Source organism: Hibiscus syriacus, unplaced genomic scaffold (genome assembly GCF_006381635.1).
Source record: "Hibiscus syriacus cultivar Baekdansim isolate YM2019G1 unplaced genomic scaffold, ASM638163v2 tig00111105_pilon, whole genome shotgun sequence".
Lineage (NCBI taxonomy): Eukaryota > Viridiplantae > Streptophyta > Magnoliopsida > Malvales > Malvaceae > Hibiscus > Hibiscus syriacus.
In genome coordinates, this window is record NW_024062987.1 from 3,076,563 (window position 1) to 3,148,651 (window position 72,089).

Sequence of the window (72,089 nt, forward strand, 5' to 3'; positions counted from 1 at the left end):
TCTCCTTGTAGCTTGGAAACATGGAGATCGGTGTATCACAATGAAAATAGACAATGCTGAGGCAATTAAACTGGTCACCTCCAGGATCCCAAGCAATAATTCAACTCTCATAAGAAGAATCCAACATATGATCGATCATAGTTGAACAGTCAAATTTACGACAATCTCCCGACAAACGAATGGATCTGCAGATGCCCTTGTACGTTATGGCTACGAGCTGCGAACAAGTCTATTAACTTGGCAAGAACCTCTTCAGTTCATGAAAGCTTTTCTCCAAGTGGACAAGCTGGTTTGGAGAGACGACACCATTAACTGCTAGTTTTCTTATATTTTCCTTGTAACCAAAAAAAAGTTGAGAGTTTATTTCAACATATAAGTAACAAATAGTTACGAACATTAAACAATTTTATTGTAATATAAGTTTGGTAAATCACACAAATGTTCCATCGATTATAAGACACTACTTTGTTGAGTTCATCGATTATTAGGAGTTATAAAATAGTCCCTCAACTATAGAATATTATTTTGTTGTGTCCTTCAACTATTAAAAGTTAAAAAATTATCTTTCGACTATTCATTATGTTCTAAACTCATTATTTTCCTGTAAAAAATTAAAGATGGTTTTAGCTAGATGTTAATCTGTTTTCTGAGATATAATAATCGTTTGAGATTCTGAGATCATTTTTTATCATATTTCAGACAAAATATTAATATCCAACTTAAATTATCGTCAATTTTATAATGGAAAGTGACAAATTTAGAATATAATGATTAGTTTGGTGACAATTTTATAACTTTTAATAGGACACAAAAAGAATTTCAGGACCATTTTATAAATTTTAATAGTTAGATGACTCAACAAAACAACACACTATAGTCGAGGTACCATTTGTATACTTTACCGTATAAGTTTAATATGTATAAAATTTTATACAAAAAAAATTAACGCTTGATCTTTTAGTTATCAAATAACGTCTTAATAATTCTAGATAATTTGAATTCATGACAAATGTTGTGAATAAAAATATTTTTATTGGATTATGTTTAAATTAAATTATATATTGTATACTTTATTAATATATATAGTTTGTTACCATAAACAAATTCAAAATAAATAACAATAATATATATTAAGTTGATTGGATAAAAATATTTGAAGTTAGGTTATTATTGCACGAACCAACTTACTCACTGGTTAAATGAATTGTTGTTATTCCTAGAGATCACGGGTTCGAGCACCAGCAACTGTAGCAGGGTAATTAAGCGTTCATTGTCAAATGGTTGAGAGTATTTAGCACAAATACTACTTTGTAAATTGTAACCACCTTAGCTTAATATTTAAATATTCAATGCACCAATGATGTGTAATTTAAGCATGTTAATAAATTAGAAATTAATAAATTATTATAAAATTTCAAATTTAAATTTTTTTATGTATGTTGTGATTTTTTAGGCTTTATTGATCAATCAAAAAAGTATCAAGCTGGGTGAATTGACCTTTAGAAAAGTTTGAGTGTGGAAATAAAAAGATATAAAAATTTGCGCAAATATTTATTATAATTTAACTTCCTTAATAAAGTCTACATCCACCACCTTAGCTTTACATTAAGGATTTTTAACAAATTCACTATGTTGTTCTTTCTTTTTTTAGGTTTAAGTGTAACATTTACAATTTCCTAATTTTTTAAATGCTAAATTAGAATTACCCATCTTTTATAAAAGGATAAAATAAGTAAATAATAAAACTTTAGAAGGTTGGTGTTTACAAATTTAAGCTCATAAAAAAAACATTTATAAGTTTTACAATGAGCTCAAACACTCATACACAAGGAGAAATAGAAAATAAAGATTTAAAATATTTTTCTTTTAATCTCTATTTCTTCTATAGGTATTGTAACCTTCTTCAAGTATTATTATGTTGTTTTTATAAGTTATAATGAGTTTGTAGTAGATTCTAGCCCTTGGGAATGATTTAGAGCATTTGAAGAATTAATTTCTGCAAAACAAAATAGTCCAGCCAATTTTGGAAATTTATCCTCCAAAACCCTAAATAGAACATGGTGGCCAAATTGCAAAAAGGGAAAAAGTGTTTTGGCATTAAGTAATTACCTCATATGTCAATTTTTTTCACGACCTTGATCCACAAAAAGAAGGGATCAATTAAAAGAAATACAGACATTATTTCAAGATAATGGACAAGACATGAAAAAATTATTCAAGAACTTCATAAAGTTGCATATATATAATAATGATATAAAGGGTAAATTTTAATTTTGTAGAAACTTAAGACTCCCAAAATAACAAAACAAGTTCTTCAGATTCTGCTCAACAGCTCTACCAACGGGCTTTTACATAATAGTCTACTTAAAACTACACTTATTTATATATATGAAAGATAAACTGTCACCGTATATTATACAGATGAAAGTTAATTTCAACTGTAAAGGTCATCCTCATCAGCTCCGCCAGCAGAAGCTGTAAAGGGATCAGATGCTGGAGCCCTTGAACTAGTTTCAGCGAACCTGAATTCACTTCCAAGCCCCCTCGATTGCTGCAATGTTTGTGCAAATGCCTGGTACTTGCGGATATCGGCATCACTCACACTCCTACGAGCAAACTTCATCGATTCCTCAAAATGTGCAGCCTTGATTTCTGCAACTTCATCCTCCACATCTTCTTCCATGGCTTCAGGGTTCTCTGTCCTCCTCCTTTCCCTCTCGATATCCTAAAAAGGTGGATATAATCTCATCTTACAGTTTCAAACATCAAGGAAAAACATTGTATATTTGTACATACGATAAGTAAATGCGACAGAAAATAGTTATTACGATACCTTTTCAATGTTTTCTCTAATAGCATATTTGCATGCCCGCTGACAAATTTCAGTAATATCCGCCCCACTGAAGCCTTGAGTATATTTGGCAAGAGCTCTAAGGTCAACCTCTATTGCTAACGGTGATTTCCTCAAACAAGCCTTGAAGATCTGATAGCGAGATTCCTCATCAGGGAGAGGAATATAGATCAGTTGATCAAGACGACCAGGACGCAGAAGTGCTGGATCTATAATGTCAGGTCGGTTGGTAGCTCCTATGATGAAAACTGTTTTCTTGGCAGACATGCCATCCATCTCGGTAAGAAGCTGGTTCAAAACCCTATCAGCTGCACCTCCTGCATCACCTACACTACCTCCTCTCTGCAATATATAACCAAAAACAGCAACATATGACGGCAGGCAAAACAACCCCAGCTGGGCACAAAGACAAGCATGTTTTCCTTGATAGAAACAATCCATGCATTGAAACCCATATTACTACAGCACTGGTTAATATGTAAAGATAGGATTTGAAGGCTGCGAGCTTACCTGGGTGGCGATCGAGTCAAGTTCATCGAAGAAGAGGACACAAGGTGCAGACTGCCGTGCCTTGTCAAAAATTTCACGGACATTAGCCTCACTCTCCCCAAACCACATTGTAAGTAACTCTGGACCTTTGACACTAATAAAGTTTGCCTGGCACTCATTGGCAATAGCTTTGGCCAAAAGTGTTTTACCACATCCTGGAGGGCCATAGAATAATACTCCCTTTGAGGGTGACATCCCAAACTTCTCAAACTTCTCAGGATGCTCCACTGGATATTGAACAGTCTGCGCACCAATATAACTAGTTGGTCAAGTTTTTTTTTATGAGAAACAGACGAGAAATGAAAACCAGTTTGGTGTATTACCTCTTGAAGCTCCCTTTTAACATTCTCAAGGCCTCCAATATCTTCCCAGCTGACATTAGGCACTTCAACAACCTGAGAAAATATAAGAAAATAATGGTCAGAAACAGAACTGACCCAAATACTAATAATCAGCAAAGAATATGTTGTCCTAATTACTGACAGTTTCACGCAGTGCTGACGGATTGCTTGTTCCAAGAGCAGTCTGGAAGTGATCATTTGTGACTGCCATAGAGTTGAGTATCTCTGCATCTATTGACTCATCTTCTAAATCAATCACATCCATCTTTTCTCTGATGCACTGTAATGCTGCCTCAGTACAGAGGGCTGCAAGATCAGCACCAACATAACCATGGGTGTCCTTGGCAATTCTTTCTAAATCAACCTGTGCATTATGTGACGAATATATAATAGATTCAGTATCTCAATCTTTCCGAGTAAGAAAAGGGTAAATGATATTTAAGGGAAAGAAATAAATGTTTAGTTTTTGACACTACCTCATCAGCCAACTTCATGTTCTTTGTGTGAATACGAAGCACCTCAAGACGGCCAACTTCATCAGGGACACCAATATCAATCTCCCTATCAAATCTTCCAAACCTTCTCAGAGCTGGATCAATGCTATTGGGACGATTTGTGGCCCCAATCACAATAACGTGTGCACGGGATTTAAGCCCGTCCATCAATGTCAATAGCTGAGAGACAATCCTCCTCTCAACTTCACCATGAGTCTTCTCTCGCTTAGGAGCAATTGAGTCAATTTCATCAATGAATATAATAGATGGCGCATTCTTCTCTGCTTCCTCAAATGCTTTCCTCAGATTGCTTTCACTCTCTCCAGCCAATTTTGACATGATCTCTGGACCGTTGATGCAGAAGAAGAAAGCACCAGTTTCATTTGCAACAGCACGGGCAATCAGAGTCTTTCCAGACCCAGGAGGCCCATAAAGCAAAATTCCTTTTGGGGGCTTCACACCAATTGATTTGAAGAGCTGTGGATGCCTCAATGGAAGCTCTACTAATTCCCTAATCTGAGCCATCTGTTTTCTCACTCCACCAACATCATCATATCCTATCTCATCTAACCTGTCCTCATCCTCCCTCCTGATAGGCTCTCCCTCACAGAATATCTCTGTGTCTGGTGCGACGACACAGTACTCGGGAGGATCAGTCTCAATAACCTTGAATTCTACACTTCTCATTCCACCTCTGACAAGGAACATATCACCCTTCCTTACTGGCCGGTACGCTTCCAGAAAGTAAGCTGTAAATCCACGATTATCATAGTCAGCATTTACAGAACTTTATCAATAACAATATTAAATCCAGTCCTCAATTATGCTGATGGAAATCATTGTATATTTTACAATCTAGCAATGAGCTTATGATTTTTTAATCTTCACCTGCCTAGTAACCAACCAAAACACCAAAAATAAATCACCATAAGTTGGAAATAAAAGATTAGAAATAGACTCACGTTTCAGGAAAGCATCAAAGATACTTCCAGTAACTCCTTCAATTGTGTCATCCACAGGCAAGATATGCACACGTTTTCCATACTTAACATCCGGACACTGGTGCACAGAGACAACGTCACCAAGCCTAACCCTCAAGTTTGACCTGACAACCTTATTCATTCTGATCTTTGGTTCTTCACATGTTTCATCTGCAAGAGCAATACAGATGGTATCCTTTCTCTTCTTACCCTGTGGACCAAAATAATAATATAAAGGGCAGCATAAGCAAAGATATAAGCTTTAAGATATAAAATTGAATTCACACGAAGAATTGGAAATCAATAGCTATTCAATAACCACTCATGCTACATTAAATGCAAGCTCGAACCCCACAATGTCCACCAAATCAATAATGCACATTCCTCGGTAAATATTCAAACCTTTAATGACAGGCTTGTCAAACTAACGTATAGCTAAAATTAACAGAAACTAGAAAAAATATTGCCTCTTTACAACAAAATCATGCATCAATTAAACCCATAAAACCCCAAATTATAATAAAAGTGAGAATTAAACCCCGAAACAAAACAAACAGCTAACATAAGCAAATACCAATTGAGGCTGTAATAACTTCCATTATACATCCAGTCTACCACAAGAGAGACCCAACCCCAAATTTCAAACAAAAAGTTATAATTAAACCCTAAAAACAACTAACAGCTAACGTAGGCAAAACCCAATCAAGCATACGATAACTTCGAGAATTAAACTCTATAAGTTCCAACTAAGCATAAATCAAATATCCATGAAGCAAAAACTTAAAAAAGGAACCAATAAAAAGGGCACTAAATAAAAGCCAAATTTAAAGTAGAAACCTTGATCAGAATAGTGTCACCGCGAAACATCTGGAGTTTTTCCATGGTATCAGGATGAAGACAAACAACGGAGTTATCATCGTTGATTGCCTCATCGACAACAAGTCGATTGGCTGCCTTCTTTCTTTCCAAGATCGCAGTACTAAAATCTTTCTTAGCTCCCTTGCTGAAAACACAAAAGCACAATCATATTACAGAAATCTAAGAGAAACCCGTCAAAGATAAATGGGAAAAAAAGATCTGGGCACTTACGAGTCAGAGGATTGAACTTCGTTAGACATGGTTTTAGGTTTGATTGAAGAATCGAAAAAGAAAGAACAAGAAGATATTAGGGGGATTTTGGTTATGGTTGAATCGATGAGAAAAAAAAGAGTACTTGGGTTTATAATAGAGTTAACGAAGAGAACCACCGTTTCTTGTTGGGAAATTAAAGGCTGCTTCGGTCACTCCACATTTACTTTTTTTGTATTTGGACTTTTCCAGCTCTGTCGTTGAAGATGACTTGGAGAAAAAGATTTTGTTTTTGTTTTTAATTTGAAATTAAATATTAACTTAAACACAAAAAATAAAGAAATGCCTTTTGTGGTAAATGGTTATTCATCAAATAATTTTCGTGATGAATACTGATTAAAATTTATCACAAATTAAGTAAAAAATATTTCATTATGTTTAAAATTAATTTGTATATTATACCGTGAACACTTAATCATTCTAATGCAAGAGTTGATATTCAAATTTATAACTTTTAGGAACAATAATAATTACTTTAATCACCGAGATAAGATGTTTTATGCCCATAAATATATTTAAAATGGATAAAATAATATGTATTAAGTGAATTGGATATAAATATTTAAAATTTGATTATTATTATGTGAAAATTTGTTAATAATAAACAAAATAATTGATATTTAATGTATGGGTAAACTATAAAAATAGTTCTCAAATTTGTAGAGCTCTTTCATTTTGGTCACCTAACTTTTGAAACTTACAATACAATTATCAAATTTTTTGTTAGTTTTCATTTTGGTCCCTACCATTACCTCTATTAGTTTTTGTTAATGTGACACTTAACCCCGTTAACTTTTCTGACGCGACAACTTCTTTTTCTTCCTTCTCTTTTGTTTTTTCTTCTTCTTCCTTCATCCTTCTTTCTTCTTCTTCCTTCTTTCTTCTTCTTCCTTTTTTCTTATTCTTCAAAGTAATCTTCGGCTTCAAAACCCGATTCCAAAACCGACCCAACATGCAGGAGGGATGGATGAGCCAATGACAAAGACGGATATGGTCATGGCATCCACCGTGACCCTAGTTGCTGCACAATGCATGGAAGCTGCTGAAGCCATGAGAGCCGAACATGAACATTTGGCCTCAGTAATCAGCTCCGCCGTCAATGTATGGACCGTCGAATATACAACGACCTTAAACGCTGACGTCGCCACAGGTATACAATGATAAACCTTAATCCAATGAAAAACTTAGTGTTGTTTTATCGTTGAATATATCTTTGGGTTTCGATGTTTAGCATTAAGAGGGGAGACCATATTGAAAGCAAAGGTGTTGAAGGAAGCATGAAACATAGCAGCTATTATTCTAGTGGAGAAAGGCGGTGCAATGATAGTAACGGTGGTTCTAATGGCGACTTTAGTGACGAGCATCTTTCCGATGAGAATTTACTAGGGATTTGCATTAGAGAATTACTTGCTAAAGGATGTGTGCTTCTCAAATGCACAAGCAAAGGTCATTTTCATCCATGCTTTAATTTCATATTTCTGGATGACGGAGAGAATTGGAGATACTTCGGGTTAAAAAAGGCGATGCACGAGGTCTTGGAGTTCGAGTGCAAGAACCAGAAGGAACATGATGTTTCAACTCAGGGTGTGTGTCGAGGCTACTCACCATAGCTGCAGATATAGAGTTTGAAAGATCAAACGTGTAATGTTGGGATATTTTGGATGGCTTTTTGTGGGTGTTTTTGTGCAATATTTTTTGAACTGGAAAAAAGAAGTGTAAACTTTTCTATGGATATTGCAATCAAAATTAATGTCATCCAAAGTTGATGTTGTTGGTATTTTGGAGTGATGGAATGGTGAAAAAGATTATTGCCTTGAAGAAGAAGAAAAAGTAGAAGAGGAAGAAGAAGAAGTTGTCATGTTAGAAAAGTTAATGGGGTTAAGTACCATGTTAGTAAAAACTAACGGAGGTAACGGTAAGGATAAAATGAAAGCGAACTAAAAGTTTGATGACTTTATTGTAAGTTTCAAAAGTTGGGTGATCAAAATACAAGAATTTTAAAAGTTTGGAGACTATTTTTATAGTTTACCCTTAATGTATTGATGATGCAAATGCAATTATTCAGCCAATCTTCTCCATTATTTGGGCCAAGTAAAGGCCTATGTTTTAAAAACCAAGATGAGCCCGGACACAAATAATGAAGCCACGCTATCTGCAAATGCACCAGAAGTTGCTTAGCGACGCTTAAAGCTTTTGCTTCAAATGCCTCTGCTTCCTTCTCTGCTGCTAAATCCGCGCCTTAGTTCGTCGCTAAAACCTTTGCTCCTTTTATCTCAGTCCTCTTTCGCACCTCGGAAATTTCGAAGTCCGACGCAATTAGTCTCCGTTAAGCGTAGAACCTTCTCTTCCTTATCTTCGGATCAATCATCTGACAATGGCGGCAGGAGAGGCGGCGGAGGTAGGTCCGGCGCTCTATATCCGTCTCCATTTGCGGATGAGGTTCAGAGGATTGATGTGAATCCACCTAAAGGGACTCGCGATTTCCCTCCTGCAGATATGCGACTCCGTAATTGGTTATTTAACGATTTCAGAGAGGTTAGTTTCCGATTTTTCCAATTGTTTGCCCCCATGGTCTTATATATTTGAATTGAAGAATTTGTTATGTTATTGAAGGTTTCGCGGTTGTTTGGATCCGAAGAGGTTGATTACCCAGTGCTAGAATCAGAGGCTCTGTTTATTAGGTAGACAGGGGAGGAGATTAGCGATCAGGTTTCCTCTCTTCCTATGACATTGTGTTTACACTTTAATTAAGGGACATGGTTGATTTGATTCATTTTAAAATTTAAAACGAGGCGAAGGATAACGTTCTAATTTAGCATACACGACACCAAATCTTAATTAAACAGTGAAATTTGTTTTAGCACTTATAATTGCTTATGGAAGTAAGATGATTAATATATTCATCGGGGACACTTGCACTATAAGATAAGACTGAGTGACTGTAACATTTAACAGCATGAGAGAAAAAATGTATTAAGAGTTTGCAATACATGAATGGTTGACGGGAACATTACAATGGCTGGATGTCCATATTCTCCTTTCTTAAGGGCAAAAACTGCTATTGCGGCCGGGCGTTATTGGGCGCTATTGCAGGTGTAGCGGGTATATCGGAAGGCAGCGCTACCGCTATTTTACGGGCGCTATCGTGGTCGCGGACCGCTATTTGAAACCCTGGGCTGGATGTCCATTTTCTCCTTTCTTTAGTTTCTTTATTTACGCAGTTATTAATTAATTTTGTTTCCTTGTTCCTGAAATAGATTGAAAAGATCCCAGTAGATGAGATTAAGAGAGAGTTGAACATTACCGGGTTATCAGAAGAGGCTATTGAGGAACTATTACAAGACCAAGACCTTTCCATAAAGTCATTGACTAAGTTGGAAGGTTGGTTTTTCTGTATGTTATTCCCTCAAACAAGTTTCTGTGTCCATCTTAAAAGCTTCAAACGGAAAACTAACTGTAAATCATTAAGATTTTCTTGAAATATGTCAAAATATTTAAATTCTAATTGTGTATCCCGTGCTATTCTTAAATGTAGAGATACTTGGAGGTGCTGGGGAAGCTATTACTGACTTGAAACAACAATTCTCACTTGCTGAGAAGTTTGATTACTCCGATTGGATTGAGTTTGATGCATCAGTTGTTTGTGGTCTTGCTTACTACACGGGTATTGTTTTTGAGGTTAGATTTACGATATAGTTTTCCCTCCATTGATATAGAGTGTGGTCACTTACATAAGAAACTGAATTTGAAAGGACAGTTCATGTTTTATTCTCCAATGTCTACTTGCTGATGGCAATTTGTTCTTGTTGCTAAGAAACTAGATTGGTTTAATTTTTATGGGAGTAATCGTGTAGTGTCTTTCTCTAAGGGCCAGATGACATATTGAAGACCTTGATTATAAGTTTAGTAGAGATGTAATTGGTCTTTCAACTTGCCAGACGTTATAATTATAGAGCTGCACCCTGACCCTCGAAGAAATTATATCCAAACTGGCCTGTACTATCAGGTTTAAGCATGGAAAGTCTCTTTGTCGTGTTTCTCTGTTTTATCTTTCAATCATTCAGTTGTTTCGTGAAAATTATAAGCTTATTAAAGTCTTTAATATAGATTTATCTGTTATCTTTCCTCCTTTTGAACTTTCAGTGTGACATATTTTTCAGGGTTTTGACCGAGAAGGAAAGCTGAGAGCTATTTGTGGTGGTGGGCGATATGATCGGTTACTTTCTACTTTTGGCGGGGATAATGTTCCAGCTTGTGGCTTTGTGTTTGGTGATGCCGTCATTGTGGAAGTAAGTGAGAGTAATAACTTGATACTTTATATATATTAGTCAATCATGTATCATTATGGTATGATAAGTCATGTTACTGGCGTGTCATTTTTGTTATGTTAAGTAAAAGAAATGAAAACCAACCTGATCATGAATTTATCGAAATTGTGAAACAAAATAAAATGTATGTGGATAAGCAGGAGGAGAAAGAAATAGAATGAATTTTATATGATTACCACCTGTAAGATCTATGAAGCATGTCATAAAAGCAATTAATAGAGCATCACTTACCACTCTCATCCCCTCATTGGACAACTTTATTCTCTTACTCTCTATGGTTGAGTTGCTTACATGTGTGTATGTAAATATATGTGCTCTTTTTTTTTCTTTTCCCTTTTGGATGAATCCCATCATTTGCTCACGGCTTTTTTGGGCATGTGTGGGGATTGTGTTCAAAGTTGCTTAAGGAAAAGGGACTCGTACCGGAACTTAGCCTTGAAGTAAATAACATTGTTTGTGCACTGGATCGTGATCTTCAAGGAGTAGCTGCAACAGTTGCTAGTAAACTCGGGAAGAAAGGCCAAAGTGTTGATTTAGTCTTGGAGAGCAAACCAATTAAATGGTACTAATACGAACGATGCCCTTTAAGCTACTTGGAAAGTGTTCTCAAACACTTTCTTTCATGTTTTGCCATTCGAGTAATTGTCATTTTGATTTCATTTTCTTTTAGGGTGTTCAAACGAGCGGAACGGACAAATACACAAAGATTAATATTGGTAGGAAATAGCGAGTGGCAGAAGGGTATGGTTGTTGTAAAAGTGCTTTCATCCGGTGAACAATACGTGATTAAGCTAGATGAGTTAGGGTGAAAAATATTTATTCTTTGGCCGTACCTTTTATGATGCTCAAGCTTTATGGGCATGTCTCATTTTTGTAGATTCGGCTAATAATTGTATCCTTTATGGCATTATATTCTATCATAAATGGTTATCCTAATGGGGTAAGAGGAGGAAAGATAATAGTCTGTCCCCAACACCAGATTGAGAGCAACTTCTGTAGAAGATCTCCGAATTATGAAATATCTTTCGTGAGACTCAATCTCACAACCTTAAGGTTAAGAACCTTGTGTTCTACCAACTGAGCTGGATATCCATAATATTCTATCATAATACTTTGTAAAATTGATAGTTAAGTAATATATATCGTTAGAAAATGCATCCTTTGTAGTGTTCCCAGGAATCCAAAAATTAACTTACCCTGGAACCATAAAAAAAATTCAAACACCATATATTTGGACCATCGGAACGTTCGCCGTAGGGGCAATTGCATGCCACTTTCATTGGTCATCTTCAGTAAAAACTATCGTCGTGTTCTATTGGGGTGTTTCTCAATTTGCAAGCCATAAATTCTTGATCTCATAAAATTGAATAGTTTTATATTTTTTAAATGAAATTATGTGTCAAATCCAATTGCTTCCGACCACGTGTCCATTTTATAACATCTGTGGACTCAGATCTTTTCCCTTTCTCCTTCCCCTCTTACCCTCTTTTGCATCTCCGATCATCTCTGTTCCTTCAATTGCTCTCCTTATAATTTTCTCAATAATAATAGTAATATAATTATAATGGCTAAAACATCCACTGTCTTCTTCTGCTCTTTCCTCCTTGGAGAGAACCCAATTATTTCCTCCCAAATTCCTTCAGATTCTCCAATCGTCCCTCTCGATTCATTCGTTTCTCTTCTAAAGCTTCAGATTCCGGCGGCTTCCACGGTGACGACTCTTTTGGTTTCTTTCCTTGGTCACCTGCCGACAACGGTATTAAAAAAAGGAAACCTTTTTCCCTTTGATTTTAATAATGTTTAATCATCCATTCTTTTTAATTGCTTGATCTAAGAGAGTGAAATCAAAAGTTAGGTACCCAAATCTTCAAATATTATTTTACGTTTTTTTTTGTTATCCAAATCGGAAATTCGCCGTCACAGGAACAGGTGCAAGATATATATGTTATAGATTGAAGTTGCTTAATTTACGTAACGAAATAGATGATTGAATTGAATTGATTAAGGGGTCATAGGTGTTAAAGGTATATCTAAGTCGAAATATTTATAAAAAAAAGTTTTGCATTGTGATTTATATGTTGATGTGATACTATTATTCTTTGTATTTTACTAAAATTTGCAGATTTAGAATGGGTTCAAGAGGATAGAGTCACTTTGTTCACTTCAGATGGACTAATTCAAATTGGAGGCTCAATGGTTCCACGGCGTTTAACTTCTTCTGATGTATGTGTTCTTACTAACTGGGTCAAATTATGGTTTTCATCCCTGTACTATATGCCTAATTCACTGATTTAGTCCCTGTTTTATTTTATAGTCTAAGTCATTAACATTGTTAAGAGTTCCGTAAATCAGCTGACGTGATTTTTTAAAGAACTTGAAACCCAAGATTTCTTATCTCATTTGAAAGGTAAAATTATGGTTATTAAAATAATTGTTTTCCACTAATTTAGTGATTTAGACTAAGGCATAATGCTAATTGGTAGGTCTAAATTGTGCCAAGTATGGGGACTTAATCCCCAAATTCAGTATAGCACAAAGATGAAAACTTTACTCTTTCTTGCTGAGTTTTTAAGAGCTATCAAAGATTATGTTGTTAATTGACCTAAAGTAATGGAATTTTGAACTTAGATGGAATATAGGACTCTAGTCTTATGTTATTGTTTCATTTATTGGTTCATCTTTTTAGAATATTTTGTTATTTGGGCAGAAAAGGCAGGGGAAGTCAAAACCATCTCAAAGATTACAACGGTTTCAAGAGAGTGATTACATGGATCCTAACCAAGGCTTATGTCTAGGTGCTCTTTTTGACATTGCAGCAACAAATGTAAGAAACTCCCATGCTGTTAATTTGTCATAACCTTGAGGTTTCAATCCTAAAGGACTTGAGACATTCTGTTTGGTCAATCTAGGGACTTGGCATGGGCAGACGGCTTTGTATCATTGGCTTTTGCCGTTCCATTGAGATGCTTAGTGATGTTGTAGAGGATACCGTTTTAGAGCATGGTGGGGAGGTATGCAGTATTGGACTGGAATCATCTTCTCTTAAATCATTATCACATTCCATTTTTACACATAAAGAAATTGAGTTGAAAATCTTAGTTAAAAATAGTGTACGAGACATTCTAAACTAATATTTCATAAAATAGCCTTAACTTTTAACATTCTCTCACCATATCTTTTGTATTAGCTCCTTGTTCTGTTATCAGGTGCCATAGTTCATATTGATGCTTGGTACTTGAATATTGACATCTAGGTGAGGAAAGTTTTTAGTTAGTATCTTGAAAGCTTGATAGAACTTGTCAACTAGTGACTGAAACTGGAAGTAAGCAATATTTTTGTTTGTTTAGTCAGGGATTCATGTGTAGGTCTCAGATATGAATATGAATATGGATCTGAAACGGATATGGTTAACTTTTTCAAGTTTTCCCATTTATTTGGAAGATCCTTAGAGGTCATATCACTATATCCATGCGTTAGAAACAGATACTCTAGAAAAACGAAGAGTTCGGGCAACATAGGTTCACATTTGGTGGTTTTTGACCCTATTTTCATATTTTTAATTTGACGTACAAGTCTGATTTGTTTACTAAACAAGCCATGAAACTGTGTTTGCTGAGCTTTCCATGTAGAATCACCTGCTTTGAGTCGCCTTCCATTTCAGTAGCTTTATTAAGCTTTGAATCAAAAGCAATATGTTATTATTAGACATCTCTTGCTTCACTTTTACAACGTGGTTTAATATACTCCTAATTTGCTTTCTTACACTCATTTCAACGTGCAGCGTATCTTTCATTTGTGTTCTTCATTTGTATGATCATTGTTCCTCTACCCTTCTGAGGGTTTGCTTGCCTTCTTGTGACTACTTTTAGTTTTGAGATAATCTTCTATCCATATGGTTTCAGGTCGTTACGGCGGAGAAAGCCATCAAGGGCGGTTTGCATGAAAAGCTTACCATGACAGTTGCAGTGCCATATCTGTGGGGTGTTCCCCCTGCTTCCGATACGCTTCACCTTGATGTAAGAAGTGGTGGAGGGATTGTTGAGAAGGTTTATTGGCAATGGGACTTTTTGTAAAAAAAAAGTCATGAATTTCTTCTAACCATTATTACATTGTGGACATCCTTTGTGCATGCTGTACATATATACGTGCTGTATTCCTTTGTACAAAACTGAATGTTGTATTCAAACTCATCAACCCAATTCATTATTTGGGAATTTCCAATTGATTATTCTTAGTTTTCTGTTTATGCCATCAGCCTTGAGTAATGCAGTTTGAATTTGATTGATTTTCGTTTGTAATGCTGGGGTTTGGTTTGATATATGAGCCCAAATTATTTGATTTAGCTGGATTAGATTTGTTTGTTTAATAAAAACGAATACGATTCTTGATTATTAATATTTGAGTTCAAGTTCCACATCACGGATTCAAGATAATGGACGCCCGATTGTTTATCTTATCGGTTTAATATTTGTAACGAACAATAATCTTATCATTTGTGGGATATAAAACGTATATAAACTTGTTTATCTTTTGATCCATCTAGGAATATGAACTTGTCTCTCTTGGCTTCCATTTTTAGGGTCACATCACCACCATTTACGAAGAGAGCCATGTCGGATCCTGGGAAGATGGAAGAAGGACTAGCAAGTGCAAAAGTGGCTCATGAAGAAGAAGACAGAGAAAATATGGGGGGGGGGGGAAAGGAAGAGATGCTGGTTCAAGAACTGCGACAGGAGCAGCAGCAACAACCATTACCAAGAGGGTCGCCACCTTTAGAGGACTCACCATCGTGGTAAGTGCGTGCTCACAAGTTACTCGGGTATTCGACTCCAAAGAATGTCCAAATTTAGCTGTATCATTGTCGGGTATTCGACTCGAATTTCTATTTCCAGAAGCTTAATGCATAAAGCTTATCAAGTTCCTCCAGAACTCGGAACTTCAGTCAACACTTGGCTGGTTCTTATAATTTTTTTCTACTATTTTAATGCATAAAGAAGTTATGTATGCATTACCTTGGAATGTTGAAAGAATCGAATCAATTAGATCATCAGTTAAACCGTCCACGTAGAACAATACTATAACTATTGATAGGATCAGTTCAAATGAAAGACAAAAGGCAACGAAGCTTGGTAAATAGATACAAATTTGAGGAGGAAGAACATAGTTTCCATTAGATCCTACTCTTCATTCACCCACCACACATAAACTCAACAAGAAAATTCATATGATTTAGGGTTCCATTGATTGGGAACTCTGCATACCTGACACTACTGGTGGTGAGATTTATTCCCAACGAAAAAGAAACATGTTCAATCATATCATAGATTTGGACCAGTTAGTGAATCAAACTACTAGAAAATGCCGAAATAAGAAAGAAATAGAAGATTTGGACTTCTGTTTGAATTTATCACACACGTATGATTTGGATAAGGTTTTAGCACATATTCTTGGTTAGAGAGCAATCCATACGTCATTTTCAATCCATTTTTAATCCCTAAATTATGGAGTCAATTCTATTAAAAGATTCTCAATCAAGCCACCAATATTTTGTTTTTATATCAACCAAATCACAAACCATTAAATTTTCATTAGTCACTGACGGAGAGGTTGATATTAGTCTCAGAAATCATTAAATTTCCGATAGTTACTAACGGCGAGACCGATACGACTCACTTTTATATATGTGAGAAAATCCAAACACAGTTAGGCGGCTGTGACTTGTGAGACTTAGCCCTCGGGTTAGGTCCCTTAACTATGGAACCAGTGACGGATCCAAGGATGTAAGCATGGACGATATCTTAAGTAATAATGATAATTTGAATAAAAAATTTAGATATTTATAGGTATTCAACTGTTTTTTCCTAAAGAAATATGTCGGATTTGATCTTTAGTGTTAAGGATATCAGACGGTGAGTTAATCTTTGTATGGTTGTTAATGGTTGATTGGCTAATGATGAATAATACATGAGATTAATGCATAAGAATGTTCAGATAAAAAAATGCAATGGTTATTTAGAAGGGAAAAACATTATTTTAGTGTGTTTACACACATTAATATGCATATTTTTAATTAATGTGTAATAATATGATATTTAAAAATGTTTGTATAATGAACATTGTGGTTAAAAACGTATGCTTAGATAATCAGAACATTTAGAAACGATTTTATTACTATTAATGGACATACCATTTGTAGATACGATATATAGTTCGGGTTCCAAATAAAATTTCATCGTTTTAGTTATTATTGTTTTAATGTTTTTAATTATCATTTCAGTTGTTGTGTTAGTTATCATTATTATTATTTATTAATATTATTTATAAGTTTTAATTAGATTTATTTTTGATCAGGTGATAATTATATTTAAAGATTAATATCTATTATTATTTAACATATGTATTTTGATTGTTGTTTATAATAATATACACGTTTAGAAGTTAGTTATAATTATTATGTTATTTTTAATTATATTAAGATATATGTACATAGTTATAAAGGTTTAGGTTAGGTACAATACAATATATACTTATTAAATATAAATACATAAAAATATATTAATATTATAAATAAAAACAAATACTAATATATATATTGGCACACCCAAATATTACAAAATTAACCAAATGAAGTCCAAGAGTCATTATAATGCCCAACCAGCAACTCAAAACCGGAATTGGCCCAGACAAAGCCTGCATATGCAAAATGCAAGCAATTAGGGTTTTCAACTTCAGATCCACCGCCCCTTGTTCCTAGACATCAGATGTGGGCCCATCCAATAGGAGTAACATTTAGGATTTTTGTAATCTATGAGATGAGATGTGTGAAACTGTTTATCTATTATTTAGACCTGTTTTAAATTCAACGGCCCAAATGCAACATAGATTAAGATTCAACGGCCCAAATGCAACATAGATTAAGGTTTTAACTTAATGCCTCATCAATTGCCACCGTCAACAAAGCTCAACCGTCGACATTCTGGTGCGTACACACTGAGCTCCCAAACGCATCATTTGATGATACACGGCCACAACATGCCCTCATTTGGTCCCCACGCTTTCTTAGTCGCTCCCACCAGGCGACACGTCGACTGTACCCAAGCAAGGACACCCGTGTGTGCTCTGCCAAGCCACCTCTGCCACTGTTGCAACAGGGAGGAGCGCCTTCATCGCATAGAACTGTCAGAGGTCATTTGGGATAAAGGCCTCGACCAACTGATGAGCCACGCGAACGGATCGAACTGAGAAATACACTTCCTTTCTCATCCCCTCACATGCAGTAGAATTTCATATCACTTTGCATAGAATCACATAGTTTGTTTCATATGGCTTATAGAATTTCTCCTTTGTTCATATACATATGTCATATATTGTTTACATATATTTATATATACCTTACATAGCACATAAGATAACATATCATGCATATCACATAGTTGATATCATATTTTTCATATATTCATGTAATTCAATATCACATATCGTATATAATAACATATTACACCTATACACATTTTCATGTACTCATATACACATAAAGATCACACATTTTATAAATTACTCCTTATCATAATAACTCTGTCACTGGTTCATCGCAATCTAACGTGTGATCGATAACTTAAGTACAATTAAATTGCACTCACCTTAGCCTTGCTTTGATTCAATCCTAATCCTTTGATTATTCCAGAACTTGTTTAGGCTCAATATCTACATAAATATAACATTTCAAAACAACTATCAGAAGCCTAAACCTTAAACTTGATGTTGATAACTTAAGTCGGTTTAATGAACTAAAATTACATTTTTCATTTAGGGGGAATCGATACCCCCTCAGGGGGGAATCTATTCCCCCTGCACAATCTGGAATTTTCGTTCAAGCCCAGAAATCACTGTTCATTGCACGAAAATTCTCTATTTCCACTTCAATTCTTCATATTTCATCCCCTTTTATATTCTTAACTCAAATATACATACTTAAACTAATTTATATCCATTTATTTCATCTTAAACCTCAAAATTCTATTCTCCATATAAAAATCAATAATCATACCAAATTTTTCATGTTATCCAAACTTAATTCTAATACTTCTAACTTCTTATTCTCATAGATGACAAGTCAAATTCAACTTATCAACTCTATTTCAAGATTTCATTCAAGAACTCAAAATCTTTAATCTCTCCTATACCTTTCATCTTATTATTTTAGAACAAATTAAGCTTTCCTTAAGCTTAATTATCATCTAATGATCAAAACCCAACCTTTAATTGAACAAATAATCAATTAATGAAGAAACTTACATTTGCCTTTGAGCTCTTACGGGAGGAGGAAGAAGAAGATGAAATATTTTTACCTTCCTACGTTTTAATCTCCTATTATAGGGGATAAAATATCTTTTATTGTCAATTGACCATTTTGCCCTTTAATTCATTTGATAATTACTAATAACTTTCCAGAAATATTCTCAAATAAATCATTCAACTATTCAACTATTTTACTTTGACCAACAAATTTTGAAATATTTCAATTTGGTCACTAACCCGGTATTGGGGATGTTACAAATCTCCCATCCTTTTAAGAAAATTCGTCCTCGAATTTTCATTGCGCACTTTTACAATGACATATATTTTAATACTCTCATGTTGTTTCCTTTATTTAATCTTTCCTTTATTTAATCTTTCCTTTATTTAATCTTTCATTCCTTTAGTTCTTCAACTAACTTTTTCCCCTATTCATTCATCTACTTTCGTTTATCATATAAACCGTAACCAGTAACCATATCCATTTCTGTCTTTTCTCTCCTTCGATTATGCATTTTCTTTTGATCTTTCTAAAATTCATATAATATCACTCATCACGTAGACACTAACATTCATTCCTTACTACTCAATATTATGAATCAATTGATTTCCTTCATCATTCTTTAATTGCTTTACACCATAAACAAAATCTTTACTCATTCCTTAATTCTTTTCTATATTACAATACACAAAGTCTTTTCATATAATCTCACGTACTTGTTCAAGGAATAATCACCCTTTTTTTAACCAAGAGGTATTAACTTAAATCTTCTTCTAATGTGATTAAACATATACTTTATAGAATCAAACAATATTTTCACTTCACCTTGCACACTTTTCATAGTTCTATATCGAACTTATCATCTAAACTTTCATATAATCTTTATCATATCTGATCCTTTAAACTCCATCTTTCTATAATCAAGATCCTCTCTTCTACAACTAAATCATATCTTTCACCAGTGTTTTTATACTCTATTCATTTCATTTATATAGAACCTCATTCTTTACCATCTCTTGTACTTGGTATTTTTTTTCCTCAAACCTCCCTTTTAAACATGTAAATATTCATCTCCTTGCCTTCATCATATCTATATGATTAAAATACATAACCATATCCAGATACATATTATACTTGATTAATTCACTTTATCTTTTCTTCCAATCTTATTATTCTATCACCTTTACTCTTGCAGCTATTTAATAACAATTGTTCAATCTAGGGCACAGACCCTAATCGATTAATCATATATTTTTTCCAATCAGAATTATCTCAACCATAATTAACTTATCAAATCCACATTCATTCTCATACATCATGAAATTTTCTTTGTTCACTCTCAACATTTCAACGTCTTCCATCTTATAAAATAATCACCGACGTACCTATTTCTTAAACTTTTTCCGAAACAATATTCACATCAATGAATCTTCTATTATTCCATTATAACATTTGTTTACCATATTTTAGCTCAACCGCATAGCAATTAAAGTATTTCATCAAAATTCTTCATTTTAGAATAGTGAAGATCCTCTAACATTTTTCAATTGCTCATTCAATTTCTTGAACACAATCTTTAACTTTTTAATCTAGGTACAATCCTTATCAACTTGATCATATACCTTCTTTTCCATTAAAATTTTCCTCAACGGTATCTTACTCAACTTGTCAAACTCGGACTTTTACTCACACACAGTATTATTCATCTGTTTTAAAATCAAACGTTATAACTTCCTTTATCTTATAAATTGTTCACCGGCATACTCATTCTCAAACTTTTCTATTACTCTTTATATTCTCTGGAACATTCAAATCCTTATCTTATTCACTACATCACATTATATAATTAAAATATACATTGTATTCGAATTCACTTCATATTTGGTTATCATAACCTAACAATATCTTATCATTCCAATACATTTCCATCACATACTTTTTTTAGCCATTGCTAACTCTTTCCATCTATAATGCAAATCCCTTATCATATCCATACTTTTACTTATACACAATACTATTTACACGTCTACTATTCCTTTTTACATATCACATCTTCAATAAATCTTTCGTGCAATCATAAACTTCACTTCATTACTTTAATTCTTTCATTACATTTTTCCCTTATGCTTTTACATTTCTTTCATGTCTTTTATATTTTTTTCCTTCTTTATCTTTTTTAACTTTTCTATCAATCCTTAGTTTCCGTCAAACATACAAATCCTTTAGCCTTAATACATTTACTATCACACTACTTTATTATTCAACTTATTTCTTTCAATCAAAACATAAACCTTCATCAAATTATCCATATATATATATTCTTTCCAGTCAAAATAATTCATCATCTATTTCCTTCACTTATTAAACCTTCATTCTCACTCATCCATAATACAATTCCTTTGGTTCAAATTCAACCATTCCATTTACCTTTGTCTTATACATAACTAAACCATATTATGTCCTTCCTACTCCCATATTCTTTTATATCACATATATTTATCCTTAACTATCACTCCTTACCACATTTTCATGACTTTGATAGTCAATTTTACTTGCACAAAACCTTATTCTTTATCATTCTTATACTTATGTTTTCTCCACTTGTTTCAACAATCCCCAGATTTCAATACTCATCTAATCCATTTAGAATATTTTTTCTGCTTTGATTTACATAACTTCTAATAGAGCTTTTAACCCAATTCACAAAGGTTGTCTTTAACCCTGACTTATTATCAATTAAATCCTTGTTTAATCTTCAAGATCAAACCCTATTGCTGGAGTCTGTCAAACTTTCATTTGATTTGATTCTCTAACAGAGAATACAACTAATTCATATCTGGTTTAAAGTTGAAACTAGAATATCTACCTTTCTCTGGTGGTGCTTAACTCTATGAAGCACTACTTCTTTTAATCATCTAAGATTTTTATTCTCCAATCCTTTTATTCTGAGATATCTCTCTTTAGAGCTTTAGCGCTACTAGCCATTTCTTGAAACGAGAACAAATTCAAAACCAATAACACTCTTTTAATTTAAGGTACAAGCCCTAAACAACCAATCACATGTGTCCTTCTTAATCAGAATTAACTTAGCAACAAATCTGCTTAACTTATTAAACTTACTTTCATACACATGCACGTGTAATTCCCTTGCTTCAATCTCGTATATTCTATCTTCATTTATCTTATAAACTAGTCATCGATGTATTTATTCTTGAATTTTTCTATAAACGATAACCACTTCACTTGATCTTTTAACGCTCTTATGGTGACATTCGTTCACCATATTCTATCTTATCCACGTAGTAACGAAACTATTCAATTTAACTTCTCCACTTTGGAGAAATTGACACCTTCTAACATTATCTTCATATCATTTATCCAAAGGTCTGTAACAACATAACCTTTCTCAAATTCACCCTTGAACTTGGGGTGCTCTTAACTCTATTCGATACATTTATTCTATGAATTATAACAGTATAAAATTGAAAACACATCATAATATCTTTCGCTAATCTTGTACAGGCACTCCCTGAGGTTTTCGCTCTTCTCCCTACCTGGCCAGGGCAGGTGAATGCTATTACCTTCAGTCTATTGCCTTATATTTCACTTTGGAAGCTCTCATTATCATACATCTAATATAACATAACACTTTAACTCTATTATCAAGACAGTATACTCCTTACACTATCATATCATAAAATTTTTCACTTTGTGTTGGCATGTATACTTTTAAAAATACTTTTGACATCGTTTTTAGCTTAGAATCGGCTAAACCGTAGCTCTAATACCATTAAACGTAACACTCCAACCCGTATCCGACCCGAATACGAGTCTAAGATGTCACATTAACTTTTCAAAACTTTTTTTTCAAAATATCAAGACATTTAAACTCTTTTTAAGAAAATACGATAATATATTGTTGAATCATGTTTGTTATAACCAATTTAAGAAAATATATGTTTGATGAACAGTAAAATACGGTATGAACAGTGAACAATATCGTATGAACAATAATGAACAGTACCCGAATGTTAAAATTTTCCAGAATGTCAGAAGGGAACCGATTCCCCTACTACAGGGAATCGATACCATGTTATAGTACTGCCGTAAAATATGTATAAATTTATAAAAATCTTAGTTTTTATCCGTATAAAATTTCCATGTACAAATACACATTTAAATCATTACAAAATTCGATCATATGATTTTACGAACCAATAAAAATATATCAAATTCAAATCTTTATTACATGCAAACCACTATCATTATTAAAAAATACATACTATTTCATTCTTTTCTGATATGATCTTTGGAAAGGAGAAACTGACCTGTCTTGCATAACTTTTACCAATCTTCCTCTTCTCGGAACCTACACGTGAAACAATCACACGCTAAGTCGTTGACTTAGTGAGGCATATAAAACATAATTATATGCTAACGGTAACTTCTACAATGCACGATATTTGATACTACCTTATCATATCAAAACATATATTATTCTTTTTAATATATACATACATGCACATATCATGTAATATAAAATCATTAACATGTTTATCATTTATCATTTTATCATTATTAATTCCTGTAACATTTCATATCATCACAAGCATATACATCACATATATTATATTTGTGGGTTATCTCTTTAATCAACCCATGGTACACTTGTGAGAACTAATTATATGTGAGTGCATTAAGGTTGTGCACAAATGATGTCACCACAACTCGTAAAATTCCCACTAGGGGCACTGAAATTTGTCCCTAATGACCACTATATCCCGTAGGGCCACTGTATTGTCCTGAAGGACCACTGTATTATCCTAAAGGACCACTATGTCCCGTAGGACCACTGTATCCCTCGACTCTTGGCATGCCAACTATACCACTAGCTCTTATATCACATAACATGGGCAATATCATTTATATCATTTCACATATTCACATAGCTTATACCTTGTTCTTATGTCTTCTCATAGACATATATTCTTTCTCATGTAATCACATAGGTTCATATCATATAACTTGTATCATGGGTTGCATATTTATATGCCATATATTTCATATCACTTTGCATAGAATAACATAGCTTGTTTCATATGGCTTATAGAATTTCTCATTTGTTCATATACATATGTCATATATTGTTTACATATATTCATATATACCTTACATAGCACATAAGATAACATATCATGCATATCACATAGTTGATATCATATTTTTCATATATTCATGTAATTCAATATCACATATCGCATATAATAACATATTACACCTATACACATTTTCATGTACTCATACACACATAAAGATCACATACATTTTATAAATTACTCCTTACCATAATAACTCTGTCACTGGCTCATCGCAAGCCAATGTTTGATTGATAACTTAAGTACAATTAAATTGCACTCACCTTAGCTTTGCTTTAATTCAATCCTAATCCTTTGATTATTCTGGAACTTGTTTAGGCTCAATATCTACATAAAGATAACATTTCAAAACAACTATCAGAAGCCTAAACCTTAAACTTGATGTTGATAACTTAAGTCAGTTTAATGAACCAAAATTACATTTTTCATTTAGGGAGGAATCGATACCCCCTCAGGAGGGAATCTGTTCCCCCTGCACAATCTGGAATTTTTGTTCAAGCCTAGAAATTACTGTTCATTGCACAAAAATTCTCTATTTCCACTTCAATTCTTCATATTTCATCCCCTTTTATATTCTTAACTCAAATATACATACTTTAACTAATTTATATCTATTTATTTCATCTTAAACCTCAAAATTCTATTCTCCATATAGAAATAAATAATCATACCAAATTTTCCATGTTATCCAAACTTAATTCTAATACTTCTAACTTCTTATTCTCATAGATGACAAGTCAAATTCAACTTAAAATTCAACTTATCAACTCTATTTTAAGATTTCATTCAAGAACTCAAAATCTTTAATCTCTCCTATACCTTTCATCTTATTGTTTTAGAAGAAATTAAGCTTTCCTTAAGCTTAATTATCATCCAATGATCAAAACCCAACCTTTAATTGAACAAATAATCAACTAATGAAGAAACTTACCTTTGCTTTTGAGCTCTTACGGGAGGAGGAAGAAGAAGATGAAATATTTTATATTTTCATCTTCCCACGTTTTAATATCCTATTATAGGGGATAAAATATCTTTTATTGTCAATTGACCATTTTTCCCTTTAATTCCTTTGATAATTACTAATAACTTTCCGGAAATATTCCCAAATAAATCATTGAACTATTCAACTATTTTTCTTTGACCAACAAATTCTGAAATATTTCAATTTGGTTACTAACCCGGTATTGGGGATGTTACACCCAGCTTAAATGGTCAAAATTTTAAATAAAAGTTTTGAAAACCCCTTTAAAGATTTCAAAACCCCTATACAAAATTATATATTTTTCAGCTCCCAACGACTCTAAATCACCCCAACGGCTAGAAACGACTAGTAACTCATTCCAACATATAAAAACAAGTTGAAGAAACTTAAAGAAGAAAACTAACACCTATCCAAACAATCAAACACAAAAGAAGAGTTTTTCATTCTTATTTTTCTTTCTCTCATAAATAGTGTATATTTTAGCGAGCTTAATTTTGTAAACACCTTCCTTTTGAGGGTTTTCTTGTTTACATCTCTTATCCTTTGTAAAGGGGTTTTGGTTATAGTTTAGCCAAGTGAAAAACTAAGAAGTTGTAAAGGTTAATCTTGATCATTGAAAAAGAAAGAACAAATTAGTAGATTTGTTGAAAAATCCTAAGTGAGGACCTTAGGTAGTGGATGTAAGTCGAACCACTATAAATCATTGTGCAAATTTTCCTATCATTCTTCTCCTTACTCCCTAAATTTCAAAAAGTTAATTTACCTCCTTTTGGCTTATTTTCGGTTGATCGAATGAGTTTCATCGAACCCAACAATTGGTATGAGATATTGACTCATTAGAATATCTAACAACCGTGAGACAATCCTTGAAGAAACTCTATCCATTTTCGAAGCAACCGAGAAGCTAGCTTCCACCTCCGGTTCATTCTACATGGAAGACTCTCAAACAATTGACAAGCCTCCATACTTCAATGGAGCTAACTAATGCCATTGGAAGAAATTAATGAAGTTATTCATCCAATCCAATGATTTTGATGCATGAGAGATGATCGAGAATGGCTACTGTTCTTCAAAGAAGAAGACAAAGGAGTGTAGTGCAAAAGGACAGAAGAAAGCTCAACAAAATACTAAGGCCATGCACATGTCGTTTGTGCATTTGGTCCCGATGTCTATGAAGGATTTTCTTCTTGTTCAAATGTCAATGAGCTTTGGAATAAGCTTGAAGAGATCCATGGAAACAAGAAAGAAAAACAAACAAAGATTGTGTGCTTAATGGCTCTTAAAGAGCCCAAGGTATCTTCTAACTCTAATGAATTCGATTCATATTCTTTTGATGAGTTACAAGATGCATATGACGAATTATGTTTGGAGTTTGAGACCATGAACTCCAAATACAAGAAAATGATTTCAAAATTTAAAGTTAAAAACGATTTTCTTCTGAAATAAAAAATGAACTTTGAAAATCAAAATGAAATTTTGAAAAAGGATTTAGAGCTTTCAAAAATGAAAATTGAAAAATTTGAAAAAGAAAATTTTGATTTAAAAGTTAAGCTTGAATGTTTAACAAAAGAAAAAGAAATCATTTTAAATAATTCATCTAGTTTCATAATGGTAAAATGCTCACATTGCCATTATCATGGTCATTTGGAACATATTTTTCCTTTAAAGAAAGGAAGACATTTTAAAATTATACAATTATGGGTTCTTAAGAGAACAAGGGACATTGAAACTAACTTTCAAGGATCCAAAGCAATTTGGATACCAAAATCCAATTAAATGTCTCTTGTAGGTGTGTGAGAGCAATGGTGATGAAAGTGAAGATATTCAAATTTTCTAGCCACATTTGATATGGAATGGGTAATCTCTAAATTTATTTTGATTATCTTGCATAATTGGTTGATCATTTGGTTTAAGCATGCATGAATTTTGATTTTAAACGATTTTATGTTTTCTATCTCATGTATGTTAAAAAAGAATTGTGATGGACATTTTTCTTAAGTTTTAATGATTTTTCGTTAATGTTTGTTCATCATAATGAAATTTGGTCAAATTTTGTTTTAATGTTTTGTTTTTACAAATTTTAATTTTTACATTAATTTAAATGTTTATGCGTGTGATTTATTGCAAATGATATCAAATTTTCAAATGCATAACATTTTTTTTATAGTTTTATACACATACTTTTAAATACAACAATTGGTATTGCATAAAGTATATTAGACTTAGATATATTGAATTTCATGTGCTACTAAAATGTTTGTTTATCTTTGTTAAAATTCAATGTCTTTTAAGTATCAAGCTATTACAGTCAAATTTTTGCTTGGAATGCAATTGTTGAGGGAGAACTTTTGATTTTTCAAATGATTTTAATGTTAAAATTTCTACTTACTCTCTATTGTTATTTTGTACCTTAAAATTTGAATTATTTTTTATATAACAAAAAGGGGGAGAAGTATGGGTTTGAAAATTTCAATTTCAAAAATGAAAATAGAGGAGCTTTAATATTTTCCAAATATTGCTCTTTTTCATTAAATGTTTTATTAAGGGGAAACTTTTCCCAAAATCTATTTTTAAAGGTTTTGTTTATAAAAAAGGAGGAGATTGTAGAACCAATATTTTGATATAACAAATAAGTGCAAAAATGTTTTTGGACCAAATTTAATTTATTCAAACGTTGCAAAAATAATTCTAAGTTTTTAAGTTTTTAAAAGGCAAAACAAGCAAATTTGGGTCTGGTTTTGAAACCCCTAAGGCAGAATATAAATCTGGCCTATAGATTTCGAGACCCCCTCAAAGGTTTTGGAACCAGCTGCTCAAACGGTCAAAATTCTAAATGAAGGTTTCAAAATCCCTTTTAAAGATTTCGAAACCCCTGCGCAGAATTGCAGCTTCCAACGGCTAGTAACTCATTCCAACATATAAAAACAAGTTGAGGAAACTTGGAGAAGAAAACTAACACCTATCCAAGCAATCAAACACAAGAGAAGAGTTTTTTATTCTTATTTTTCTTTCTCTTGTAAATAGTGTGTGTTTTAGCGAGTTTAATTTTGTAAACACCTTCCTTTTGAGGGTTTTCTTGTTCACATCTCTTAAAGGGGTTTTGGTTCTAGTTTAGCCAAGTGAAAAACTAGGAGTTATAAAGGTTACTCTTGATCATTGAAAAAGAAGAACAAATTAGTGGATTTGTTGGAAAATCCTGAGTGAGGAGCTTAGATGGTGGATGTAGACTTGATCTATAAGTCGAACCACTATAAATCATTATGCAAATTTTCCTATCATTCTTCTCCTTACTTCCTAAATTTCAAAAGTCAATTTATTCCCTCTTAGCTCATTTTCGGTTGATCGAACGAACTTCATCGAACCCATCACCTTATATTCCAACGCCATTTCAATCCCCTGATATGAGCCAGCAAGAGAGTTTTCCGTCTACCAATATGCCTAAATACCTCCTTATTCCACTAACGACTATTTAATAAGGTTAATATAATATAATAAAGTTTAAGTTAGTGATATTATTCAAGATATGATTATTGAAATATATAAACCTAGCTACTACCTTCGACACAAAACCTTTGAATATTAATATTTAATATAAAATTTGTTATATCAATATTATATATAATTTTTTATATTAATATATCGGTATTGATTTCGTATTTTTTGATATTTTATTAGAATTTTATTTCAAAATATCAAAATTATTATCATGATAAAATCCATTGTCGTTTCCACGTATTTTATTATAAGTCCAGTTTTCCCGATTATTCACTCCTAAGCCACATGCATAAAACGTCCACAAGGAAAAGAAAAAATATATATCATTTTGTTTAAAATAAAAGGATTAATTTCGGTAGACATCCTTGACTTTTTTTAATCTAAATCTTCCTAATCTAATTTTTATAGTATCAATATCAAATGGATCAGGTTCTTTTATTAACACTATCATTAATATGATGTTAAATTCCAACTAAAATATAATGCAAAATAAATTTAAAATGTGCGGACAAATAATAAATATATGTATCTATTACACATATAACTTAAATTTAACATGTCAAATAAGAAATAAATTTTATGAATATCAGTTACTTTTAAAACACATCGGATTTAAGTTATTCTTGGACTAAAAACTTGACCCACAAATTTTAAACATGCAATGCAACAAATTTGAATTAGCAACTAATATCTAAACTGAAGATTAGATTAAAGAGAAAAGTTTATTATTAATATAATATTGAAACTTTGTGCACTCAAGTAGAAACATTTTAAAGTATAAGATTAATTTAGAATCTTAGTTGTAGTTTGGGATTTTTGGTAAATTAAACCATGTAAAAAAGAGATTAGTCTACAAAATCAACTAATTAATTTTATTTAATAAAAATACAGTAAAGGCAAGGTTGTCTTTGAAATCATCTCTCTCCACTTTTCAAAATGCTTTTCTTTTTCTTAATTACCCTCCACTTCTCGTTACTCTTGTCTTTTTATTTCTTGTTTCCTTTTGTTTTTATTTCACTAAATTGGTCCATCCGGTTATTGGTCGCCGGAGTAGCAACATCGATAGATCAACTGATCTCATTCCGGTGAGCTGCTTCTTCCGAAGGCTCTTTCTAGATTCCGGGCTATCAACTTTGATATAATCCGATCATTTCAGGAACCATTTTCACCGTTAGATCAGTTATTGAGTTCTCTTTCTTAGGGTGAAGCCGCAGAACCGTCGCCGTCGAGTTCTTTAATCCCTATCTCGATTAATCAACAACATAATCGTTATTAGGGTTTCTTTCTTGGGTCCAAAATGTTTAAGAAAATTATCAAAGGAGGGCAACGGAAGTCTTCCAAATCGAATTCAACATATGCATATTTATATGGGTACGGTCCACCAATTTCCCACAATTCTGGGTCGGGTCCTGACGCCAGACAGAATAGTGATTATCCTGCAAGCGCTCCAACAAATGATTCACAAGAGAAAATTCGCCCAAAAAAACCAGAGAAAAAAAATCTCTAGGGTTTAATAAAATATTAAAAATTCAAACCATCCAAAATCAGTCCACAAGCCGAACTGTTATAGCCAAAAATCGTCTTTATTCGAATTTTGCCAAAAATAGCAAAATCCCGAAAATCAATCTAAATTGAAATTTGAAATAAAATAAGCAATCTCCAAAAAAAGGGCCTAAATCGGATTTAAATTGACTTCCTAATTGATAATCGAAATATTACCATAAATAATAAAAAATATCTAAATCTAGTGATTCGGAGGGGAAAACGGCAGAATTTGAGGTTGAAAAAAAGGCCACATGCTCAATATGGAGAGCGTGTGTGTCGAAAAGAGCTTTCCGGATTGGGGTCTTATGCGCGATTCTGACACCTGTAGCCAAAGTTATGGCCAAAAGACTGAAACATACTCAAAACGACCCCAATGAGAAACATGTCATAATCAATTCCCGCCTTTGCGCTGATCTGCCAATTCATGGTATCTCAGCGCCATCAAGGTGCAATCTGATAGCTCAACATCATCTGTCTCGGATCCCCCTGCATCAGTCACCCCGGGTTGGAAAGAACTTGTCCTCGAGTTCAGAGTAGTGTCATCAGAATCCACAAAATAATGACTCAGGTATTTCACATTAAAGACATCAGAAGTCTTCAAGTGGCTGGGAAGGCGCAACCTGTAAGCATTATCATTGATCTTCTGCACGACCTCACAAGGTACAATCTTCCGATCCTTAAGTTTATTATACTCACCAACATGAAAACGATCACGAGTTAATACAGCCCAAACAAAATCACCAACATCAAAAAGTACCTGACGACGATGATTGTCGACCCGAGTCTTGTACTTGGTATTGCTCTCATGAATGGTTTGTTTCACCTGCTCATGGATACCCCGAAGATACTTTGCCATCTCATCTGCTTTAGGACTGAAATGACCTATACGTGGAATAGGGGCTAAGTCCAGCACCCCGGATGGGTTCTGACCATAGACAATCTCAAATGGGCTTAAACATGTGGTTCTATTTTTTGATATGTTGTAGGCAAATTCTGCCTGAGGCAATGCCAAATCCCACTGCTTCGGCTTCGTTCCTGCCAAACACCTCAAGAGGTTTCCCAAACTTCGATTCACCACCTCGGTCTGGCCATCTGTCTGGGGGGTGGTAGGCGCTACTGAAATTCAACTGTGTTCCCAGTTTCCCCCACAGGCTCTTCCAGAAATGACTGATGAACTTAGTATCACGATCTAAAGATATGGATCGAGGAACACCATGTAAACGCACAATCTCCTTGAAATAGAGATGGGCAATCCGGTCAGCATCCATAGTCTTTCTGCAAGCTACAAAATGAGCCATCTTGGAAAACCTGTCAACCACAACAAAGATAGAATCCGAGGCCCTTTGGGTGCGGGGTAAGCCTAGTAAAAAATCCATGCTGACATCGAACCAAGGAGCTTCAGGAACAGGTAAGGGAGTGTACAAGCCCGCATTGGTGATAACTCCCTTAGACCGCTGGCACACATAACAACGGTCCACATAATGGGCCACATCACTAGTCAACTTGGGCCAATAAAAGTCAGAAGAGATAAGGGCCAAGGTCTTATCTCGGCCAAAGTGTCCCTCATTATGGAGTTCACTTATAATTTGCTGCCTCAATGAACAATCTGGAATGCACAACTGTAATCCACGAAACAGATACCCATTATGCAAAACAAAATCATGACGGTGACCCTTAGTTACCTCCTGAAATATCCTTCCAAAGGAAGGATCAGCTGCATACATATCTGTGAACGTCTCAAAGCCTGCAACTTTAGTACTCATGGTGGTGAGAAGTAAGGTACGACGGCTCAGGGTATCTGCGACGCGGTTCAAACTCCCTGCTTGATGCCTCAGCGTGAAAGTTAATTCTTGCAAGTATGCCACCCACTTGGCATGACGTCTACTAAGTTTGTGTTGTCCATTGATGTACTTCAAGGCCTCATGATCGGTAAACAGAATAAACTCCTTCTGTACTAGGTAGTGACGTCAATGCTTCAGGGACTGAACTATGGCATAGAACTCCAGATCATAAGTGGAATAATTTTTCTTTGATCCCGATAGTTTTTCACTGAAAAAAGCAACCGGACGACCTGCCTGACTCAGAACACCACCAATGCCAACGCCAGATGCATCACAATTTACCTCAAACACTTTGTCAAAATATGGAAGTGCCAAAACTGGAGCCTCGGTCATCTTCTGCTTGACCAGTTGAAAACTGGCCTCTGCCTCCTCGGACCACTGGAAATCACGCCCCTTGAGGCACTCTGTGATAGGGGTGATCAGAGTACTGAAATTTCTAATGAATCGGCGGTAAAAAGACGCCAAGCCATGGAAACTTCGGATGTCATGTAAGGTCTTTGGTCTAGGCCACTCCAAGACTGCATCTACCTTTGACTGATCTGCATGAACACCATCAATAGACACAACAAAACCAAGAAAAGTCACAGAAGTAGTGAAGAAAGAACACTTCTTTTGATTGACAAACAAGCACTCCGTTTTCAGCATCTCAAAAACAGCACAGAGGTGATCGAAGTGTGAAGTCCATGTCGGACTATAAAAGAGGATATCATCGAAGTAAACTACAACAAATTTCCCCATAAAAGGCTGCAAGACCTGATGCATAAATCTCATGAACGTACTGGGCGCATTGGATAGCCCGAAAGGCATGACCATCCACTCATACAACCCTTGTGGCATTTTAAACGCCGTCTTCCACTCATCTCCAGGTCTTATTCTGATTTAGTGGTAACCGCTCTTAAGGTCAATTTTTTGAGAAGACCTTAGAACCAGATAGTTGATCCAACATATCATCTAGACGGGGAATTGGAAACCGGTACTTAACTGTAATTCTGTTGATTCTTTGGCATTAGCAGAGCAGGGACTGCACATGGGCTCATACTCTCTCGGATATAGCCCCTCTCCAACAACTCTTCCACCTGTCGCTGCAACTCTTCAGCCTCCTTGGGATTGAGGCGATATGCTGGTCGATTTGGCAAACTTGACACAAGAACAAGGTCAATTTGATGCTGAATATCCCTCATAGGTGGTAGCCTAGGAGGAAGATCATCTGGCATCAAGTTAGAGAATTCTGCTAGCAGCCGCTGCACTTCTACTGGTAAATCTGCATCCACGTCTACTGCATTGTTCTCGCAAGGTAGTAAGGCATAAACCACGTCGCCATGCTCAATCTCATCTAAAAACCTGGACATAGAAAACAGAGTAGTATTATGGGTTACTGGGGTAAGAGTGAGTCATTCCCGCCGGGGTGCCAACACAATCTTTTTTCCCTTGATGCTAAGGGAATATGTATTCTTCCCGTCCATCATGAATGACACTGCGATCATACTGCCAGGGTCGACCCAAAAATATATGACACGCATCCATTGACACAACATCACACCAGACATTATCAAAATATTTTCTACCAATTGAAAAAGACACGAGGCATCGCCTATCAACTGTTACCTCACTGCCTTTATTTAGCCATGACAGCTTGTATGGCTTAGGATGGCGGTCCGTCTTCAACTGCAATTTCTGGACAACCTCCTCGGACACTACATTCTCACAACTGTCGTTGTCAATGATCATTTTGCAGACTTTATCTGCAACTGTGCAGGTCATGTGGAAAATATTGGTTCTCAACCAATCGTCCCCTGAATCGCCCTTGGGAGTAAGTAGACTCTTGCGAACGACCAGAGTCTCATGACCATCTCCATACAGCACATCATCAGTCTCATCATCGTCATACACGGGTTCACCAATCTCCTCAGTCTCGTCTTCCACGTTTTTCTCAATCAACAAATTTTTGCCCTTTTGACTAGCAGGTTTCCTGCAATCAGTCGCCCTATGCCCTTGTTCACCATAACGAAAACATCTAATAGTAGGGTTAGAATTACCCTACGGTGGCTGTTGAGCAGGACGGGGAATCCTGAGGACGAACTGGTCGACTGTTGTGATCGTTCCTGATCACTGGTATCCTGTTTTGCTGTTTTTCAACAGCAAGTGCACGCTAGTAAGCTTCCGAAACACTCCACAGTGAATGAAGGCTGAGAACATCTTGTAAGGGCTGGCGTAAACCCCCAAAATACCGCGCCACCATTTGCTCCTCCGTCTCAGATAAATCATTCTGGGCGATCAATTGGTAAAACTCCTCCGTGTAATCATTGACTGATCGTGCGCTCTGTCTCAACGCATGAAGTCGCTGAAACAAGGTTTGCGTGTAGCCGAAGGGAAGGAAGTGACCCTTCATCTTCTTCTTCATCTTCTCCCAATCAATGATCTTGGCCTTGCCCTGTCTTTCTCGTGAACGTCGCAACTGTTCCCACCACGCAGATGCTCTACCCTTGAGTTTGATGGCGATCAGTTTCACTTTCACACGATCGGGGACTTCCTTATATTCAAAAATACGCTCTACTTCATTAATCCAATCCACGAATCCCTCGGCCTGTAACGTACCAGAAAACTCAGGGAGATTGACCCGAAAACCGAGGTCTCTATGACGCTCTTCCTGACCACGGTGTTCCCGGAATAGAGCACGATTGTGATATGGGTTTTCGAAAGCGGAATTGGTATCGTGATCAGAGGCCTCACGATCCTCGAAATCCTGTGTCGCCAGGCGCTGGGTTAATTCTGCGACTTGCCTCTGTAAATCCACAATCATCACATCCTGAACGTTGCGATCACGACATTGGGCTTCTTCATTCGGAACCTGCTCACGACGACCACGACCACGACCTCCAGCCATTGAAACTGGTGAAATTTCCCAGGAAGATGTTGAAGCTCTTACACCAACTGACGCCAGACAGAATAGTGATTATCTTGCAAGCGCTCCAACAAATGATTCACAAGAGAAAATTCACCCAAAAAAACCAGAGAAAAAAATCTCTAGGGTTTAATAAAATATTATAAATTCAAACCATCCAAAATCAGTCCACAAGCCGGACTGTTATAGCTAAAAATCGTCTTTATTCGAATTTTGCCAAAAATAGCAAAATTCCGAAAATCACTCTAAATTGAAATTTGAAATAAAATAAGCAATCTCCAAAAAATCCGGCCTAAATCGGATTTAAATTGACTTCTTAATTGATAATCGAAATATTACCATAAATAGTAAAAAATATCTAAATCTAGTGATTCGGAAGGGAAAACGACAGAATTTGAGGTTAAAAAAAAGGTCACATGGAGCGTAGCTCAATGTGGAGAGCGTGCGCGTCGAAAAGAGCTTTCCGGATTGGAGTCTTATGCGCGATTTTGACACCTGTAGCCAAAGTTATGACCAAAAGACTGAAACATACTCAAAACGACCTAATGAGAAACATGTCACAATCAATTCTCGTCTTTACGTTGATCTGTCAATTCATGGTATTTCAACACCATCAAGATACAATCTGATAGTTCAGCATCATCTGTCTCGGACCCTTACATCAGGTCCAAACTCCAATGCCGTCGTTGCTCCAGCCCAGAACTCCGACATCCTTTTCGTCTCACCACTGATGAACATCGTGGAACCCTTGCCGTCATTCCGTGAAGTCTCCGTTTCCGAGAGACAGAACTTGTTCCTGAGAAAATTACAGATTTGTTGCTTCCAATTCGATTTCTCTGATACCTTGAAGTCGGCCCGTGAAAAAGAAATCGAGCGGAAAACACTGCTGGAGCTCGTAGATTTCATCCAATCCGGCTCGGGTAAAATATCGGATGTGTGTCAGGAAGAAATGATTAAAATGATCGGAGTCAACATTTTCCGATGCCTCCCTCCGACGTCTCACGAGAACACTGGCCAAGAAGCAACGGATCCTGAAGAAGATGAAGGCTACTTGGAGCCCTCGTGGCTGCATTTACCGATTGTCTACGAGCTTCTTTTGAGATATTTGGTATCTTCGGATACAGACACTAAGGCTGCTAAGAGATACATTGATCATTCGTTTGTTTTGAAGTTGCTTGATTTGTTTGATTCAGAGGATCATAGAGAAAGGGAGTTTTTGAAAACGATTCTTCATAGGATTTATGGTAAATTCATGGTCCATCGCCCATTTATTAGGAAAGCCATAAACAATATTTTCTATAGGTTTATATACGAAACAGAGAGGCATAGCGGGATTGGGGAGCTTTTGGAGATTCTTGGAAGTATTATTAATGGCTTTGCTTTGCCCATGAAAGAGGAACATAAGTTGTTCCTAGTGAGAGCATTGATTCCTTTGCATAAGCCAAAATCTGTGGCAATGTACCACCGGCAGTTGTCTTATTGTATAATTCAGTTCGTTGAGAAGGATTATAAGTTGGCTGACACTGTTATTAGAGGGCTGTTGAAGTATTGGCCTTTGACTAATTGTCAAAAGGAAGTTCTTTTCCTTGGAGAACTTGAAGAAGTACTTGAAGCAACTCAGCCTGCTGAGTTCCAACGATGTGTGGTTCCTCTTTTCAGACAGATCGCTCGTTGCCTCAATAGCTCTCATTTTCAGGTAACATATAAGGACTTATCTCTTTTAAATATGTCATTTTGGGTTTGCAAAATTCCAATAGTCTGTGTTGTCATACACCTTTAGGAACCACTAGTATTCAGAATTGTGGAATGTCAATTTGTTCCTAGAATTGTATTAACAATGATTTTGATGTCCAATTGTTATCAGCTTTTGATATTTTTATCCTAACCTTTTGGTGCTTGTATCTAACTTGTGATTCTAAATGTGGAATGGGATTCTCATTAGCGAAGCATAACCATTGGCACTCTGGGAAGATGCTACATACGCAGTGTTTAATAACTTCTGATGGCTGTTGCATTGTTTCTAAACAAAATTAAGAGTTGGAGCAATATATGATTTGAACCCTTTACATTTCTGCTTACATTCCAGTAACTTCTCTCTTTTCAGTTTTCTCCCACGGTGTAGCTTATCTATGCTTGTTGGGATCCTTTGGCATGGTTTTCTGTTGGCCAAGACTCATTTGAAAAGCTGGGGTGAGGGAGGTGGGGAGTTCTGTGACTTCCGGCTTACACTCATGATCAGTTAACTTTAAGAGTTTATGAACTGTTATATGTTGGTCCAAACATCAAATTGTGGTTGCTTTGGAAATTTTTCGTTGTTCCCGTGCATTCAATTTAGTTTCTTGCATTGATGCTAATCTTGATATAATTACACATTGTAACATCATCATGTGTCCCTTAATCACAATTTTCAGTCTGGTGATTATACCTTACTGTTTTCTCTCCTACATCCTTTTACTTATTTCCTTTTTTTCCTTTAGCCTTTTTGTGGCATTTTCCCTTAATAGTATATGGTTGAATAGTTATTAACCGGTTCTCATTGAGCTAAGTTTCTCCCTCAATGGATTACCTTTTGCAAAGGAGGGTGTAGTTCAACATCTGGAGTTATTGGTTATTTGCTTCATTTAGTGAGGTTTCTGCCGTGCTCATCACAACTTAGAATTGCTAGAGGAAATGGATTGCTACATGTTGACTGCTTTAAAACTAGCGTTTGCCTTCAGAATTCTTCCTAAGACCGATTTGTGCTGCAGGTCGCTGAAAGAGCCCTCTTCTTGTGGAATAATGAGCACATTGTGAGCTTAATTGCCCAAAACCGGCAGGTGATATTAACGATCATCTTCGAGGCATTGGAGAAGAATATTCCAAATCATTGGAATCAGGCTATTCATGGATTGACTGTGAATGTGCAAAAGATGTTCATGGAAATGGATGCTGAGTTATTCGACGAGTGCGAGAGACAATTTGAAGAGAAAGCGGCCAGAGCCCAAGTGGTGGAAGAGCAACGAGAAATGACATGGAAAAAACTGGCGGATGCAGCAGCACAGAGAGGGGAAGACGATATGGTTACAGTGTAACAGATGAATCAGAATTGATCTGTCGATGATTGGATGCTGATATGATGGCATTGCTGTTGTTCCCTTCTCCATGTTGATTGCATCTTTCTTCTCATTTTTCAATTTCTTTTTAAACTCAAGATGATCATTGAGGATAACTGAGAATGAGCAGCGCCAAATGTAATTTAAAATGTACTGAATTGGTTAGTAAAACACTGTCAAGCTATTTGTTCATCCAACACGAAAATTATTAGAAATTTTCATTTTTCGACAGCACTAGTTGAATTGTTCATTCTTTCTAGGATTAAAAGATGCTGCAGATAACAATGGTATTTAGTATCCTTCATTAATTGAGTTCATTTTTACTAATTCAAACACTTGCACTTGATACTCAAGTTAATTCCAGCAATCAGCCATGTCGGAAAGAAATAAAGATGTCTATGCAAATTATGAGCAACATCCACGGCCTTGATGAGCCCTATCCTCTGGTTTCTGTTTCAATGACCCTCTTCCCTACAGCAGACCCTTCCACAAAACTTGGAGATGCACATCGTATATGTATATCACATATGAAGTAAGATTGCTCGAGTTTTTAAGGATACAGGTAAAGACGAAGAAAGATGAAAATTACGAGATTTATACTGCTTGGCTTGTCTCTACCAAAGCTAGTTGGACAAACCTATAATCATTCAAGACCCAAAGCTAGTTGGACGAACCTACTCTTTCTGCAACAGAAACTTTGTGGGATTGGAAATTGATGGGTGACTTGATTATTGTTTTCTAAATCATAATGCCAAAATTAAATTTTAATTATAATTGAGGGAACAAATGAGATACTATCCATAAATTTAGAATGTCAACTAACCACATAATGACCATTTTGTAATCGGGTCATTTTATAACTTCATAAAGTTTAGTGACTAAAAAGATCATTTCGACATAATTCAATGACTATTTGTATACTTTACCCAAAAACTTATGACAATTTTCCTTAATCGGCATATAAACTAATATAAAGTTTAAAATAGTTTATTTTAATCTGAAAAAATGAAATTAATGTAGTTCTCATGGGCTCATCATGAAAGTTATTGTAATTGATACCTACAAAATGTTACATTCATAAATATCCCTCATCTATAATATAAATGAGATTGTAGTCGAGATTACGAACCATGTTATTTTCTCCCCTAATTTTATTGGAATAACTTCTTCTCCATTTCCAAGCACAATGGGAATAACCAAAGCACAGGTATCATAGAGTTTGGCTACTGCAACTGCCCTAATATCGATAGCATCGGCCGCTTAATACCGGTGTATAAGTTTCTTGTATGCCTCCTTGTTCCTTGAATAGTATTCAATCTCCGCCAGTATATATGTCGGCATTGCCATTGGCATACGCATCAGTGTATGCATTAAATTTTCTCTAAAAAAAGTAACCTTCTAGTTCCAATGGCTAGAACTTACCTGAGAGGAGAAATATGATTAAAAACGTTACCTTTGACATGAAATTTAACTCAAACGATTGGCAAAACAGTCCTCCCATAATCATCTATGCATTCTCATTTTAACCATTTGGTTTTAAGTAGGATATTTTAGCCTTGCACGGGCAAGTTTTCTTCATTCTTAAATCCACAAGTCTTTCCAATGTGTATATATTTATCTCCCAATATCGAAAACCAATAGGCATAAAGTGCAGGGATGCAACAGCATCGCTCAAAATAAGAAAAGGGAATTCAACTTACTTGGGGACAAAAGTTGCCAACAGCCCATGTTTATTTGCAACAGCTCGAACAGCTTCACGTGCAAAAATCAATTTGTTGGCAGCATAAGTACAAGCAGAGTGCCCCAGAGCCAATTCAACTGACCATTTCCAGCTTCTGCATGCAACTGCAGATTTTAAAAGCTAAAGTAAGTGGATAGAAGCAGGTAAATATCGAACTTGCAATTACGAAGAAGCACAATGTAGCATACATGGGACCTGAAAAGGAAAGGAGAAAAAATGGTTGCTGTCGCTACCGAGAGTTAAATAGGAACCAACAAATATCGATGTCAAGCATTTATGACTTCTAATCCGTACCTGCTCAACAGGGACATCGAAGGAATTGAGAGCTGCAATAATTTCTTTAAATAAAGTGGAGACAGCATCAAATGCAGAGGAGGAGCAGTAAAGTGACAAGTCAAACAAAATTTCATTAAACGTGTGGAGCCTAAGGTTGCTAAGGCAAAAAGGAACAAACCAGCATAAATCACTACCTTTCGAGCTTTTTCAAGAGAAAGAATTCGCTTTCGAATCCTGCATTCATTACCTGTGCATATAACATTCATTAGTTAATCATGAAATAGCCCTCAATATGAGAAGTATCACAGACCACACGACGTACCAAGTTGCACTCATCTTTTAGAACTTTTGAAACCCTTCGTAATGCTTCTCTAGGGCAGTACTCCCATGGTTCACCAGGTCTAAGGTGCATGTCAGCCAAAACCATCTCCTCTTTTTTTTTTTCCTGTAAAGGAAGTGAGCATCACATTATTTGACGTGTAGCAGTCATGAACACAGTGATGTTCATACGATCCATCGATGATCATACAGCATAGTAGGATATCGAAATGATATAAATGCATGTAAAACACGTCGAGGAGTTAAATACGACATATACAAATATTTCAGTGTGAAATACGGTACCATGGAATTTCCCTCATAGTCAATAGAACAGGCATAAGCCTGATCTCACCCGTCACTGTCAGATTAGTCCCGGCAGATGGAGCATCAGTACCAGAACTCATAGCCATACATGCAAAAGTCAAACCAACACCATTTTTCTTCACAACATCATCAAAGCGTTTCTTTCAACCTGAAATGTTACAACTAAAATTTACTTTATCCTTTCGAGCATGAATAACGTTAAATTTAGGGAGAAACAGCATTCTTTTTCCTTCCATTTTCCTCGTTTCTAAGATACCGAAAAAGGAAATTCCATAAAATTCTGTCTTCCATTGAGTTGTGCAGATGAACTTAATCAAAGAATAACTTCTAGTAAGAAGAAGAAACCTTACACGGCATCTATGTTGTCCAGAAGTATCAACCCACATAATACGAACAAGGGAAACACTATCTTCTCAAACATTTGTCCCTATCATGTAACTGCTGGGAGATTCACTAGCCTTTGAACCAAAAGGTTTCCTGCCTACATCAATCTTGTATAACTGAATTGCGTTCCGAGCAAAGATTTCCTTGGATGCTTCAATAGCTTCAGCGATCCAAAGATCCTGGTAAATGCATGTGTCACGTAGAACAAAAAAGACAACCTCACGAGCTCTTTTGGCACCTGAAAGAGGAATAAGTCAAGCATATAGAATACACTTCAAGCAAGCTATGGAAATCTAAAACTTGAAGAAGCAATTACTTTCTAAAACTTGAGATTATTGGCTTGAAAAGCATAGCTGCATACCGCAGCGGTTTAGAAATCAACCCATATGTCACCAAAGAAGATGCTGAGGCTGGTCTTTCTGAAGTTTTACAAAGTGAGTGGTTTCTTTAACTCAATGTTACGGTTGCAAATGAGATTATTGGCTTGAAAAGCATAGCTGCATACCGCAGCGGTTTAGAAATCAACCCATATGTTATTAAAAAAAAGTGCATATTCTTTACTTCTGTAGGTAAAAGTATCTAATTCTATTGTAAAAGTAAAATATCATTTCCAAAAGGCACATTTAAACTTTTCCCAGAAAATGTCAAGAAAAATTAACTTTTCTAGTACTGTTTCCAAAATTAGCACCAAAAGTAACCCTTCCATGACTCCATCAGTGCATCTCTCATACAAATAACTGAAAAATGCATTAAAGAACCTGAATATTGTTTGAAAATAATCCAAAACAAATTAGAAAAAAACAGTAATCAAACAGCTCCCTTTGAAGTTAGCAGTTTTTTCACCCTCGTATAAAAAAGACAACAAAAAGAGATCATTTATAATAATATGAAGAAGAAGAAGAGACAGGTGGAATTGCCTTGAAAGAGAGGGAGTGAGGAGCAAAGGATAAGGCATGGCCAGTTGCTTCAGAGAGTGAATTGATGAAGAAAATAAAAAATCCAAAGGAACAATATTTTGAGCATGAGAATCCTCCAACTCTATCTGCTCTATGGCTTCTCTCAGTTCTGCAAATTCCATTCTTTTCTTTCCGTTTTGGAAAGTAAGTTCCACGGGAAAAGGTAATGAGACGGCCACGGTAATTACACTGCGAGTTCCATGTAAAAGGGTACACTAATCAAACCAGCAAACCTCTAAAGATTTGATACAAAAGCAAGACTAGCACGATAAACATGCATGCCCTATGTCTCTGACGTCATCGTCCACCTCGAGTTGTTACTTGTTAGACAAGTAATAAACGAAACAAGGAACAGCAGTCCCACTGTAGTCCGAGTGGACTTACTGAAATAATCGAAGATTAAGTTTTGTAGATTAGGGATTGAGATTAAGATATAAAGATTTTTTTTTTAATTTTGAATCGTGCATGAAAAAATATCGATAAAATATGTCATGCCACGAAAAATATTAATTAAATAAGTTATGTCATCCTAGAGTGATTAAAAGAAGAGTAATCGAAAGTTGAATGATTAATTTAAAATCTTTAAAATTTTAGTGACCAAAATATGAGTAAGAAGATAGTTGAATAATGAATAAATATAATTTACCCCTTACTGAAATAAATGTACTTACCAACTAAGGTAGATCAAAATTAAGTTGAGATAATCCAGAAAGACAGCCTCACACTCGTATGTTTATGGGACAAAATTTTGCTTCGTTATAGTATGACCATATATGAACTTCGTGTATGTATTATATAAGAAATGCTTCTCTACTCCACAATCACGAGCAAAAAGCAAAGCGACCCAAATTACCATGTCTTCCAAATCCTCTGAGCTCCACTTCGTTTTAATACCCTTGTTTTTCCCAGGCCACCAAATACCAATGGTGGACATGGGGAGGGTACTGGCTCAACATGGTGTCACCGTCACCATCGTCACCACACCTCTTAATGCTATCAGGTTCAGGACCATCATCGAAAACGATATAGCTTCCGGTAGCCAAATCCGACTTCTCCAACTTCGATTTCCATGCACCGAGGCCAGCTTGCCCGAACGCTGCGAGAACATAGACGCTCTCCCATCACGTCTCCTGGCCAGAAACTTTATGGATGCCATCGGCATGTTGCGGCAGCCAATTGAGCAGTTCATGGTAGAGACGAAACCGAAACCGATCTGCATCATATCAGATAGAAATCTCCCATGGACGTTCGACATGGCTCAAAAGTTTGATATCCCGAGGCTTGCTTTCGACGGCACGAGCTGTTTCACCGTCCTTTGCTCGCACTTCATCAACCTTTCGAAGATTCACGAGACAGTTTCCAACGATCGAGAGCCGTTCGTGGTGCCCGGTTTACCGGATAGGATCGAACTAACGAAATCGCAACTGCCTGAGGAGTTCAATCCAGGACCATTAGCTTCCAAACACTTGAACGAACACAAGAGAGTTGCAGACATGGGATCATACGGTTTGGTGGTTAATTCATTTGAAGAATTGGAAGCAAAATACGTTGAATCCTATAAAAAGGCAAGAGGTAACAAGATATGGTGTATTGGGTCATTGTCAAATTGCAACAAAGGGAAACCAGACATGGCACGGAGAGGAAACGACGTTGTTTCAGTCGATGAAACCCAATGCTTGCAATGGCTTGACCCATGGCCGGAAAACTCAGTAGTGTATGCTTGCCTTGGAACACTAAGTTGTGTTGAACCAATACAACTTGTTGAATTAGCCATTGCCTTAGAATCATCAAAGAGGCCATTCATATGGGTCCTAAGAGAAGGATACAAATCAAACGAGTTTAAGAAATGGCTGTACCAAGAAAATTTTGAAGAGAGAATCAGAGGAAAAGGACTTTTAATCCATGGATGGGCACCACAACTTTCGATATTATCTCATAAAGCAATTGGAGGTTTTTTGACACATTGCGGGTGGAATTCGGTGCTCGAAGGGATATCGGCCGGTTTGCCGATGATAACGTGGCCGTTGTTGGCCGAACAGTTCTTCAATGAAAAGCTTGTGGCTTCTGTGTTGGGAATCGGGGAAAAGGTGGGTTCGGAGATTGCAATGAAATGGGGAGAGGAAGAAAAGCATGGGGTAATGGTGATGAAGGAACAGATTGTGGGGGCCATTGACAAGGTCATGGACGGGGAAATGATGAGGAAAAGAGGAATGGAGTTTGGGGAGTTGGCTAGTAAGGCATTTGGAAACAATGGATCATCTTATCTTAACGTCAAGCGATTAATCCAAGATATTAAACAAATCAGTGGGAAGAAATTAGGAGAGGCATAACATTTTTCCTTTCATCAAATTCAAACAAATTTACTATTTCTCGTATTCAACACAGATGAATGTGAGCTTCAATAAATTTTTAAATTGCTACCGGTTAGGCTTAACTAATTTTAGTATCATTCACCAATTCGACGGAAAAAATCAAAGCATTCAAAAATTGAAGTTTAAAGTCTAAATGTATTAGGTTATAATTTTTTACTAATAAATACCGTCCAAACAATTAATTTACTAAAATTTATTAAATACTAATTAAATTATTTTTACATTTTTCTATTTCTAATAAACTTTATTAACTTTAAAAATTACTAGTGATAGAATTACAGTCTAACTAAAGTAACTCAACCCAAAGCCGTATTCGAATAACAAGCCTGAAAAGTAACTGTCCCTTCTATGACTCCATAAGTGCATCTATCATACGAATAACCGAAAAATGCATTAAAGAACTTGAATATTGTTTGAAAATAATCCAAAACAAATTAGGAAAAAAAAAACAGTAATCAAACAGCTCCCTTTGAAGTTAACAGTGTGTTCACCCTTGTTTAAAAAGGACAACAAAAAGAGATGATTTATAAAAAATATGAAGAGGAGACAGGGAGGAATTGCCACGGTAATTACACTGCAAATTCCATGTAAATGGGTACACTAATCAAACCAGCAAACCTCTAAAGATTTGATACAAAAGCAAGACTAGCACGATAAACATGCATGCCCTATGTCTCTGACGTCATCGTCCACCTCGAGTTGTTAGACAAGTAATAAACGAAACAAGGAACAGCAGTCCCACTGTAGTCCGAATGGACTTACTGAAATAATCCGAGAAATCAAATACGAACCTAATAACCACTTAAATCTATTCACTATTCAATCAAATTCAAGTCTTGTCTCTGCCTGTTTTCGTTAATAGTTGGACAAAAAAAAATTAACAGCATTTCACATTGGAACTCCTTCCAGCTCTTCACAAATGGAGCTCACTTCTTGTTCTTTGACCTTGAACTGGCAGACAACAACACATTTATGTACATCTATATCTATGTCCATGCACGAATCAAATAAAAAAGAAATGCATAGATTCACCTCATTCGGCTTCAAAACATAGCTCTCCCTTACGCCGCTCTGTCATATAACTCTTCCGGCTCCGTATTAATAAAATCTTGACAGGGAGGAACTTCCTTTTGTAGCATTGAAGTTCCTTGGAATATCACCATCTGGCACCAGGATCTTTTATATTCCCTAAGCTGAAGCACGAGAAAGACGTTTCAGAAAACATGGCAACTAAGTTGGACAATACAATATAAGCACAAATTACGTTGTATTGACAAACCTGGTCCAGTCCTAATTTCTTGAAGCCGAATTTATCTATCCAGATTGATTCCGCTTCTTCGGCAGCCGGAAGCAATATGTTTTTGACGTTCAAGAATGCGAGCAGCTTCTCAATACAAGTGAACAGTAACTGGAAGTAGCCCTACAAGGTAATTTAACTCCACTGAATCAAGAATCAAAGATTCATCGAAGTATATATATTATGAGCTCAAAACTAATAATTTTCTTCAACGACAAGGGTAGGAAAATCAACTCCAAAGGAATAGGCAAGAAGGATATTCTTCAGTTTATTTGGTGAGGCAGGCAACAATTCATATTAGAGAGAGAGAGAGGAGAAAACGGAAGACAATTGAAACACAATAGGAAATCCAGTCGACTAGAGCATTGTAAAAAAGGCGGGTATTGCAGGCAAAGTTTATAAAGAAAAAGGTTGGGACCATTAGCCTCACCTTCCCTCGGTTAGCAATGCTTGTAGCAACTAAGGGGAGTTCTGCAATTTCTTTCCCAAAAACTCGAATTATTCCAGCAGATACAACAAATGAGCTGAAGCATTAGCGAAAAAAGAGTATTGTCATTATTCAACACAAGCATTTTAAGCTTTAAATGTTGTGCAAATGTGTCTTACTTGATTGTCAATACTGCACAGTATATTCCGCCAAATTCTTGACCCTTTAAATTCCTTCTGTGAGAGAGAGGAAAAGACAAAAGGATCAACTTTGTCAAGATAACGGCTAGCAAATTCATGTCCATATGCAACCAGATTTTGTCAAGCAAAAACAAAGGTACTCATGCTTACCCATAAACCATGCATGGTATAAGGTCCCGCCCAGTTGTTGCATCAACTATAGGGTTGAAACATTCCTTGAGAAATAAAGAAATTAAGGAAAAAATCAATAAATTTTCGGTGAAATGGATTATAGCCTATAACTTAGTTAGATACGAAATTAAAGTCCCACAAGTGCAAAACTATATTGGACTAGAAAAATCATAATTTGAAATAAAACATGCAAATCAAAGCTGCAATTTGACAAATTTGTCATTTTGATCTTTTGCCAGAGGGGAAAAAATGCATCCATTTATAATCCTTTTGGCTTAAATGAACTTATAAAAGTAAATTTATAGTATCAGTTTCTTGTCCTATGTATACCATTAACGTGTTACAAGCTCCACTATGAAGATAATAATGCAAAAGCAAGTTAACAGTTCAACGCCTCCAAATTTTAGTGATGATAGAACAACAAAATAAACAGCTAATCTCAAGGATAAGAAAAAAACTAGGAAATTAAGAGATTACATAAACTCGATATTTGCCTTCCCAGTCCCACTGTTAACAGAAGGTGGGGGGTGGGGGGACTAAAAGAAAGAAAAAAGAGGAAAGAATGAGGGCAAGAAGCATAAAGGATAGTTACAGTGCTATTGATGCTTCAATCCAGAAAGTATTTCCAAATAAGTACTTGAAATAAGAATACAACAAATGCAAAGAAAATCAGAGCCATTGCATGGTCACACCACTCATCAACAACGAAAACAACAATAGGTCAAAAACTAAAACATCTAAATAAAACATGAACAAAACTTACATGGAAGATGCCAACAGCTTGAGAAAGCAACAATCTAGTTTCAGGGGAAGCAAATTTGCCACTAAGAAGTCTCCATCTCACGTCAATATCGATATCAGCACCAAAACCTTTTTCTACATGCTTCTTCTTTATAACATCCAGAAAAGAATCTGGAAGCTTTTCTGACCCACAAGTAAGCAACTTCTGCAGTGTAGAATGGATCCTACTGCAATCAGAGGTGCAAAACCACTTCCCTCTTGGTATTTCCTGTTGAACCAACAGACCTCGGTATCTTCATCCATTAACAGAATAATGCAACTAACCGATAGAAACAAAGAGATCCATATGGAATATTTAAAGGAACAACAACAAAAATAATACATACATACCCTTAGATCGGCCATTTTATGAGTCCTCAAACAGCCAATATGATATTCTTTCTCACACTGATCCATAATGATTAAAAGTAAAGGGGGGAAAAAAGGACGTGCAAATCAGTGGACACACAATCAAAAAAGAAACAAGTTCAGCAGAGATGTAAACAATGTACAAAACAGGATGAAATGAAACATTAACATTTTACCTGATCACACAGTAAAATTGTTCGAGGACCAAATCCTGATTTGCTAAAATCACATGCCCTAGATAACATAAATCAAAGAGAACAATATCAAGCCAAATCAAAGGGTATCGACTATCGAGTACAAAACTAAAGAAATTTATAGAAATATCACAGTGAACACTGCATAAGAATAATCTTCAAGAACTATAAGTTTCAAATCAGATTCATCTTAGTGACTAAGTGAGGTCTCCTCACCTGCATAAAGCACATCCACTAAGCTCTGCCTCAATGTTTTTTACAATTCGTATGCATCTGCTGGTTATTTGCTCTATAGCATCAACTCCTAAAATCCTTCCAGCAGCAACAGCATTTGCATTATGCTCCACACACTTTTCTCTCACAAACATATTCTGGCAATATTTGCAGTACCAGCGACCATGAATTGTTGGTAGAGATGCACATTCTGCGTAGATCAATAAAACAACTCAATATCAATCAGGTAATTCAGAGCTAACACAACCATCTTCGTTCAAGATTAAGAAAAAAGAGACTGAATCACAGTAAGTAGAAGAATGGAAAGATAAACCTGAAACCAAGTTTTGAATTTCTTAAAATTCAAAAAAAAAAAGTCCAGGAAAAATAAATATAAAAACAAAATGCCAGTAAATACACATAATAATGTGACAGAGAGACCAGTAGATTAAAAAAAAATCTAGGCCAATATGCAATGCCATTGATTGAGTAAAGCTACAGTATCCAAAACAAACTTTACAGTCATGCCACAGACAAACAAATATAACCTTACAGTACGCGACCCCAACACAGTGGTTGGGGGGAGAACATAAACACACTCACGAAGTAAAGCTTTGTAACAAAGAAAACAAGATCGAACCATGCATCTCAGCATTTCTGATTCAAAGTAAAAAGAAATTCTACATATTTACAATTGAACCTTTATGGAAGGCCCTTGGGCATCCATCACAAAGCAAAAGATTCCCACCATCTGCACAAATGAAGCATGCATCATCATTATCCTCGGCAGAATAATGTCGACCTTTTGAGAGAGATATTGCCAATTCATGGAGAGACACCCCATTAGATGTGTATATGTATGCATAGCTGCCAAAAAGCATAAATATAATCAACATATACCTAACATAGGAAAGAAGCTCAAAAGCATCTGATACAAAAAACATACGGTTTTCTACGAGAAGCCCAACCAGCATGAGCTTCAAATTGTGAGGGGCTAACCTGCACGAGAAATGGAAACATCCTAAACAAGATGCACAAAGAAACTTTGAAATTCTGAAGTTCAAGCATTAAGAGCACAATACCTCACAATTGCAACAACAACAAATTATCCCACAGCCCTTTTTGTAGCCCTCAAGCAATCTCTGTCCGTTAAAATTAATCACACTTTATGCACCACTCAGTTACCAAGGCACAAAATAGATTACTTTTATATCAAATACCTGTCCACGGGCATAGTATGCAACTTCAGTTCCATCAGGCAGTCCATTTTCCTCAAATATCAACTTATGCAATCGCTGATCTCTAAAAAATATACAAAAATCCAAGAAGAAAAAGAAATTACATAAAGAAAGGAAAAGAAAAGGCTTAGTCTAAAAGGTACCAACTTTGTTGTCATCTTCCATTGACTTCCATTGGGTGAATAACTTGGCGAAGAGGCACCTTTGAAGGTCTTTGGCGTCAAAACCAGGTTCACTGACCTAAGAAATTCAAATAAAAGAAGAAAAAAAAGTAAAAGGAAATAAGCATGAAGAAAATACCAAAGACACTGAGGAAAAGCTTCAGTGAAACAGTTCCATGTGTCATAAAACTTAGCAGGAATACGAAGTAAAACAGAAGTCAGAAACATATGCCATGACAAAATGAAAAAAGCAAAAGAATAAAACAAAGGTAACTGACTTCTTTTTTATTTTCCTTTGACCCTTATCTTGTGAGGGAATATGAACCGATTCAATTGAAGCACCCTTCAAGGACTTTGTGAATAACCCTGGTTTTGTTGACCTGGATAAAACAAAGGTGGAAGCATGATCTACCAAGTACCAACTACAGTAAAAAAGGGGCACTATTTGAAGTTTAAACTAGCACCGCACCATCATAGATCTTCACATTAGATTATTTTTATTCCCATGAAAGGGGAAAAAACAGGTTAAAGACAGAATTATGCAACAGTAAACAACAACAGTAGTAAGACATGATGAATCACCAACTTTCTTGATGTCTTCCATGGACTTCTATTTTTTGAAGAAGTAGATAATGAAGAAGAAGAACACTCTGGTGAACTAGAAGTCAGATCAAGCTCTGATGACCTGAAACATCGTAGATAGAGGAACAAGAAAAAATATCAGTAATTCATATCATCTTGTAGCAAAAATGACGGCACCAAAAAAAAAGAAAGAAAAAAGGAAGAAGATAATTAAGAGAAACTAACTTGCTTTCTTTCTTCCATTGTCTTCTATTTTGTGGAAAGACAGACAATGATGCACTTCCAAAGGGCCGTGACATCAAAACAGGTTCTTGTGATCTGAAATAACACAAAAATAGCACATATAAAATAAGACATGTATCTAGGCAAATACTAGAAACTCAACGAAAACTATAAACGAACATCACACAAGCATTTCCTTACAACTTTATCATGTTTAATTTTATATCGTAGTTCAGTTATATATGCTCCAACAGAAAACCGAATAAAATGAATCTATGTAGAGTGCGTTTGCTGAATAATATCAATCAAGTAAATTTAACATGTTTATTTTTTACTATGCATCAATCAGTTATCTGAATGGACATTGAAAACCCTATCAATACCATACACAGAATCACAGTTTTCAATCTACCACCGTCAAGGGGCATTACATTACATGATAATTAATTGTAATAAATGCTAGGTTACCAAGGAGAGATGGTGCAAATTGCAAACGGTTTAGATAACCCAGTCTTAAAACTACAAATACAGACACAAAACAGTGCAGTTGTCGAGCTAAAAGAAAATTCAACTAATGACAAACATTAAGATGATCCCTACCAACTAAACTCTATTGCAGAAGAGACATCAATTACTAATTTTTTACTAGTAATGCTTACATGAAAGCATACCTAGCTCGTGCACTGGGTGCACTCTTTGAGCTGCACTGAGATTTCTTTGACTCTACACATGAATTGCAGAGTGGCCCAATTTTGCCAACATGTATAGCAGGAAATGAACCTGGAAACAAGAGAACGGAAAAAGAATAAGATCCCAATACAATCAAAATCATTCTTGTTACTTGCCTCTGTCACTACTAATGAATTAACAAGAAAAAAAAAAGCCACCTGTGCATCTTCTACAAGTGAAATACTTTTGCTCAGGTAAAGCGCTAAGGATATTTTGAATTGTTGCTTCTAGCATGTGCAGTGGTCTTCTCCTGCATGCCCTCAACACTTCAAGCAGGCTCTTCCCATTTTCAAAGCAGATATACTGTGCTGCACGTTTGTATTGTTTACAAGCATGAATCTCGAATTGGGAAGGTGGAACAACCTAAAATGAGAAACAAAGTGGCAGAAAGAAATTCAATAACAGCAATTATAACTTCATGGAGATACATGTCCAACACTGCAACTTAGGAAAGGAACTCCTTACTCTGCGTCCCTTGCACAAGGAACAAGAACACAAAATTCCTCCATCTGTAATGATGCCCCGAAGACCAGCTGTCTGAAATTAACATATAACTAATATCATGCCTTAAATTGTTTACCACATATAAATTTCAAAGTAAAAGAACTAAGAAAAGAAAACACATATTAAAAAATAAAAATAACTTCAGAGCAAAGAGTCACCTTACTACTAATTGTACCCATATAAACTACTGGAATCCCATCAAGCAAACCAGTGTCAAAGATCTCTTTAACTGTCATTGGACACCTATTAAGAGCAATTCTTTTTGATATTTTAAACTCCAAATCGTTCCTTGAAGTCGTCAAGCCACTATCTTCAGTTGCTTCATCTCCACCAAAATTTGATACTAACACAGTTTCAACAGACTGCTGTTGGCCCTGCAAACCATCTATTGCTTCAATCTTTGGTTTCAATAATGATCGTTTAGGCCGCTTCAGGGTCTTCAAGAGTAAATCATCATTATCAGTATTGTCAACAATCTGCATTGAAGATCCTTTGGAACCTCCTTTCTCAACACGGCATTTCTTAAGCTCCTTCATCGATTCCCCTTTAGACATGACCATTCCTAAATTACCACCAGGCACGTTACAAAGCCAAGATTGAACAACAGGCCCGCCATCACTTCCAATTTTCTGAACTATAAGGTTACCTACAATAGCATTTTCTCCAATAATACGGCTCTCTTCAATCAAGGCCTCTACAAGTGGACCCCCTTCAACAAAATCTCGATCAACTAAGCCCTTATCAATAACATTATCTTCCACTACATTTTCCTTTCCCGTTCTAACTCCAATCACACCTTCAATTACATTATTCTTCACCTCACTTGCTTCTTTCAAAGCTCTATTCTTCTGATCCTCTTCAACTAAACACTCTTTAACACCATTCATCGGCTTATTGAAGTCCTTGAGCTTTATGTTTCCTAAGTTATCCGAAAACTCATCACGGCCATTACTTCTAGACTTTTTAACTCGAGTGTAAACAATGTAACCATTCACTTGAGTACCTTTAACTCTTTTACAACTAATAGCAGAACTGTCCTGAGTTTGAATCTGAATCACTGAGTCCCGAGTTGGAAGGAGTGAAACCTCCAATCCGTAATCCAACTCCCGCTTCATGCCTCACTTCACTCTCGAAGTTCACTTAGATTCTGCTAGAAAACAAAATTAATTGAAAATTAAAAAAATAAAAACCAAGAAAATTTGGAGAAATTAAGCAGCAATGGAGTGAAGGATTTTACCAAATATGCTCAGATAAAAGCATGGAAGGTTGATTTTGAGTGAGGAGTTGAAGATCGGATTCGAAGAGATATATGGCTTTCGATTTAGTCCTCGAGAATTTAGAAGAGAAATTGAAATATTTGTGCGTTCTTTTTTTCGGGGTTGTCGTTGGGAGATGAAACCGACCAGCTAGAGAGAGAGAGGGTAAACTGAGATGGGGTTTTCTACTTTTCTTGTGAAAGGGGGAGGGGGTGGAGGAGGAAAATGCCCAGATCCGTAAATAATACAAAGTTGGAAAGGTCTCGTGTATTGCCCATTTTAGCCCTATTTGCTTTCCAAGTTTACAATGTAGCCCTTGCTTGATTTCAAAGGAGTGTTTAGTTTGTGTTTGTTAAGGCCTGGTAGGCCCACCGTACTGTTTTTCCTATTTGGCAAAATAAATCCATCCGAATTAAACTAAAAATATATATATTATTTTATATACATTAATTTATATGAGCATACAGAAACATTATATATAAACTATATATTTTTTTAAAATTATTTAATAAATAGTTACATATGGAATGATAAAGAATACATGTATGTTATTAACGTATCTTACTTTCTGTATATGTTTATGGGCATTTTAATTTTTTATAGTACTTTTTACAAGCTAAGTTTGATTCCAGTAATTTTGTATATTAGAGAGAGAAATAAATAACTATTTGATTATGTTATTAATAGTTTATTTTGTTTTAACTCTATATATACAAATATTTTCTTTCAAATATATATATATAAATAATAAAGAAGTAAATATTTTCGTATTCAGTGAATAGCTATGTATGGTAATGTGTTGGCAAAAACTTCAACGATCATATATGGCTTTCTGCTTACCAATTTTTAATTAGAGATGATAATGGGTGAATGCTGGATAATTTATTGTGTTTTTTTATTTTTAATTTCAACTTAATTTTTGTATCTCTTTTCTAAAGTTAATTTTAAAAATTAAATTAAACTTGAAAAAATAAAGAATGCTAAGCCCAAAATATTAATATTTGTATATTATATTAAATTTTACATTATTAATTGTAAAATTAAAACAAATGTATTATTGTAAAATGTTGAGGCCTATGGTTAAACACGCAACCCAGAAGTTTTAACGAAAATGCGGCCTGCCCCGAATTCAAATTTCGAACCAAAAAGTATTGGATTATTGACGCAAGGAAACTGCTATGCAAACGTAAAAGTGACCCCCCAAAATGTGTCGTGTTTCACAACTTCCAAAATTATAAAGTGTGTTTTTAATGGGAGAATCATTATAAATAGGGTAACCTACACAAAGGGTCACTTTCGTTTCATTTTTCTAAACTTATAGTTATTAGATTCAAATAACTCAATACATAGTTGTCGTAACCGTTTTTCGGTTGGACCCCGGAATTGAGTTTCGACTTGAAAAATGTGGATTGGGAGTCGCCACCGATCATTTATTTAAAACAAATGGGTTGATCGGATACCCTATTTCTTACCTGATCTGCGTCTTTCCAAAGATGTGTCGGGTTCGGGAGTCGGTTACGGTCAAAGAAAGATTAGCGCCCTTGAACCGCCCCTTCGGTACTACGTAATTTCCAGTTGTCTTTTATTAAGAAAATTACAAGTTAAATTAAAAGGTAAAATTTGATCCGAATTACTTACCCTTAATGAGTTTACAGAAATACCCTTTAAAATAATATGTTAAAAGAAAATAATAATAATAAAAGAAAGTAACAAAACTAAAGAGTAAACCAATGAAATAAATGAAACCAATAATAATAAACATAAAATAATTGGATGAAACAAATATAAAAAATGAAATTGAATAAAATAAAATAAATGAAGAAAAAAAATATATAAAAAAAAGAATAAAAAAGGTAAAGTATTTAAAAAAAAAAAGAAAAATAATAATAAGAACAAAGAAACTAAAAACATAATGAAAATAAATAAATAGTATAAATAAAATAAAAAATAAAAAAATATATATAAAAATATAAAAATGTATGTATAATATAATAAAATATTAAATAGTAACAATAATAATAAATAAATGAAAAATAAATATACATATAATATTAACTAAAAAATAGTAATTATAGAAATATAAAATAAAATAAAGTAATAATATATATATATATAACGTTAAGAAAATATAGTAAACAAATATAGTAAATAAGTAAACATAGATAAAAAATAATATATATATATATATAATAATAGGAAAATAATATAATATAACGCAAATAAAAATGAAAAAATTATAATAAATAAATAAATAAAATATAATTATATATATATATACACATATAAATAATAAGGGTTAAATTAAAATAAAAAATGAATTAGGGGTCAAAACTAAAAGCCAATCGAAGAAAAAAAAACGACAAAACACGCGGATCCACACGACCCGTTTATAAAAATCCGAATAGTTTTTCAAAAACACAAGCCTCGGGGACTAGATCTACAAAAATAGATCTCGAAAATGCCCCCGTTCATCGACCAAAAACACTTCTCTCAGTTTTCTTTCGAATCAAAATACAACAAGGGTAAGGAAAAATAACATGCGAAGGTATGAACTTTACTTTTCAAAATATAAATGCTTAAAATAATGGCTACGAGTTGCTTGTAATTTTTTGCTTGGTATTTCGTATATCCTTCTCCGAATGTGTTACAATAGTGAATTATAATGACTATTTATAATGCTTGTGGATCCTATCTTTAGGAGTTTAAATAATAGTAGAACTCTATCCTATTTTTAGGAGTTTGAATCCTAACAAATTTCTATCCTATTTTTAGGAGTTTGAATCCTAGTAGGATGAAAAGGTGTGTTGACAGCTGCCCCTCTTTGCCCATAGTCGTGTAACGGGGATAGGGCAAAGATTAAAAGACACACTTTTCGTTCAGTGGAGTTGAAAATTGACTCTGATGTTTCAATAACTCCCTGTCGAATTGAGTTACGGATGACTCCTCCATCGTGAAGTCGAGTTCATCTTGAAATGATATGAAATTGAAGCTGTAGTTCGGAATTTGAATCAGCACGTGGCTTCTCGTTGCCCTTCGGTCTTCTTCTCGGTTTAAAGACCTTGGATCGGAATCGAACTAAAAAATATTCATTGACAGATAGTTTTTTCTTGACTTAAGCTATGCTGCTTGAAAATGATTGCTTGTCACTCAGACACGGCTAACCCAGGTCCTCTTCTCGACTTGAAAACCTCGACTGCAGCCGGAAAGTAGTGCGATTGACATGTCATCGAGCTGAATGGAATCGAACTCGACAATTTTGATGGCAGATAACCCTTCTAGCCTTGAGTTATGCTATAAATGATGTGCCTTGGAGCTGAGCGTAGTCGAACTCGAAGGTCTTTGTTGACAGATAATCTTTCTTTAAGTTGGATATCCCTCGTCGTGAAGTTGAAATCCAATCTAAAGATGGATGATGCTTGTTTGCACGATTCCTTTCATCGTGAAGTTGAAACCGCGGGTGGCCCCTTCGTCGTGAAGTTGAGCCTAGAATTGGATATCCTTCGTCGTGAAGTTGAAATCCAAGTAAGTAGCATTGTTCCGAGTCCAATATTCTCCGTTGTGAAGTTGAAATTGGCTCTGGAATCGAGAAATTGTTTGTTGACAACCAGTCATCCCTTCGTTGTGAAGTTGAACTTGTGTTGTCTCGAGTCCAATATCCTTTGTTGTGAAGTTGAAATTGGCTCCGAAATTGGGAAATTGTTTGTTGACAACCAGCGGTCCCTTCGTCGTGAAGTTGAACTTGCGTTGTCTCGAGTCCAATATCCTTCGCTGTGAAGTTGAAATTGGCTCTGAAATTGAGAAGTTGTTTGTTGACAACCAGCGGTCCCTTCGTCGTGAAGTTGAACTTGCGTTGTCTTGAGTCTAATATCCTTCGTTGTGAAGTTGAAATTGGCTCTGAAATTGGGAAATTGTTTATTGACAACCAGCGGTCCCTTCATCGTGAAGTTGAACTTGCGTTGTCTGGAGTCCAATATCATTCGTTGTGAAGTTGAAATTGGCTCCGAAATTGAGAAATTGTTTGTTGACAACCAGCGGTCCATTCGTCGTGAAGTTGAACTTGCGTTGTCTGGAGTCCAATATCTTTCGCTGTGAAGTTGAAATTGGCTCCGAAATTGGGAAATTGTTTGTTGACAACCAGCAGTCCCTTCGTCGTGAAGTTGAACTTGCGTTGTCTGGAGTCCAATATCCTTCATTGTGAAGTTGAAATTGGCTCTGAAATTGAGAAGTTGTTTGTTGACAACCAGCGGTCCCTTCGTCGTGAAGTTGAACTTGCATTGTCTGGAGACCAATATCCTTCGTTGTGAAGTTGAAATTGTCTCTGAAATTGGGAAGTTGTTTATTGACAACCAGCGGTCCCTTCATCATGAAGTTGAACTTGCGTTGTCTTGAGTCTAATATCCTTCGCTGTGAAGTTGAAATTGGCTCTGAAATTGGAAAATTTTTTATTGACAACCAGCGGTCCCTTTGTCGTGAAGTTGAACTTACGTTGTCTGGAGTCCAATATCCTTCGTTGTGAAGTTGAAATTGGCTCTGAAATTGAGAAGTTGTTTGTTGACAACCAGCGGTCCCTTCGTCGTGAAGTTGAACTTGCGTTGTCTGGAGTCCAATATCCTTCGATGTGAAGTTGAAATTGGCTCTAAAATTGGGAAGTTGTTTATTGACAACCAGTGGTACCTTCGTCGTGAAGTTTAACTTGCGTTGTCTCGAGTCCAATATTCTCCGTCGTGAAGTTGAAATTGGCTCTGGAATCGGGAAATTGTTTGTTGACAACCAGCGGTCCCTTCGTTGTGAAGTTGAACTTGTGTTGTCTCGAGTCCAATATCCTTTGTTGTGAAGTTGAAATTGGCTCCGAAATTGGGAAATTGTTTGTTGACAACCAGCGGTCCCTTTGTCGTGAAGTTGAACTTGCGTTGTCTCGAGTCCAATATCCTTCGCTGTGAAGTTGAAATTGGCTCTGAAATTGAGAAGTTGTTTGTTGACAACCAGCGGTCCCTTCGTCGTGAAATTGAAATTGCGTTGTCTGGAGTCCAATATCCTTCGTTGTGAAGTTGAAATTGGCTCCGAAATTGGGAAATTGTTTGTTGACAACCAGCGGTCCATTCGTCGTGAAGTTGAACTTGCGTTGTCTGTAGTCCAATATCTTTCGCTGTGAAGTTGAAATTGGCTCCGAAATTGGGAAATTGTTTGTTGACAACCAGCGGTCCCTTCGTCGTGAAGTTGAACTTGCGTTGTCTCGAGTCTAATATCCTTTGCTGTGAAGTTGAAATTGGCTCTGAAATTGGGAAGTTGTTTGTTGACAACCAGCGGTCCCTTCATCGTGAAGTTAAACTTGTGTTGTCTGGAGTCCAATATCCTTCATTGTGAAGTTGAAATTGGCTCTGAAATTGAGAAGTTGTTTATTGACAACCAGCGGTCCCTTCGTCATGAAGTTGAACTTACGTTGTCTGGATACCAATATCCTTCGCTGTGAAGTTGAAATTAGCTCTGAAATTGGGAAGTTGTTTATTGACAACCAGCGGTTCCTTCGTCATGAAGTTGAACTTGCGTTGTCTTGAGTCCAATATCCTTCGCTGTGAAGTTGAAATTGGCTCTGAAATTGGGAAATTATTTATTGATAACCAGCGGTCCCTTCATCGTGAAGTTGAACTTGCGTTGTCTGGAGTCCAATATCCTTCGTTGTGAAGTTGAAATTGGCTCTGAAATTGAGATGTTGTTTGTTGACAACCAGCGGTCCCTTCATCGTGAAGTTGAACTTGCGTTGTGTGGAGTCCAATATCCTTCACTGTGAAGTTGAAATTGGCTCTATAATTGGGAAGTTGTTTATTGACAACCAGTGGTTCCTTCGTCGTGATGTTGAACTTGCGTTGTCTTGAGTCCAATATCCTTCGCTGTGAAGTTGAAATTGGCTCTGAAATTGGGAAATTATTTGTTGGAACCAGCGGTCCCTTCGTCGTGAAGTTGAACTTGCATTGTCTGGAGTCCAATATCCTTCGTTGTGAAGTTGAAATTGCCTCTGAAATTGAGAAGTTGTTTGTTGACAACCAGCGGTCCCTTCGTCGTGAAGTTGAACTTGCGTTGTCTGGAGTCCAATATCATTCGCTGTGAAGTTGAAATTGGCTATGAAATTGGCTATGAAATTGGCAAGTTATTTATTGACAACCAGCGGTCCCTTCGTCGGGAAGTTGAACTTGCGTTGTCTTGAGTCCAATATCCTACGCTGTGAAGTTGAAATTGGCTCTGAAATTGGGAAATTTTTTATTGACAACCAGCGGTCCCTTCGTCGTGAAGTTGAACTTGCGTTGTCTGGAGTCCAATATCCTTCGTTGTAAAGTTGAAATTGGCTCTGAAATTTGTTGACAACCAGCGGTCCCTTCGTCGTGAAGTTGAACTTGCGTTGTCTGGAGTCCAATATACTTCGCTGTAAAGTTGAAATTGGCTCTGAAATTGGGAAGTTGTTTATTCACAACCAGCGGTCCCTTCGTCGTGAAGTTGAACTTGCGTTGTCTTGAGTCCAATATCCTTCGCTGTGAAGTTGAAATTGGCTCTGAAATTGGGAAGTTGTTTGTTGGCAACCAGCGGTCCCTTCGTCGTGAAGTTGAACTCCAAGTATTGTATGTTGTGGGTGGACACAATTCTCTTCGCCGTGAAGTTGAAACCGTGGAGACCCCTTTATTGTGAAGTTTGGCTTCGAGCTAGATATCCTTCGTCGTGAAGTTGAAATCCACTCTCGAACAAATTGAGTTGTTTCGAGAGAAACTTTCAATCTGTCGAGTTGGTTGAAGTGTAGCTTTTTGCTGCTGAGTTAAACAACCAACATGAATCTTTAAAGGTGCTTTTGAATCGAGTATCCTTCGTCTTGAAGTTGAAACTTTACTCTAAAAGCTGCAAAAAATTATGTATGTGGAAAATGATAAATATGATGCTCTAAAATGTATGCATAAGATGCATGTAACATGAATTGGTTATATTTTATCTCCTGAAAAAGGTCTGATAATTTGCATTAGGATGTTGAATCCCCAAATGATACCCTAATATCAAAAAATACCCCAATATTTGATGTTGAATCTTCAAAGATGCCCCAAATGTTCCTAATTTCTTACTTCAGCATTGATTCTGAGCATGAGATTTTTGTCTAAGAGTCACATGTCATTTACCAAGATCCACTCTAGAGAGACTGTCTTGTTTGAAAAAAAATATTTTTCTTTCTCTTTTATTTTCAAAGTTCTGAAAAATATCAATAAAGAGTTTCGAAAAATGTTTAATCAAAAGTTTTGAAAATATTGTCTCTTTCACGGTTTTACAATTGAGACGAATCATAAAACTAGAGTTCATTGGATATCAAATGTTTAATTACAATGTTAATCCTTCAATAAATTATAGCTATTTGACACGTGTCAAGATCAAAGCTATCTTTGGGAAATGGTTAAGTAAAGAAATGATAAAAAGGTCTCAGGTTATTGTGTTTGGTCAAAGGTTTGGCATTTGATGCTCAAAGGTTTGGCATTTGATGCTCAAAGGTTTGATGGGGTAGCTTGCATGCTCATCTACTGGAAGTGTTCTCCGACTCCCAGCTTTCATAGTCACATTTGGATTGTGCGATGCCTTATCAAGGAATTTGTGTGATCGCCTCAGTTGCACAATTTTTATATTCGAGCCGCCTTTTAAGGTTTTCAACTCGAATCCTCCTTTGGTTTCAAGACGTTATTCAGGATTTACGTCTTGAACCCCCCTTTTTTATTTTTCTCTACCATGCATTAATTACATTGTTTTTTTGCAAACAAAGATTAATCCTGATGGGCGGGATGAAATCTGAAGATATTCTCTTCTGTTTAGAAATCCATGTATGATTAGAATGGACTTTTAAGGCACGTAATGTAGGCCAGGGTTCATGGTTATGAAAGAAAAGAATAAATAGGCCTAAACAAGTGTTTCAGGGTGTTGAACCAAGGATCAATTCATTCTGATGCCTTCAATCATGTCTTGCTCAAAATGTCTCTCTCTTGATGCTCTATGATCTTCCAGTGAAGTGATTCAGTGATTCGGGAATGTTTGTGCTTGATCAATCGCATAGTTTGAAGCTTGATGTGTCATTTGTCTTTAGGGAATCTTTGCATGTGCTTTTTGTCCCTTTTCTTTTTGATTTTTGCTTCTTTTTTTTGTTCTTGATTCTCTTTTTTATTTGTTTTTTGCTTCTTTGCTTTTTTGTTCTTGATTGGATCTTCGCACTTGCCACTTGGTCCACCTTTTGGTATCTCCTTTGGATTGATGCCTTCACTCATGTGAGCAGATTTCTTCCACCTTGTCCCAGTGTGGAGGGTGATCCTTGGTTAGGGTTGAATCAAAAGAAAAATACTATAGGCTCAAAAGGGGACACAAGGGATATATATTTTCTCACGTTGTGAAGGGATAAAGAAAGAAAGCCGTTCATCATTTCATACATGTAAGTCTTCACAGAAGAGGTATCCCCAGGGGGATAGATTTTCAGGATTAATTCTATTCGCATGAAAATAATGTAGTTAATGCATGATAGAATTATTTCGAATGATTTTTTTTGCTCCCCATATGTCTCAATGTTCAGGCTATCTGTGAAATGCTCCAAGTTAGAAGAATGCTCCTGTTCAAATGAACAACTCAATGCCTTGGGTTTTAATGGTATTAAAATTTCAATTTTGAGTCTAAAAAGACAATGGTGTGACTTTATTTGACTCAAAGAGATGTATGGGTGTATCAAAAAGATAAAGGCAATGTTTAAGAATTTCAAAGGAAGGTAATGTCAAAAATTGGCTTTTTTGGTAATGACCATGAGTTATTTTGGGTAAAGAATCGAAGTATTTTATCTTGGGGTTTGAGACAGAATAAGAAAGGTCTAATCTTGCCATATGTCAAAAATCTATAATTCTTGAAGAATTAAAAGGATCCTTAATTCATTTAATATTCGAAGAACTAAAGATTAAGATTTGTTCAATTGCTCCACCATAAAAAGTAACATAAATTCAATCCTTTTAAAAGACTAAGCAAACATGAAAGATCGAAGACGTGCTCAAACAAAACAATCCTCTAAGTGCAAATGGTACATGCTATGCCCCCTTCTTCGACAAACGCCTTTCAGAGGTATGTTTGGGGCTTCTTATATGGTAACAACTAACACCTTTAATATCGTAGCCCTTAGGATATGGGGATTCTTTTCTTAGATCATCCTGGCAGGCTTTGTCCTATAATCAGCTGATCAGACTCCCACTGTATTATTTTCAGTTTTTTTTGATGTTACAATCATGCTTCCATGTGGTTAAAACCACTTCATCGAATCCTCCATGAAGAAATTTCATGTTTATGAAAATGCTTAAAAATGAAATGTAGATGCATAACGCAAAATGAAAAAAAATGCATGAAATGTTCGAGGCATTGATCCAGAAAAGTGTCCATTATTATAAATATTCCTTATTTCGACAAAAATGTTTTATCTTGTAAGATACATAAAAACAATCAAAGGTACATTCGGATTAAATCCTCTAGACCCCGAACAGCTTCCAGCAGGTTGACAAGTCTTCTGTTTTCATTTGTCACTGATTGTATGCCTTGTTGGACCACTCCAGCTTCCCTTGTCAGGCCGTGTAGATGGTGAGCTGCCTTCTGTACTTGATCCAGAAAGTCTCGGATGACTGCGTCTCTGGCCTTCACCCTCTGTTGTGCTTGCTCTCAACGGAAACGCCACTGTAAACATCCGTCGAAGGGCACTATCTGAAGCTTGCTTGCTTACTTCTTGAACCCATCTACAATAGCTTCTAACTCAGCTATTGTTTTGCTATCTCTCTCATGTTGTTTATCCAGATCAGCCATCCGGATTCTCAAGCATTGGTTTTGATGCTGACTGCCTGCTAAGTGCCTCTGGGTAGTCTTCATCTGTTCCTTCCAAGCTCTCTCATTCCAATATTTATAAGCCACTTTCAACTTGGAGTTATTCTTGACTTTATCTTGATACCCCTTTCTCAAGTCTTCGAACTCTAAACGGACTCTTTTTTGTTCTCTTTCTAGTTTGTCTGCTCGATCTTTCTGAGAGTCGGCATCTAGATTCCACTGATAGCGCTCAGCCTCAAGTTCCTTTATCCTCTTCCCCAGCTCATTGTTCACAGCTTCAAACTCTATTTTTGCTATCGCAAGTCCATAAGGGACGGGCCTGAGATGTTCCTCCATGGTCCGTGTGTCCTCACAGTCTGGCACCGGAATATTATCATTTTTCCTCAATCTTCGCCACTCCATATAGTCCGGAGCAAGCATGTTTCTGGTAGTTACCACATCCATCCGGAATACTTTCTTCCATGAATCGACTGCTTCCTTGATCATCTTCTTATAGTTGTCACCGTGATACTCAAACTCTGATTTAGCTAGTCTGCATGTTGCTGGGACAAACTGACGTGCCCTATAATGTCTAAGTGCTAACAATGGAGCATACCCAATTACATCCCAAAGTTCAGGTAAGGTCATAGTGTCAGAGTCCCCACATTGGAAAAGAATGTCACTAAGGAACAAACAGGGGGCTCTCAAAGTAATATCTCGGTCTTGATAGATGAGTGAAGACTTTCATCCACTTCTCTTTTGAAGTTCCTTCATGCCATTTCATGGTGATGAACTCTCTCAAAGGTGAATACGTAGTACTAAATCGGCAGTAGGCAACCCAATTAGTGTTCCAGAAGTGGCTGTGAATCCAGACTTGAAGGAGCTGAACACATCCAATGAATCTACCTCCGTCAACTCTTCGGCAATGGTTGAGAGACCGAAAGGTCTCGGCTAAGATGGTTGGTGCTGGGTTGACTCGTTTCGGAAGTTGCTCAAACAATTTCACCACGGCTGCGTCAATGCATCCCAAAATCTTCGGAAAGATGATCAAGACATACATACCTAGTGCAAAAAAGGTTTATAGTCTTCCATTCATCAGGGTGGTCATTCATTAGTTTCCTTATGTGGATCCATTGAATTCCTTGCCTGTTACCTTTGTTTCGGAGTCGGTCAGTCACCCACTTTTCATTAACTCCTGCAATCTTAGCCAGTCTGTTCTTGAAAGGCTGACTCTTGATGTGTTTGATATAGGCTCGCTCCAGTTTAATGCTTTCACAGTGCAATAGTGTAGTATACTCCTCGATGGTAGGTACCATATCCTATTGGTTAAAAGTGAAGCAACTGTATCCCGGGTTTCAGAATTGAACCAAGGCTCTGATTAAGGGCTCACCGGTCTTAACATGAAACAAAAATGTAATGTCACCATACCGCTGACTGAACTTCTGTTTTCGATCATTCTTCCAACTGTCCCAGATATCTCGAAGTTCTTGCACATTGTTATGTTTTAGACTGATAGAGGCATAGCTAACAAGCTCTGACACATAACTTCCTTGAAGACTGTCTTCTTTTTCTTTTTGAGTCTTCTCGGACCATAGTCGTACCTCGGGATTTTAATCTCCTGTATTACAACACCTTTGTCCATTAATGCAGATTATTTATGGTTAACGAACACATTTTTTTGGTGGATCAACACCTCTTTTGAATGATGCAGATAATGGTAATAAAATAAAAGAGAGGAAAAAAATGAAAAGAGTTAGTAAGGTAAAGATAATAATCAAAGCAATCATAAAAATAAAAGTCCTACCCCACATGATATCTACCCCACATGCTTATTATTCCTACCCGGACATGATATCTATCCCGCAAGTTGATTTTGAACAAGTCATAACCGCATAAATTTCTAGTTCACATGTTTTGAACAGAAAGTAAAGCAGAAAATAATTTCGGCATCTTAGGGTTTAAAACGAGGTTTTGGGGTGGGCCCTAACTCCTTATAGTCTCCGGGTTTAGGTTCTAAGAAAAGGTACTCGAGTTCTCCTTGCCGGTGCCCCCTTGGGCTTACCAGACCCTTAGTCCTAAACCCATCACAAGCTTCTGTGGACTAAGTTAAACTCGAGAGGAAACATTCCCTTATGCCCATACGGAGAATAAATTCACACGAAGGCATAAGGTATATGAATCCCGAAGGTTACTTGCTAGGCCCATACGATGAATAAATTCACACGAATGCGTCGCTTTCACCCCCACTTAAAACGGGTTCGGAGCTCAGGTATAGAGCCTTTGGATGAAAAATCTTTAAGGGCTGAAATCATTAAAAACGGTCAGTACAACTATTTACTCGAAAATATAATCAAAAGTAAGTAATAAGGATCGAAATGTTACCTTAAAATTTAAAATTACCCTTTTCATTAAAAAGATAACTGGAAATTACCTTAGCCTGACTCACTTACCTGTGTCCCCAGCGGAGTCGCCAAGCTGTCGTAATCGTCTTTCGGTTGGGCCCCGAAATTGGGTTTCGACTTGAAAAATGTGGATTGGGAGTCGCCACCGATCATTTATTTAAAACAAATGGGTTGATCGGATACCCTATTTCTTACCTAATCTGCGTATTTCCAAAGATGTATCGGGTTCGGGAGTCGGTTACGGTCAAGGAAGGATTAGCACCCTTGAACCGCCCTTTCGGTACTACGTAATTTCTAGTTGCCTTTTATTAAGAAAATTGCAAGATAAATTAAAAGGTAAAATTTGATCCGAATTACTTACCCTTAATGAGTTTACGGAAATACCCTTTAAAATAAGATGTTAAAAGAAAATAATAATAAAAGAAAGTAACAAAACTAAAGAGTAAACCAAGGAAATAAATGAAACCAATAATAATAAACATAAAATAATTGGATGAAACAAATATAAAAAAAATGAAATTGAATAAAATAAAATAAATGAAGAAAAAAATATATATACAAAAAGAATAAAAAAGGTAAAGTATTTTTTAAAAAAAGAAAAATAATAATAAGAGCAAAGAAACTAAAAACATAATGAAAATAAATAAATAGTATAAATAAAATAAAAAAATAAAAAAATATATAAAAATATAAAAATGTATGTATAATATAATAAAATACTAAATAGTAACAATAATAATAAATAAATGAAAAATAAATATACATATAATATTAACTAAAAAATAGTAATCATAGAAATATAAAATAAAATGAAGTAATAATATATATATATAACGTTAGGAAAATATAGTAAAAAAAATATAGTAAACAAGTAAACATAGATAAAAAATAATATATATATATATATATATATATATAATAGGAAAATAATATAATATAACGCAAAGAAAAATGAAAAAAATTATAATAAATAAATAAATAAAATATAATTATATATATATATATATACACATATAAATAATAAGGGTTAAATTAAAATAAAAAATGAATTAGGGGTCAAAACTAAAAGCCAATCGAAGAAAAAAAAATGACAAAACACGCGGATCCACACGACCCGTTTATAAAAATCCGAATAGTTTTTCAAAAACACAAGCCTCGGGGACTAGATCTACAAAAATAGATCTCGAAAATGCCCCCGTTCATCGACCAAAAACACTTCTCTCAGTTTTCTTTCGAATCAAAATACAACAAGGGTAAGGAAAAATAACATGTGAAGGTATGAACTTTACCTTTCAAAATATAAATGCTTTGAAAAATGGCTACGAGTTGCTTGTAATTTTTTGCTTGGTATTTCGTATATCCTTCTTCGAATGTGTTACAATAGTGAATTACAATGACTATTTATAATGCTTGTGGATCCTATCTTTAGGAGTTTAAATAATAGTAGAACTCTATCCTACTTTTAGGAGTTTGAATCATAGCAAAATTCTATCCTATTTTTAGGAGTTTGAATCCTAATAGGACGAAAAGGTGTGTTGACAATAGTCACTCTCATTTTGTTTTAAATAAAATATGGTCAGTTACAGTAAACGGTCGTTAAAGGTTAAACTAATGATGGACTTGGGGAAGTAGGCGGGGACGATCGCCCTCTAAAAGTATAAAATTATCGTATATTTTAAAATATTTTATGTATTTTCTATTGAAAATTTGTTTTCGCCTCCTAAAATTTTATAAGTTTAAGTTCGTCCCCTAATTTAAAATCATGTGTTCGTCTCTGAATTTAAGAATTTGATGGTGTGACACATTAATAAAATAGTTTAATTTTTGTTTTAACATTTGAACTTTAGATAAAATTTAATTATGGACTTTTTTTTATAAATTAAAAGCACACTTGATGAGGAAATAGGAGCGACGATTTGATTTTCCCCTTTAAACTGAGCAGCGACTTGATGACAGTGGCGGATGCATTAAACCCCTATAGGGGTCAAGTGCATCCCATTATTTTAGAAATGTGGTTAAATTTTGCTTAATGTGTTAAGAAAAAAATTACAATTTTTACATATTCATTATTTTTAAGAAAAGAAAATTAAAATTTTGAACCCCATTCTTAAATTTCTAAATCTCCATACTTGATGGGGACTTTCCTACGGACCATATATTCATACATTATAAAGACGAAGCATCTCATTTGCTTGGCCATAATCATCTCCTCTTCCTCCAGCTATGGAAATGCCGCCGTCAAACATCAATCTCCTGACTATCCGATCCGAAAGCAACCGCATACTCTGCGCCAACGTCCGCCACTTCAATGCTCTCCTATTCCTCTTTCTCTCCCCCATCTCTTCCACCTTAACCTACTATCAAATCTACCCCATCAAAACCCTCACCTCTGATTTCCTTTACATTCTCATAATCTTTCATAACTTTCATGGTCGACCGGTCAAACTTTCATCCTCAATCAAGGCAGCTTTTACTTTCTCCCCCCCCAACTTGGCTTGTAACCCAGCTTATCATTTCTGGGATCGGTTTAGTTCTTAGTTTGGCCTTTTTCTATTATTCAAAGCAACCCAACTTCTAGGCCTCCAAGTTGATTATTGTAACCACCTAGACTCGGTCTATGTGTTTCGACTAAGTCTAGTGAATCACATTCATGATTCTTAAAGATATTGTTCTGAAACCATTATTCAATCATGGTAAAATCACATTATAAATGACGTTTATGAAATTATAATAATTTATACAATAAAAATACATCTCATAAATATAATGAAGAAAAAACAAATTAATTTAAACATGTCTTAAAAATCCAAATTTACGATAACTCAAATATAAATAGCAAAGGAGAAATCATTATAAAATCCAATACTTTAAAATAAGGCCTATGTTACCAAAATAGTGTCAACTTAAAAGATAAAACATTACAATACGATATACTTCAAGATATATGTTGATCCTCCAAGTGCTCAATCAGGTGAATCTAACCAACAGTATCTGAAAGGAGAAAACATTTTCGAAAAGTGAGCTAGACTCAGTGTATCCCAACATTACTATAAAATCATGATAGGTACACTAAACAAATCATAGTCCAGTAAATCTCATAAAATTATACTGCAGTAAATCCCATAAAAGAGTTACCCTAAGGGAACATCTTAGGGCCTGAGAGCCTACCCAAGATAGATTTTGGGGCCGTGGAGCCTACCTAAGAACACATCTTAGGGCTGCAGGGCCTACCCGAGAATGATCTCAGGGCCGTAGAGCCTACCTAAGAGTCACATTAGATCCGTAAAATTTTCCAGCTTGATCAGAGCTGTTCTTTATAAATTCATATTCCAAAAATTCAATTGCACCGTGACAAAAATTCCATAAATCCATAAACATGGTAATCATATACCATTTCAAAACAAAATCAGATAGTAGTCATAATCCATAAACCATCACATTAAATCGGTGCATCAATAAAACAGTAACCAAAGAATTCAGTGTACCACATATTAAAACAAATAAAACAGTTCAGTAATAAATAGGGAACACACCTCGATAATAGGTTCAAGTAGTAGATCTATTGATTGCTGGTCTCACCACGCTCTGCTACAGTTTTCGAACATAATTTATAATAACACTATATTACTAATAAGTAACATAATTAATCTCTAAAATCATAAAATTTACGGGTCTTACGGGTGAATACTAACACACGTGGTTTAACTGATCTAGAAGAGCTGGGTCGAGCTGTTGAACGATCCAGAGAGTCTCTTGTACCTTCAAACAATAATAATTTATCAACTCCAAGTCTTACTTAATTGATCAAAGCTAAAATTCTTAAGTATATAAGTATTTTTCCGGTTTGACTATCAATTTGGAGGATTTTGAGTCTGAATTTGACCAAACAGATTGCGGAATCGGAATCAGGACGTTGAAAAACATAAAGTATGACTTTTCGAAAATTCAAATTCTTGGTCAAAATCAAAGTCAACGGGTTTGACTGATGATTTGGAGGCCTTCGGGTTCGAATTTGGAGAAACGAACTTCGGAAACGGATTCGACACGTAGAAAACTGTCAGAATAGGTATACTCGAACAAAATCAAAGGTCGTTTAATGGTCGTTTAAAGCCGGTCAAAGTTATGGTCAAACGAGTTCAATAGTCCACATTCGAAAATTCCCATAATGTCACCTTTTTTCAAAATAATTCCCAGAATGTCACATTTTTTCAAAATAATTCCCAGAATATCACCATTTTCAAAATAATTCCCAAAATGTCAACGGGTCAGGTCAGACCGGTTCAGACCGGTTTGGACCGGTCATAACATCACCCATCAGTTCGTAACTCCCCCACGCGCAGGGGCGGCGCGTAGGGGCGTGTGAGACCGCCTCCGGCTTCCAAAAATTCCTGCAAAAATTTCCAAAAATTCTTTTAAGCGATTTTGAGTCACTTACCAACCTCGGTTCAAATTTTTGAACGGTGGAGAGCTCGATTTCACTTCGATCGGAACTTTGACCGCTCCACCTCCTTCACGCACCGCCGCCCACGGAGACAAGGAGGACATCGTCGGACTCGGAACGACACCAGGAACACGATGGTGCGGGAGGTGTCGAAAACCGATCAACGATTGGAGATGAATTTAATATTTTCCCGGCGGTAGTGCTAAAAAAACGTCGATACTTTGACTCGAAATTCACAGCGTTTGGCAACGTTTCGCTAAAATTAGTTTACTGGGTTTTGATCACAAGTCGAAGATGAACACGACGGTGGTTTCAATTTGACGAACATATGTCGAACGGCGTCGGGATCGGACTTGTAAGAAGGGTGCGGGAGGAGGAATTTTGTTTACAAAAGTTTCTGATTTTAAAATCAGAAATGCAATGCATATATAAAACCACATAACCTACCGACACTCTTTGGCTAAATTCAGGGATTGGTCCCTAAATTTCTTTTACTTCTAAAATAGTGTACAAGTTTTAAAAACTTTTTATTTAGTCACCAAAATTTACCAAATTATATTGATTAAATTTTTTTTCCAAATTTTATTCCGAGTTGTTACAATTCTCCCCATCTACAAGAAATTTCGTCCTCGAAATTTACCTCATGAGAATAGTTGATGAAACTGAGCCTCCATTGACTCAAATGTCTCCCAAGTAGCTTCAGAAGGGCTTCAGTTACTCCATTGAACTTTTACCATCGGGATACGTCTATTTCGAAGAACTCGCTCATCACTTTCCAAGATCTGAATGGGCTTCTCCTCATATGACAAATCAGGTCTCAACTCTTCAACCTGAAAGATGTGACCTGGATCTGGACGATATCGCCTCAACATTGATACATGAAAGATATCGTGAATAAGACTGATCTGGGGAGGCAACTCAAGTTGATATGCGACAGGTCTTATCCTCTTCAATATACGAAAAGGTCCAATAAATCTTGGACTTAATTTACCCTTATGCCCAAATCTCAATACTTTCTTCCAGGGTGATACTTTTAAAAAGACCTGATCTCCAACTTCAAACTGAATATCTTTCCTCCTTTGATCTGCATAAGACTTCTGTCTATCAAATGCCTCTTTCAGACGGTCACGAATCAATTTGAATGTGTCCTCCGTCTCGCGTACTAACTCAGGTCCCAACGTCTTCCTTTCACGCAACTCAGTCCAACAAATCGGGGTGCGACATCTTCGCCCATAGAGTGCTTCATAGGGTGATATACGAATACTGGTCTGATAATTGTTATTGTAGGAAAATTCAGCCAAAGGCAAAAAGTTCTCCCAGCTACCATGAAAATCAATTACGCAACCCCGCAACATATCCTCCAGAATCTGAATCACTCTCTCAGACTGACCATCAGTTTTGTGGGTGAAAGGATATACTATAATCCAATCTTGTTCCCAAAGCCATATGTAGCGTCTTCCAAAATCTTGAAGTAAATCTCGGATCTTGATCAGAAATAATAGACAATGGAACACCATGCAATCTGACAATCTCCGAAATATACAATCTCGCCAGCTTGTCCAAAGTATAATTTACCCGCACAGGAATAAAGTGAGCTGACTTTGTAAGTCTGTCAACAATCACCCAAATTGAATCCTTTTTCGAAGGAGTCATAGGTAAGCCAGTAACAAAATCCATAGTAATACGCTCCCATTTCCATTCAGGAATCTTGATAGGCTGTAACAAACCTGATGGATGTTGATGCTCTGCTTTAACTTGTTGACAAGTCAAACACCTAGCCACAAAATTTGAGATATCTTTCTTCATGCCAACCCAATGATACCTCTCTTTCAAATTTCGGTACATCTTATCTCCACCGGGGTGCATAGCATATGGACTACTATGAGCCTCATTAAGAATAATATGCCTCAACTCAGCATCATCAGGCACACAATATCGACCCTTAAAGCATAAAACTTCATCCTGATCAAGGGCGTAATCTGAGCTTGTCCCCTGCTCTACTTGCTCAAAGATGGATAACAATGAGCTATCAAGGGGCTGTTTAACTTTAATTTCATCAACCAAAGTCGGCTTAACTTGTAATTCTGCTAACAAAGTGCCATCGTCATATAAATTCATCATGGCCATTAAAGACCTCAACTCCGATTCCGCCTTTCGAATCAAAGCATCTGCCACAATGTTAGCTTTACCAGGATGATAATCAATCACACAATCATAATCCTTTAGAAGCTCTAGCCAGTGCCGTTGTCTCAAATTAAGCTCCTTCTGGGTCAGAAGATACTTTAAGCTCTTATGATCAGTGAAAATATAACACTTCTCTCCATAAAGATAGTGTCTCCAAATCTTCAAGGCAAAAATCACTGCTGCTAACTCCAAATCATGAGTAGGATAATTACACTCATGCGGTCGCAGTTGACGTGACGCATAAGCCACTACCTTAGCCTCCTGCATTAGAACACAACCAAGTCCTGAATGTGAAGCATCACAATATACTATAAAATCTTTCTCGGACTCTGGTTGAATCAATATTGGTGCTTGAGTCAAAACCGCCTTTAATTTATCAAAGCTCTCATGTTGTGCCTCTCCCCAGTCAAACGTCACGTTCTTCCTCAACAACTTTTTCAAAGGAGCAGCAATGATCGAGAAACCCTCGACAAAACGTCGATAATATCCAGCCAAGCCCAAGAAACTGCAGATCTCATAGACGTTCTTGGG

General features: G+C 35.8%; 4 protein-coding genes and 3 pseudogenes across 5 annotated transcripts; 4 read left to right on the plus strand and 3 right to left on the minus strand.

Moving 5' to 3' along the window:
- Nucleotides 1-2,341: 2,341 nt before the first annotated feature.
- On the minus strand, nt 2,342-6,415 carry LOC120153994 (cell division cycle protein 48 homolog). The gene is made up of 10 exons (XM_039165852.1): nt 6,305-6,415; nt 6,053-6,218; nt 5,198-5,426; nt 4,218-4,984; nt 3,884-4,105; nt 3,724-3,795; nt 3,362-3,643; nt 2,834-3,193; nt 2,416-2,725; nt 2,342-2,376 (listed from the first exon to the last, which is right to left on the minus strand). Exons 1-9 carry the CDS (start codon nt 6,331-6,333, stop codon nt 2,435-2,437), a joined length of 2,418 nt encoding a protein of 805 aa, XP_039021783.1. The 5' UTR covers nt 6,334-6,415; the 3' UTR covers nt 2,342-2,376; nt 2,416-2,434.
- A 2,130-nt stretch (nt 6,416-8,545) lies between these two features.
- LOC120154141 lies at nt 8,546-11,649 on the plus strand (annotated as a pseudogene).
- A 571-nt stretch (nt 11,650-12,220) lies between these two features.
- On the plus strand, nt 12,221-14,916 carry LOC120153916 (annotated as a pseudogene).
- A 14,600-nt stretch (nt 14,917-29,516) lies between these two features.
- On the plus strand, nt 29,517-38,056 carry LOC120154142 (serine/threonine protein phosphatase 2A 57 kDa regulatory subunit B' beta isoform-like). The gene is made up of 3 exons (XM_039165958.1): nt 29,517-30,027; nt 35,554-36,584; nt 37,636-38,056. Exons 1-3 carry the CDS (start codon nt 29,898-29,900, stop codon nt 37,957-37,959), a joined length of 1,485 nt encoding a protein of 494 aa, XP_039021889.1. The 5' UTR covers nt 29,517-29,897; the 3' UTR covers nt 37,960-38,056.
- Nucleotides 38,057-39,676: 1,620 nt separating this feature from the next.
- On the minus strand, nt 39,677-42,104 carry LOC120154143 (annotated as a pseudogene).
- A 732-nt stretch (nt 42,105-42,836) lies between these two features.
- Nucleotides 42,837-44,312, plus strand: LOC120154012 (UDP-glycosyltransferase 73C4-like). The gene has a single exon (XM_039165871.1). It carries the CDS (start codon nt 42,837-42,839, stop codon nt 44,310-44,312), a length of 1,476 nt encoding a protein of 491 aa, XP_039021802.1.
- Nucleotides 44,313-44,888: 576 nt separating this feature from the next.
- On the minus strand, nt 44,889-52,901 carry LOC120154209. 2 transcript variants are annotated; one of them, XM_039166030.1, is made up of 23 exons: nt 52,679-52,901; nt 51,600-52,588; nt 51,403-51,474; nt 51,096-51,300; nt 50,880-50,988; nt 50,212-50,304; nt 49,991-50,089; nt 49,683-49,784; nt 49,391-49,483; nt 49,226-49,307; nt 49,088-49,147; nt 48,952-49,004; nt 48,754-48,872; nt 48,009-48,216; nt 47,775-47,832; nt 47,581-47,637; nt 47,213-47,458; nt 46,429-46,493; nt 46,258-46,314; nt 46,082-46,175; nt 45,634-45,774; nt 45,387-45,547; nt 44,889-45,305 (listed from the first exon to the last, which is right to left on the minus strand). In XM_039166030.1, exons 2-22 carry the CDS (start codon nt 52,554-52,556, stop codon nt 45,416-45,418), a joined length of 3,102 nt encoding a protein of 1,033 aa, XP_039021961.1. In that variant the 5' UTR covers nt 52,557-52,588; nt 52,679-52,901; the 3' UTR covers nt 44,889-45,305; nt 45,387-45,415. The 2 variants fall into 2 exon arrangements, with proteins under 2 accessions (XP_039021961.1, XP_039021960.1); XM_039166029.1 differs by having other exon boundaries at nt 44,894-45,305; nt 48,706-48,872.
- Between the last annotated feature and the right edge of the window lie 19,188 nt (nt 52,902-72,089).

Excerpts from the sequence above, each read along its gene's own strand:
- LOC120154209 (XM_039166029.1), bottom strand. The coding sequence starts at position 52,556 with ATGAAGCGGGAGTTGGATTACGGATTGGAGGTTTCACTCCTTCCAACT. Across the intron at positions 49,785-49,990 it reads CCATGGAAGACATCAAGAAA|GTCAACAAAACCAGGGTTAT; the intron begins GTTGGTGATTCA and ends TGTTTTATCCAG. Across the intron at positions 47,638-47,774 it reads CAATTTTACTGTGTGATCAG|TGTGAGAAAGAATATCATAT; the intron begins GTAAAATGTTAA and ends ATTATGGATCAG.
- LOC120154142 (XM_039165958.1), top strand. The coding sequence starts at position 29,898 with ATGTTTAAGAAAATTATCAAAGGAGGGCAACGGAAGTCTTCCAAATCG. Across the intron at positions 30,028-35,553 it reads TCCTGACGCCAGACAGAATA|GTCCAAACTCCAATGCCGTC; the intron begins GTGATTATCCTG and ends CCCTTACATCAG. Across the intron at positions 36,585-37,635 it reads TCAATAGCTCTCATTTTCAG|GTCGCTGAAAGAGCCCTCTT; the intron begins GTAACATATAAG and ends TTTGTGCTGCAG.
- LOC120154012 (XM_039165871.1), top strand. The coding sequence starts at position 42,837 with ATGTCTTCCAAATCCTCTGAGCTCCACTTCGTTTTAATACCCTTGTTT.
- LOC120153994 (XM_039165852.1), bottom strand. The coding sequence starts at position 6,333 with ATGTCTAACGAAGTTCAATCCTCTGACTC. Across the intron at positions 6,219-6,304 it reads GAAGTTCAATCCTCTGACTC|CAAGGGAGCTAAGAAAGATT; the intron begins GTAAGTGCCCAG and ends TTGTGTTTTCAG. Across the intron at positions 3,796-3,883 it reads CGTCAGCACTGCGTGAAACT|GTTGTTGAAGTGCCTAATGT; the intron begins GTCAGTAATTAG and ends ATATTTTCTCAG.